Genomic DNA, 72,089 nt, shown 5'->3' on the forward strand with positions numbered 1-72,089 from the left:
AGTGACAGGCGAGCGACGTAGACCTACGTCACTCTGCCTGGCCGGGGCCGACTGCCGCAGTAAATATACTGTGCGCAGTCGGCAAGCGGTTAAAGGATAATAATGTTTCCATATTTTCTGTCTCAGAAAAGAGACACTCATTTTTATTACCAGGTAAAATTAGCCTACTCTTCCTCTGAAATAATGGCCTATTAACAAATAATAAAAACTGTGTTGTAAATCTGTACAAATCTGTCATCAGTCTCTAATTGGTATGCCTGGATGAATGTATTACCCAATGCATTTTTTAAATGGGCTTTTAAGGCTTGATGTATACAAAGCATGTTTTCAAAACTATTTTAGTTTATTGCAATTATCCATTAAAAAAATTTAATGCTCATCCATGAAGCACAGCATTATTTTCAAGTTACATACTAATACATACAGCAGGGCTCAAAATTTCAAGTCCTGAGCTACTAGCCAGGCCTTAAGGGTTACTCGCCACCAGTTTTCCCACCTACAGGAGATGCCCCCCCCCATCATGTGACCATAAATAAGACATGCTGTGCCTTGTAGTGCTATATGAGACCCCCCCCCCCATCATGTGACCATAAATAAGACATGCTATGCCTTGTAGTCCTATATGAGACCCCCCCCATCATGTGACAATAAGACATGCCATGCCTTGTAGTCCTATATGAGACCCCCCCCCCCTTAGCCATGTGACTAGAAATATGGAATACTGAGCCTTGCAGTCCTATATGAGACCCCCCATCATGTGACCATAAGACATGCTGTGCCTTGTAGTCCTATATGAGACCCCCCATCATGTGACCATAAGACATGCTGTGCCTTGTAGTCCTATATGAGACCCCCCCCATTAGCCATGTAACTAGAAATATAGAATGCTGAGCCTTTTAGTCCTATAGGAGACACCCCCTCCCATCATGTGACCATAAATAAGACATGCTGTGCCTTGTAGTCCTATATGAGACCCCCGCCCCCCTTAGGCATGCGAATAGAAATATGGAATTCTGCCATGTGACTAGAAATAGGGAATGCTGAGCCTTGTAGTCCTATAGGAGACACCCCCCCATCATGTGACCATAAATAAGACATGCTGTGTCTTGTAGCCCTATATGAGACCCCCCCCCCCCCTTAGGCATGTGAATAGAAATATGGAATGCTGAGCCTTGTAGTCCAATAGGAGACGCCTCCCCCCAACCATGTGACCATAAATAAGACATGCTGAGCCTTGTAATCCTATATTAGACCCCCCAACCACGTGAATATAAATATGGATTGCAGCCTCACCTGTGCAGGAGAAGAGAGAGCAACAGGAAAGGTGGCCGGATAATCAGAGCAGGGATTGCTGCACTTCAACATGTTTAATTTGAATTGCCAGGCACTCAGCTTCACACGTAGTTCCGCCTCCTTTTCTCGGCTCCTATGATAGATGTCACACATACCGGCGGTGTTCTGTCTATCAAAGGAGCCGAGCCAGGAGGCAGGACTGCGTGTGAAGCTGAGCGCCCGGCAGTTCAAATGAAAGATGTTACAGTGCAGCGATCCCTGCTCTGATTATCCGGCCGCCTTTCCTCTTCCTCTCTCGTCCTCGCCCGCAATCATTTTCCACTCGCAAAATGCGAGCAGGCGAGTGGAAAATTTGAGGGCTGCATACAGTATCCTCCAAACAAAAGCCACCCCTGCAATTAGTATCTTAGTATCATCCTTTCCAAATATCATCTCAAAGACACTGAAAATATCTAGAAAAGATCCCCATAGTACTATCTTCTAATTGAATGCATATTATTATTATTCAGAATTTATATAGCGCCAGCAGTTTACGCAGCACTTTACAATATAAAAGGGAGACAATACAGTTACAATACAATAAAATACAAGAGGATTAGGAGGGCCCTGCTCAGAAGAGCTTACAATCTAATGGGGTGAGGCAGGTGTTACAAGAGGTTGTAACAGTAGGGAATGAGCTGATGGAAGATTAGTGATAGGCTTCTCCGAAGAGATGAGTTTTCAGGGATCATCTGAAAGCAGCTAGAGTAGGAGATAGCTGTACAGGTTGAGGTAGAGCGTTCCAGAGGATGGGAGAGGCCCTGGAGAAATCCTGGAGACGAGCTTGAGAGTAGGAAGTCTTGAGAGGAGCAGAGAGGACGGTTTGGGTGATATTTGGAGACAAGTTTGGTAATGTAGCTCGGGGAGTTGTGAATGGCTTTGTATGTTGTGGTTAGTATTTTGAATTTAATTTGCTGGGCAATCGGGAGCCAGTGTAGGGATTGGCAGAGAGGGGAGGCAGACACTGAGCAGTTGGTAAGGTGGACAAGCCTGGCAGCAGCATTCATGATAGACTGAAGAGGAGATAGCCTATGGAGTGGTAGGCCTATGAGAAGGGAGTTGCAATAGTTGAGGCGAGAAATTACAAGGGAGTGAATGAGTAGCTTGGTGGTTTCAGTTGTTAAAAAGGGGCAAAATTTAGAGATGTTGCGGAGGTGAAGTCTACAAGCTTTTGACAATGATTGGATTTGAGGCTGAAAGGACAGGTCAGAGTCTAGGATTACACCTAGTACCCTGGCTTGAGAGGAGGGATTGATGGTTGCATAACTAATTTTGATGGAAAAGTTATGGAGGGGGGCATGGGCAGGGGGGAATATCACAGCTCAGTTTTAGAGATATTTAGTTTGAGGAAGTGGTGCAACATCCATGTTTATATGTCACTGTCAGTAAGTAAGTTGCCAATGCGAGAGGAGACTGAAGGAGTGAGATGAGGAGTAGACAGATTTGAGTGTCATCCGTGTATGGATGGTATTGAAAGCCATGGGCGGTTATCAAGTGACCAAGGGAGGCGGTGTAGATAGAGAAGAGGAGGGGTCCAAAAACAGAGCATTGGGGAACCCCCACAGAAAGGGGCAATGGGAAGGATGAGGTAGAGTTGTGGGTAACACTGAAGGAGCGCTGTGATAGGTAGGAGGAGAACCAAGAAAGAGCAGAATCTTGGAGGCCAAGGGAACGGAGTTTATTAAGAAGGAGCGGGTGTTCAACAGTATCAAAGGCCGCAGAGAGGTCAAGTAATAGGAGTATGGAGTAGTGGCCATTGGTTTTAGCAGTTACTAAATCGTTGGTGAGTTTTAGTAAGGCAGTTTCTGTGGAGTGCTGAGGGCGAAAGCCAGAATGTAAGGTATCAACAAGGTTATTTTCACTGAGGTAGGAGCTGAGACGGTTGTAGACTAAGCGTTCTAGAAGTTTGAAATGAATGGGAGCAGTGAAATTTGTCTTAGGTTGTTCAGGTTGGTGGGGTCTAGTGAGGGCTTTTAACCACTCTACCACCGCTCACAGTAATACTACTGCGGCAGAGTGGTTCGTTATCGTCCAGCCACGTAGTATTAACGTGATTGGACACTCCCCCTTCTGGGCGGCGCTTGCGCGCCGCCGGAGGCTCGCTCCCGCTGTTTTCATTCACAGCGGGAGTCGGGCCAGGGGAGGAGCAACGGCGATCGCCGCTGCTCTTACCCGATCGTCGGGGATCGAGTCTGGAGATCCGCCCGCTGTGTGTAAACACAGCGGGCGGATCTCCATAGTGACAGATCGGAGTGTTCAGCATAGCTGGACATCCGATCTGTCCATGACTCACACAGTCACCTCCCCCCCTACACGTCAGTAAGCACCAGGCATACATTAACCCCTCCCTCTCCAATAAAATTAACCCCTTCCCTGCCAGTGTCATTTTTACAGTAACAGTGCATATTTATAGCACTGATTACTGCAGTAATGTCACTGGTACCCCCAAAAGTGTCAAAAATGTCAGTCAGGGGTCCGGTCTGTCCGCCGCAATGTCGCAGTCCCGCAAAAAAAATCGCAGATCGCCGCCATTACGCGTTAAAAAAAAACACCAAAAATGACAGAAATCTTTCCCTTTGTTAGTAAACGCAATAACTTTTGCGCAAACCAATCAAAATACGCTTATTGCGATTTTTTTTTTTTACCAAACATATGTAGCATAAAACAAATTGGCCAAAAATTTTTTAAAAAATTGGTTTTTACTAGGGTTGAGCGGACACCTAGATGTCCGTGTTCGACGGGTTCGGCCGAACTTTAAAAAAAAGTCCGGGTCCGTGTCCCGGACTTTTACCGAACTTTTCCCGGACACCGAACCCCATTGAAGTCAATGGGGACCCGAACTTTAAGGCACTAAAATGGCTCTAAAACACCAAAGGAAAGGGCTAGAGTGCTGCAAATGGCAGCAAAACGTAATTAAGAGCATGGCAAGTGCTCTGCAAACAAATGTGGATAGGGAAATAACTTAAAACAACAAAAAAAAACAGAAAAATAAAACAATGTTCTTCTTCATCTCTGAAGGACGAGGCCCATATGGAGTAGGAGGGAGGTTGAGGTGGTGGTGGATGTGGCGGTGACATAGGCGTGCGCACAGGGTGTGCTGGGTGTGCCTGGGCACACCCTAATCACCTAGGGCACATAGCATTGCCAGTGAGGAGATGGGAAAGATCTCCCTGGGACCTGCTCTGCTCTATTTCTCCTTGCCTACAGGTACATGGCCCCGATACATTACTCTCCCTGCTGGCAAACACATGCATGTGTATTTCAACTTTGGGGTGCACACCTAATGCAATAGGCTGCGCACACCTATGGGCGGTGTAGGTGGAAGCGGCGGTGGAGGAGGACCAGGGCCGGATTAACAGCATCATGGGCTTGGTGCTGAGGATTTTGAAGGGCCTTAAGGGCCGTGCCTTGCCATGCACCCAGAGGAGGAAGGGTGCAGCCATGCATGCCTAATTCAACATGGGATGCTGTCTCTGAAGCCCATAAACACATCCATGCATCGCCAACTGTCCCTCCTTGTCCGGCCTTCACGCTGTGTGGGGAGGTTCTGAGGGTGCTGCCTGGGGAAGCGAGCATAGAAGCCAGACTTCTGTGTTTACAAGTGACAGAAGAGCGGTAACAGTGAATATGGCCAACCCGGGGCCTATATAAAAGGTAGGGGCCTGGAGCTGCAGCTCCAATAGCCCCTACATTAATCTGGCCCTGAGGAGGAGGACGAGGTAGCCAACACTGCTTCTTTTCAAAAATTTTAAATGAGGGTACACCCCAAAAGAGTGAGAAAGAGCAAAAATGGAACAATGGGTGGGTAAGGTCGGTATCCATTGCTATTCTGCATAAGGTACGGAAAAGTCCCGTGGGATCCATGCCTGGTTCATTTTAATGAACGTGAGCTTGTCCACATTGTCTCTGGACAGGCGGCTGCGCTTGTCTGTTATAACGCCCCCAGCCGTGCTAAATACCCGTTCAGATAATACACTGGCTGCAGGGCACGCCAGCACCTCCAAGGTGTAAAGGGCAAGCTCAGGCCATGTGCCCAATTTGGAGACCCAGAAGTTGAAGGGGGCAGACCCGTCATTCACTACATGTAGGCGTGTGCACACATACTGCTCCACCATGTTGGTAAAATGCTGCCTCCTGCTAAGACGTTCCATCTGAGCTGCTGGTGCTGCTGTTTGTTGTGGCGTGCTGACAAAGCTTTTCCACATTTCGGCCATGCTAACCCTGCCTTCTGAGGCGCTGGCGGTGCCCTGGTTGCGTTGGCGACCTCCTCCTCCTCCTCCTCTGCCTTGTGCTTCCACTGTGGCCCCGCTGTCAGATGGGAATGCCAGCAGCATGGCGTCTACCAGCGTGCGCTTGTACTCGCGCATCTTGCGATCGCGCTCCAGTGAGTGAATTAAGGACGGTACGTTGTCCTTGTAACGGGGATCCAGCAGCGTGGCCACCCAGTAATCAGCACAAGTTAGAATGTGGGCAACTCGGCGGTCGTTTTGGAGACACTGCAGCATGTAATTGCTCATGTGTGCCAGGCTGCCCAGAGGCGACGAAAGGCTGTCCTCTGTGGGAGGTGTATCGTCCGTGTCCTCTGTATCCCCCCAGCCACGCACCAGTGATGGCCATGAGCTGGCCTGGGTGCCACCCTGCTGTGAACATGGTTCCATCTCCTCCTCCAGCTCCTCCTCCTCTTCATCCTCCTCATCCTCCAGAACTGTGCCCCTGCTGGACAATTGCGTCCCTGGCGTTTGCGTGTGCAGGAACCCACCCTCGGAGCCCCTTGCGAATGACTGCCCTGAAAGCCTTGGAAATGTTACCTCTTCATCCTCCTCCTCCTCCTCATCCTGTGCCACATCCTCTTCCATCATCGCCCGAATTGTTTTTTCAAGGAGGCATAGAAGTGGGATAGTTAAGCTGAGAACGGCGTCATTGCCACTGGCCATGTTGGTGGAGTACTCAAAACAGCGCAACAAGGCACACAGGTCTCGCATGGAGGCCCAGTTATTGGTGGTGAAGTGGTGCTGTTCCGCAGAGCGACTCACGCGTGCGTGCTGCAGCTGAAGCTCCACTATGGCCTGCTGCTGCTCGCACAGTCTTTCCAGCATGTGCAAGGTGGAGTTCCACCTTGTGGGCACGTCACATATGAGGCGGTGAGCGGGAAGGCCGAAGTTACGCTGCAGCGCTGCCAGGCGAGCAGCAGCAGGGTGAGAACGCCGAAAGTGCGCACAAACGGCCCGCACTTTCTGCAGCAGCTCTGACATATCGGGGTAGTTTTTAAGGAACCTCTGCACCACCAAATTCAGCACATGCGCCAGGCAAGGGATGTGCGTCAAACCGGCTAGGCCCAGAGCTGCTATGAGATTTCGCCCGTTATCGCACACCACCAGGCCGGGCTTGAGGCTCGCTGGCAGCAACCACTCATTTGTCTGCTGTTCCATGCTCCTCCACAACTCCTGCGCGGTGTGTGGTTTGTCCCCCAAACAGGCAAGTTGTAAAACTGCCTGCTGTCGTTTACCCCTGGCCGTGCTGAAGTTGGTGGTGAAGGTGTTACGCTGTCCGGATGAGGAGGCGGTAGAGGATGAGGAAGCGGAGTAGGAGGAGTTAGGAACAGGAGGCAAACTGAAGCGCCCTGCAATCCTCGGTGGTGGAAGGACATGCGCCAAATTGCTATCCGCCTCAGGCCCATCCGCCACTGCATTTACCCAGTGTGCCGTTAGGGAGATATAACGCCCCTGACCGTGCTTACTGGTCCACGTATCCGTAGTTAGGTGGACCTTGGCACAGATGGCGTTGCGCAGTGCACACCTGATATTTTCCCCCACTTGGTTGTGCAGGGAAGGGATGGCTTGCCTGGAAAAGTAGTGGCGGCTGGGCACGACGTACTGTGGGACAGCCACCGACATAAGGTTTTTAAAACTGTGCGTCTCCACCAGACGGAATGACAGCATTTCAAAGGCCAATAATTTTGAAATGCTGGCATTCAGGGCCAGGGATCGCGGGTGGGTAGGGGGGTACTTCCTCTTCCTCTCAAGTGTTTGGGAGATGGAAAGCTGAACGCTTCCACGGGACATTGTGGAGATGGTTGTTGGTGACCCAGGTGGTGGTGTTGCTGACAGATCGTCTGTTTGCGGGGTGGCAGGTGCCGGTATCACTACAGATGTGGCTGGAGCGGCCGAGACTGCAGCAGAAGAGGAAGCAGGATGAGCCAGAGACGTTTCTTGGTTTTGAAGGTGTGTACTCCACTGCAGCTCGTGCTTTGCACTTAGATGCCTGATCATGCAGGTTGTGCTCAGGTTGAGAAGGTTTATGCCTCGCTTCAAGCTCTGATTGCACAGGGTGCAAACCACTCGTGTCCTGTCATCAGCACATTTTCTAAAGAACTTCCACGCTAGAGAACTCCTTTGAGCTGACTTTGGTGCGCTCGTTCCCTTGCTGCGTTGGGCAGTAGCGGGCGTAGTGTCTAGGGCACGGCCGCTCCGCTTCTGCACCCTGCTCCCTCTTCTGCTGTGCTGGTGGCTCTGTGCGACCACCGCCTCTTCCTCCAAACTACTCAGGTCACCTGCATGACGTTCATTCCATGTGGGGTCGAGGACCTCATCGTCCTCCACATCATCTTCCACCCAGTCTTCACCCCTGCCCTCCTTGTCGGTCTCCACAATGCTGAACGCCGCAGCAGTTGGCACCTGCGTTTCGTCATCATCGGAGACGTGCTGCGATGATCCTTGCATGTACTCATCTTGAGAAATAAGTGGTTGGGCATCGCTGCACTCAATCTCTTCCACTTCTGGGGCAGGGCTAGGTGGATGGCCCTGGGAAACCCTGCTGACAGAGTCCTCAAAAAGAATAAGAGACTGCTGTATGGCTTGGGGCTCAGACTGCTGGCCTGATTTGCAAGGGGGTGAGGTGAAAGACGGTTGGACATTGGCTGCAGGTGCCAACTCTGACCTTTCTGCAGTAGACTGGGTGGGAGACAATGTGAAGGAACTGGAGGCACTGTCAGCAGCAAACCAATCTACTATCGCCTCAACTTGTTCTGGCCTCATCACTTCTAGGGGCGTTTGATGCCCTACCAAATACTGATGCAGGTTCTGTCGCCTACTCACACTTGAGGAAGGTGTTTCACTTGTGCGTGTAGCTGGCACAGATCGACCACGTCCTCTCCTTGCAACAGGAGCTCTACCAGCAGCACCACGACCCAGGCCACGGCCCTTATTTGACGGTCTCCTCATATTTCTGTAATTTAAGATCTTGCCCTAGAAAGGTTTTTATTGAATAGCGGAATAGGAAATATGATCCAAAAAAGTGTATGTATCTCGCACGTACAAAACCACACTAGGCCCCAATTACTATTGTTTCTACCCCTAAAAGGATGGATGAGGAGTAGGAGGAGTATGGAACAGACAGCACCCTCAAATCTTCAGAAGTATGAGATGAACCCCAAAAACTTGGAAAGGTGGATCTCACACGTACCGACACAGACTATCCCGCAATTCAATTGATCCTCAAAGGTTTTTATTGAATAGCGGAATAGGAAATATGATCAAAAAAAGTGTATGTATCTCGCACGTACACAACCACACTAGGCCCCAATTACTATTGTTTGTACCCCTAAAAGGATGGTTGAGCAGTAGGAGCAGGAGTATGGAACAGGCAGCACCCTCAAATCTTCAGAAGTATGAGATGAACCCCAACAACTTGGAAAGGTGGATCTCACACGTACCGACACAGACTATCTCGCAATTGAATTGATCCCCAAAGGTTTTAATTGAATAGCGGAATAGAAAATATGATCAAAAAGAAAGTGTATGTATCTCGCACGTACACCACCACACTAGGCCCCAACTACTATTGTTTGTACCCCTAAAAGGATGGTTGAGCAGTAGGAGGAGGAGTATGGAACAGGCAGCACCCTCAAATCTTCAGAAGTATGAGATGAACCCCAAAAACTTGGAAAGGTGGATCTCTCTCACACGTACCAACACAGACTATCCCCCAATTTAACTGATCCCCAAAGGTTTTTGATTAAATAGCGGAATAGAAAATATGATCCAAAAAAAGTGTATGTATATCACACGTACACAACCACACTAGGCCCCAATTACTATTGTTTGTACCCCTAAAAGGCTAGATGAGGAGTAGGGGGGGTATGGAACAGGCAGCACCCTCAAATCTTCAGAAGTATGAGATGAACCCCAAAAACTTGGAAAGGTGGATCTCTCTCACACGTACCAACACAGACTATCCCCCAATTTAACTGATCCCCAAAGGTTTTTGATTAAATAGCGGAATAGAAAATATGATCCAAAAAAAGTGTATGTATATCACACGTACACAACCACACTGGGCCCCAATTACTATTGTTTGTACCCCTAAAAGGCTAGATGAGGAGTAGGGGGAGTATGGAACAGGCAGCACCCTCAAACCTTCAGAAGTATGAGATGAACCCCAACAACTTGGAAAGGTGGATCTCTCTCACACGTACCAACACAGACTATCCCCCAATTTAACTGATCCCCAAAGGTTTTTGATTAAATAGCGGAATAGAAAATATGATCCAAAAAAAGTGTATGTATATCACACGTACACAACCACACTAGGCCCCAATTACTATTGTTTGTACCCCTAAAAGGCTAGATGAGGAGTAGGGGGGGTATGGAACAGGCAGCACCCTCAAACCTTCAGAAGTATGAGATGAACCCCAACAACTTGGAAAGGTGGATCTCTCTCACACGTACCAACACAGACTATCCCCCAATTTAACTGATCCCCAAAGGTTTTTGATTAAATAGCGGAATAGAAAATATGATCCAAAAAAAGTGTATGTATATCACACGTACACAACCACACTGGGCCCCAATTACTATTGTTTGTACCCCTAAAAGGCTAGATGAGGAGTAGGGGGAGTATGGAACAGGCAGCACCCTCAAACCTTCAGAAGTATGAGATGAACCCCAACAACTTGGAAAGGTGGATCTCTCTCACACGTACCAACACAGACTATCCCCCAATTTAACTGATCCCCAAAGGTTTTTGATTAAATAGCGGAATAGAAAATATGATCCAAAAAAAGTGTATGTATATCACACGTACACAACCACACTAGGCCCCAATTACTATTGTTTGTACCCCTAAAAGGCTAGGAGTAGGGGGGGTATGGAACAGGCAGCACCCTCAAACCTTCAGAAGTATGAGATGAACCCCAAAAACTTGGAAAGGTGGATCTCTCTCACACGTACCAACACAGACTATCCCCCAATTTAACTGATCCCCAAAGGTTTTTGATTAAATAGCGGAATAGAAAATATGATCCAAAAAAAGTGTATGTATATCACACGTACACAACCACACTAGGCCCCAATTACTATTGTTTGTACCCCTAAAAGGCTAGGAGTAGGGGGAGTATGGAACAGGCAGCACCCTTAAACCTTCAGAAGTATGAGATGAACCCCAACAACTTGGAAAGGTGGATCTCTCTCACACGTACCAACACAGACTATCCCCCAATTTAACTGATCCCCAAAGGTTTTTGATTAAATAGCGGAATAGAAAATATGATCCAAAAAAAGTGTATGTATATCACACGTACACAACCACACTAGGCCCCAATTACTATTGTTTGTACCCCTAAAAGGCTAGATGAGGAGTAGGGGGAGTATGGAACAGGCAGCACCCTCAAACCTTCAGAAGTATGAGATGAACCCCAACAACTTGGAAAGGTGGATCTCTCTCACACGTACCAACACAGACTATCCCCCAATTTAACTGATCCCCAAAGGTTTTTGATTAAATAGCGGAATAGAAAATATGATCCAAAAAAAGTGTATGTATATCACACGTACACAACCACACTAGGCCCCAATTACTATTGTTTGTACCCCTAAAAGGCTAGATGAGGAGTAGGGGGGGTATGGAACAGGCAGCACCCTCAAATCTTCAGAAGTATGAGATGAACCCCAAAAACTTGGAAAGGTGGATCTCTCTCACACGTACCAACACAGACTATCCCCCAATTTAACTGATCCCCAAAGGTTTTTGATTAAATAGCGGAATAGAAAATATGATCCAAAAAAAGTGTATGTATATCACACGTACACAACCACACTGGGCCCCAATTACTATTGTTTGTACCCCTAAAAGGCTAGATGAGGAGTAGGGGGAGTATGGAACAGGCAGCACCCTCAAACCTTCAGAAGTATGAGATGAACCCCAACAACTTGGAAAGGTGGATCTCTCTCACACGTACCAACACAGACTATCCCCCAATTTAACTGATCCCCAAAGGTTTTTGATTAAATAGCGGAATAGAAAATATGATCCAAAAAAAGTGTATGTATATCACACGTACACAACCACACTAGGCCCCAATTACTATTGTTTGTACCCCTAAAAGGCTAGATGAGGAGTAGGGGGGGTATGGAACAGGCAGCACCCTCAAACCTTCAGAAGTATGAGATGAACCCCAACAACTTGGAAAGGTGGATCTCTCTCACACGTACCAACACAGACTATCCCCCAATTTAACTTATCCCCAAAGGTTTTTGATTAAATAGCGGAATAGAAAATATGATCCAAAAAAAGTGTATGTATATCACACGTACACAACCACACTGGGCCCCAATTACTATTGTTTGTACCCCTAAAAGGCTAGATGAGGAGTAGGGGGAGTATGGAACAGGCAGCACCCTCAAACCTTCAGAAGTATGAGATGAACCCCAACAACTTGGAAAGGTGGATCTCTCTCACACGTACCAACACAGACTATCCCCCAATTTAACTGATCCCCAAAGGTTTTTGATTAAATAGCGGAATAGAAAATATGATCCAAAAAAAGTGTATGTATATCACACGTACACAACCACACTAGGCCCCAATTACTATTGTTTGTACCCCTAAAAGGCTAGGAGTAGGGGGGGTATGGAACAGGCAGCACCCTCAAACCTTCAGAAGTATGAGATGAGCCCCAAAAACTTGGAAAGGTGGATCTCTCTCACACGTACCAACACAGACTATCCCCCAATTTAACTGATCCCCAAAGGTTTTTGATTAAATAGCGGAATAGAAAATATGATCCAAAAAAAGTGTATGTATATCACACGTACACAACCACACTAGGCCCCAATTACTATTGTTTGTACCCCTAAAAGGCTAGGAGTAGGGGGAGTATGGAACAGGCAGCACCCTCAAACCTTCAGAAGTATGAGATGAACCCCAACAACTTGGAAAGGTGGATCTCTCTCACACGTACCAACACAGACTATCCCCCAATTTAACTGATCCCCAAAGGTTTTTGATTAAATAGCGGAATAGAAAATATGATCCAAAAAAAGTGTATGTATATCACACGTACACAACCACACTAGGCCCCAATTACTATTGTTTGTACCCCTAAAAGGCTAGATGAGGAGTAGGGGGAGTATGGAACAGGCAGCACCCTCAAACCTTCAGAAGTATGAGATGAACCCCAACAACTTGGAAAGGTGGATCTCTCTCACACGTACCAACACAGACTATCCCCCAATTTAACTGATCCCCAAAGGTTTTTGATTAAATAGCGGAATAGAAAATATGATCCAAAAAAAGTGTATGTATATCACACGTACACAACCACACTAGGCCCCAATTACTATTGTTTGTACCCCTAAAAGGCTAGATGAGGAGTAGGGGGGGTATGGAACAGGCAGCACCCTCAAATCTTCAGAAGTATGAGATGAACCCCAAAAACTTGGAAAGGTGGATCTCTCTCACACGTACCAACACAGACTATCCCCCAATTTAACTGATCCCCAAAGGATTTTGATTAAATAGCGGAATAGAAAATATGATCCAAAAAAAGTGTATGTATATCACACGTACACAACCACACTAGGCCCCAATTACTATTGTTTGTACCCCTAAAAGGCTAGGAGTAGGGGGAGTATGGAACAGGCAGCACCCTCAAACCTTCAGAAGTATGAGATGAACCCCAACAACTTGGAAAGGTGGATCTCTCTCACACGTACCAACACAGACTATCCCCCAATTTAACTGATCCCCAAAGGTTTTTGATTAAATAGCGGAATAGAAAATATGATCCAAAAAAAGTGTATGTATATCACACGTACACAACCACACTAGGCCCCAATTACTATTGTTTGTACCCCTAAAAGGCTAGGAGTAGGGGGAGTATGGAACAGGCAGCACCCTCAAACCTTCAGAAGTATGAGATGAACCCCAACAACTTGGAAAGGTGGATCTCTCTCACACGTACCAACACAGACTATCCCCCAATTTAACTGATCCCCAAAGGTTTTTGATTAAATAGCGAAATAGAAAATATGATCCAAAAAAAGTGTATGTATATCACACGTACACAACCACACTAGGCCCCAATTACTATTGTTTGTACCCCTAAAAGGCTAGGAGTAGGGGGGGTATGGAACAGGCAGCACCCTCAAACCTTCAGAAGTATGAGATGAACCCCAACAACTTGGAAAGGTGGATCTCTCTCACACGTACCAACACAGACTATCCCCCAATTTAACTGATCCCCAAAGGTTTTTGATTAAATAGCGGAATAGAAAATATGATCCAAAAAAAGTGTATGTATATCACACGTACACAACCACACTAGGCCCCAATTACTATTGTTTGTACCCCTAAAAGGCTAGGAGTAGGGGGAGTATGGAACAGGCAGCACCCTCAAACCTTCAGAAGTATGAGATGAACCCCAACAACTTGGAAAGGTGGATCTCTCTCACACGTACCAACACAGACTATCCCCCAATTTAACTGATCCCCAAAGGTTTTTGATTAAATAGCGGAATAGAAAATATGATCCAAAAAAAGTGTATGTATATCACACGTACACAACCACACTAGGCCCCAATTACTATTGTTTGTACCCCTAAAAGGCTAGATGAGGAGTAGGGGGGGTATGGAACAGGCAGCACCCTCAAATCTTCAGAAGTATGAGATGAACCCCAAAAACTTGGAAAGGTGGATCTCTCTCACACGTACCAACACAGACTATCCCCCAATTTAACTGATCCCCAAAGGATTTTGATTAAATAGCGGAATAGAAAATATGATCCAAAAAAAGTGTATGTATATCACACGTACACAACCACACTAGGCCCCAATTACTATTGTTTGTACCCCTAAAAGGCTAGGAGTAGGGGGAGTATGGAACAGGCAGCACCCTCAAACCTTCAGAAGTATGAGATGAACCCCAACAACTTGGAAAGGTGGATCTCTCTCACACGTACCAACACAGACTATCCCCCAATTTAACTGATCCCCAAAGGTTTTTGATTAAATAGCGGAATAGAAAATATGATCCAAAAAAAGTGTATGTATATCACACGTACACAACCACACTAGGCCCCAATTACTATTGTTTGTACCCCTAAAAGGCTAGGAGTAGGGGGAGTATGGAACAGGCAGCACCCTCAAACCTTCAGAAGTATGAGATGAACCCCAACAACTTGGAAAGGTGGATCTCTCTCACACGTACCAACACAGACTATCCCCCAATTTAACTGATCCCCAAAGGTTTTTGATTAAATAGCGGAATAGAAAATATGATCCAAAAAAAGTGTATGTATATCACACGTACACAACCACACTAGGCCCCAATTACTATTGTTTGTACCCCTAAAAGGCTAGGAGTAGGGGGGGTATGGAACAGGCAGCACCCTCAAACCTTCAGAAGTATGAGATGAACCCCAACAACTTGGAAAGGTGGATCTCTCTCACACGTACCAACACAGACTATCCCCCAATTTAACTGATCCCCAAAGGTTTTTGATTAAATAGCGGAATAGAAAATATGATCCAAAAAAAGTGTATGTATATCACACGTACACAACCACACTAGGCCCCAATTACTATTGTTTGTACCCCTAAAAGGCTAGGAGTAGGGGGAGTATGGAACAGGCAGCACCCTCAAACCTTCAGAAGTATGAGATGAACCCCAACAACTTGGAAAGGTGGATCTCTCTCACACGTACCAACACAGACTATCCCCCAATTTAACTGATCCCCAAAGGTTTTTGATTAAATAGCGGAATAGAAAATATGATCCAAAAAAAGTGTATGTATATCACACGTACACAACCACACTAGGCCCCAATTACTATTGTTTGTACCCCTAAAAGGCTAGATGAGGAGTAGGGGGAGTATGGAACAGGCAGCACCCTCAAACCTTCAGAAGTATGAGATGAACCCCAACAACTTGGAAAGGTGGATCTCTCTCACACGTACCAACACAGACTATCCCCCAATTTAACTGATCCCCAAAGGTTTTTGATTAAATAGCGGAATAGAAAATATGATCCAAAAAAAGTGTATGTATATCACACGTACACAACCACACTAGGCCCCAATTACTATTGTTTGTACCCCTAAAAGGCTAGATGAGTAGGGGGGGTATGGAACAGGCAGCACCCTCAAATCTTCAGAAGTATGAGATGAACCCCAAAAACTTGGAAAGGTGGATCTCTCTCACACGTACCAACACAGACTATCCCCCAATTTAACTGATCCCCAAAGGTTTTTGATTAAATAGCGGAATAGAAAATATGATCCAAAAAAAGTGTATGTATATCACACGTACACAACCACACTAGGCCCCAATTACTATTGTTTGTACCCCTAAAAGGCTAGGAGTAGGGGGAGTATGGAACAGGCAGCACCCTCAAACCTTCAGAAGTATGAGATGAACCCCAACAACTTGGAAAGGTGGATCTCTCTCACACGTACCAACACAGACTATCCCCCAATTTAACTGATCCCCAAAGGTTTTTGATTAAATAGCGGAATAGAAAATATGATCCAAAAAAAGTGTATGTATATCACACGTACACAACCACACTAGGCCCCAATTACTACTGTTTGTACCCCTAAAAGGCTAGGAGTAGGGGGAGTATGGAACAGGCAGCACCCTCAAACCTTCAGAAGTATGAGATGAACCCCAACAACTTGGAAAGGTGGATCTCTCTCACACGTACCAACACAGACTATCCCCCAATTTAACTGATCCCCAAAGGTTTTTGATTAAATAGCGGAATAGAAAATATGATCCAAAAAAAGTGTATGTATATCACACGTACACAACCACACTAGGCCCCAATTACTATTGTTTGTACCCCTAAAAGGCTAGATGAGGAGTAGGGGGGGTATGGAACAGGCAGCACCCTCAAATCTTCAGAAGTATGAGATGAACCCCAAAAACTTGGAAAGGTGGATCTCTCTCACACGTACCAACACAGACTATCCCCCAATTTAACTGATCCCCAAAGGTTTTTGATTAAATAGCGGAATAGAAAATATGATCCAAAAAAAGTGTATGTATATCACACGTACACAACCACACTAGGCCCCAATTACTATTGTTTGTACCCCTAAAAGGCTAGATGAGGAGTAGGGGGGGTATGGAACAGGCAGCACCCTCAAATCTTCAGAAGTATGAGATGAACCCCAAAAACTTGGAAAGGTGGATCTCTCTCACACGTACCAACACAGACTATCCCCCAATTTAACTGATCCCCAAAGGTTTTTGATTAAATAGCGGAATAGAAAATATGATCCAAAAAAAGTGTATGTATATCACACGTACACAACCACACTAGGCCCCAATTACTATTGTTTGTACCCCTAAAAGGCTAGATGAGGAGTAGGGGGGGTATGGAACAGGCAGCACCCTCAAACCTTCAGAAGTATGAGATGAACCCCAACAACTTGGAAAGGTGGATCTCTCTCACACATACCAACACAGACTATCCCCCAATTTAACTGATCCCCAAAGGTTTTTGATTAAATAGCGGAATAGAAAATATGATCCAAAAAAAGTGTATGTATATCACACGTACACAACCACACTAGGCCCCAATTACTATTGTTTGTACCCCTAAAAGGCTAGATGAGGAGTAGGGGGGGTATGGAACAGGCAGCACCCTCAAACCTTCAGAAGTATGAGATGAACCCCAACAACTTGGAAAGGTGGATCTCTCTCACACGTACCAACACAGACTATCCCCCAATTTAACTGATCCCCAAAGGTTTTTGATTAAATAGCGGAATAGAAAATATGATCCAAAAAAAGTGTATGTATATCACACGTACACAACCACACTAGGCCCCAATTACTATTGTTTGTACCCCTAAAAGGCTAGATGAGGAGTAGGGGGGGTATGGAACAGGCAGCACCCTCAAACCTTCAGAAGTATGAGATGAACCCCAACAACTTGGAAAGGTGGATCTCTCTCACACGTACCAACACAGACTATCCCCCAATTTAACTGATCCCCAAAGGTTTTTGATTAAATAGCGGAATAGAAAATATGATCCAAAAAAAGTGTATGTATATCACACGTACACAACCACACTAGGCCCCAATTACTATTGTTTGTACCCCTAAAAGGCTAGGAGTAGGGGGAGTATGGAACAGGCAGCACCCTCAAACCTTCAGAAGTATGAGATGAACCCCAACAACTTGGAAAGGTGGATCTCTCTCACACGTACCAACACAGACTATCCCCCAATTTAACTGATCCCCAAAGGTTTTTGATTAAATAGCGGAATAGAAAATATGATCCAAAAAAAGTGTATGTATATCACACGTACACAACCACACTAGGCCCCAATTACTATTGTTTGTACCCCTAAAAGGCTAGATGAGGAGTAGGGGGAGTATGGAACAGGCAGCACCCTCAAATCTTCAGAAGTATGAGATTGTGTTCACTGTACCCCACAAAGATTGAGTTCACTGCACCCCACAATGATTGTGTTCACTGCACCCCACAAAGATTGTGTTCACTGCACCTCACAAAGATTGTGTTCACTGTACCCCCCAAAGATTGTGTTCACTGCACCCCACAAAGATTCTGTTCACTGTACCCCACAAAGATTGTGTTCACTGCACCCTAAAAGGATGTTGTTCACTGCACCCCACAAAGATTGTGTTCACTGCACCCTAAAAGGATGTTGTTCACTGCACCCCAAAAAGATTGTGTTCACTGTACCCCCCCAAAGATTGTGTTCACTGCACCCCACAAAGATTGTGTTCACTGCACCCCAAAAAGATTGTGTTCACTGTACCCCCCAAAGATTGTGTTCACTGCACCCCAAAAAGATTGTGTTCACTGTACCCCCCAAAGATTGTGTTCACTGCACCCCACAAAGATTCTGTTCACTGTACCCCACAAAGATTGTGTTCACTGCACCCCAAAAAGATTGTGTTCACTGTACCCCCCCAAAGATTGTGTTCACTGCACCCCACAAAGATTCTGTTCACTGCACCCCACAAAGGATTTTGTTCACTGCACCCCAAAAAGATTGTGTTCACTGCACCCCAAAAAGGATTTTGATCACTGCACCCCAAAAAGGATGTTGTTCACTGCACCCCAAAAATGATTTTGTTCACTCCACCCCAAAAAGATTGTGTTCACTGCACCCCACAAAGATTGTGTTCACTGCACCCCAAAAAGATTGTGTTCACTGTACCCCCCAAAGATTGTGTTCACTGCACCCCACAAAGATTCTGTTCACTGTACCCCACAAAGATTGTGTTCACTGCACCCCAAAAAGATTGTGTTCACTGCACCCCAAAAAGGATGTTGTTCACTGCACCCCAAAAAGGATGTTGTTCACTCCACCCCAAAAAGATTGTGTTCACTGCACCCCACAAAGATTGTGTTCACTGCACCCCAAAAAGATTGTGTTCACTGCACCCCAAAAATGATTTTGTTCACTGCACCCCAAAAAGGATTTTGTTCACTGCACCCCAAAAAGGATGTTGTTCACTCCACCCCAAAAAGATTGTGTTCACTGCACCCCAAAAAGATTGTGTTCACTGCACCCCACAAAGGATTTTGTTCACTGCACCCCAAAAAGATTGTGTTCACTGCACCCCAAAAAGGATGTTGTTCACTGCACCCCAAAAAGGATTTTGTTCACTGCACCCCAAAAAGATTGTGTTCACTGCACCCCACAAAGGATTTTGTTCACTGCACCCCACAAAGATTGTGTTCACTGCACACCAAAAAGGATTGTGTTCACTGCACCCCAAAAAGATTTTGTTCACTGCACCCCAAAAAGATTGTGTTCACTGCAGCCCAAAAAGATTGTGTTCACTGCAGCCCAAAAAGATTGTGTTCACTGCAGCCCAAAAAGATTGTGTTCACTGCAGCCCAAAAAGATTGTGTTCACTGCAGCCCAAAAAGATTGTGTTCACTGCAGCTCACACACAGAAAAATGGATGTGGATCACTGACACCTGCCTATCTCCAATCCCACACCACACAGCAATATCGATTGTAGTTTGTAGAACACAGTTTCCCTAAAATTCAGCAGACTCTGTCCCTAACAGGATTGAGAAGAGATCGTAGATCAGGATTGAGTGCAGATTCACCCCACCCCCCACACAGCAATATCGATTGTAGTTTGTAGAAGACACTGACCCTATAATTCAGCAGACTCTATCCCTAAAATGCCTACAACTCGCCCTGCCTAAACACTCCGACCTGTCCCTCAATTCTATCCGGACACAAATGGTTTTTTCCTGCCTATCTTTCCCTAATCAGCAGCCAGCACGTTGATGTGTGCTCTGTCCCTGATATAAGCAGCATAATGACGCCGCTGCGGCTGCCTCGAACTTATAAAGACTTGGTCACATGCTTCAGACGGCCAATCACAGCTACTAAGACATTTGCAGGCATGGCTGGGATGGCTTAAGGCACACCAGTTAAACGATTGTTGATTGGCTGTTGAAAGCCCGCCATGAAAAGAGCGCCAAAGCATGCAAAACCCGGAAATAAAACGACCGAACACGGATTTTTACCCGAACATACAGTAAAGTGTCCGTGTCCGTGTTCGGGTACAAAAAATCCAATTATTCGGTACGAACACGAATAATACAGTCCGTGTTCGCTCAACACTAGTTTTTACATCTTTTTTGGGGGGAATTTCATATAAAAAAAATGTTAAAAATATTGTTATTTTTTCAAAATAAACGCTCTTTTTTTGTTTATAGCGCAAAAAGTAAAAATCGCACAGGTGATCAAATACCACCAAAAGAAAGCTCTGTTTGTGGGAAAAAAAGGACGTAAATTTTGTTTGGGTACGGCGTCGCACGACCGCGCAATTGTCAGTTGAAGTCGCACAGCGCCAAATCGCAAAAAGTGGCCTGGACGGAAGACAGCAAAATCCTCCGGTGGTAAAGTGGTTAAAGTATGGGGGTGATCTTCGCATGTTTTAGAGGGGAGGGGAAGGTGCCACTAGAGAGGCAGAGATTGAATATGTGAGTAATGGAGCATAGGATAGAGTAAGAGGGTGTCCGTAGTAGTTGTCAGGGAACAGGATCCAGGGAACAGGTGGTTAGGCGGGCATTGGCAACCTCTTGGGCAGTGAGTGAGTTAGTGAATAGAGAGGGTGGAGGACAAAGCAGAGAGTTAAAAGTTGAGAAGAGCCGGCAGGGACTGGATGACAGGGTAGTAATAAGAGACAAAGTAGGCTTGTTTGGCAGCATGGAGGCATGAATTGTATGTTTGGAGAGCAGATTTATATAGGGTGAAGTCCTGCAGGCATTTGGTTTTATGGCACCGTCGCTCAAGAGCATGCCAATTTCTCTTGAGATTTCTACTGTTGTCAGTTTGCCAGGGTTGCAATGGTCGGGGCCTGATTGTGCATGTAGTTAGAGGAGCAAGTGCATCAAGTGATGATGAGAGTGAACTGTTGTAAACAGAGGTGGCCAGGTCAGGACAGAAATTAAGTCATGTAGGTGGCCAGTAGCAGAATAGGGGAGAGAAGGGTTAAGGTAACGAAGGTTCCCACAAGTAATTGTTTGCTGCTTGGAGGGATAGGTGATTTGAAGCAAGGATACAGTGAAACTGATGAGGTTGTGATCAGAGAGCGGAAAGGGGGTGTTGGTGAGGTTGCTAGCAGAGCAGAGATGGGAGAATATAAGGTCGAGGGTATTACCATTGGAGTGAGTGGAAGTGTGTGTCCATTGGGTTAGGTCAAAAGAGGAGGTTAAGTAGAGGAGTTACATATGTGAACTTGCACCGATTTACTTGAGATTAGCAGGAAAATAACTGCAAGTGGGTCATTCTCCTATACACAAGAAGATGCATCCTGTAGTTTTACCATTGGATCCAGGGATTTTTATTTTCTTTCCCAAAAATTGGATCCAGGGATTTTTAACACAATTCTCTTCGATACAACTTACATGGAAACTTGAGGAACTGCTACAACGGTCAGTGACTATGAAATTACATGAATTGACATTGCAGAGTACTATACCCTACAAATGATCCCGAGAGGACTACGGGTTTGTTTGATCCCGACACTTTTTTCTCAAAATGATGAATTTAAAACAAAATTTGCACAGAATATTAATAAGTGCTCCTTTCATCTAATGACATTTACAATACACTACAACAGGACAGGACTATGGTGTCCCAGCAAATAGTGGACCTCTAGAAACAATTACCTGATCTGATGAACCCGGAGGAATTAACAAAGGTGTAGAAATCAAACAATGAGAAATTGGTGGCTCCTTGGAATAACACCAATCTAAATTAGAACGAGATCATGAGGACTATGTTGACAATAGAGTGTACATCTCGATAGACCCTAATTACTAGTGTAATAAGACTTTCAGAACGGGTCAACTGAGTAAATTATTTTCAGCATTTTCATCCTCGGTTGCATCTACAGGATCTTCTATAAATATACTTTGACTTTTTAGCAGCATCTACAAGCCCTGCACCAGAAGTAGGGAGGGTAAATAGCAAAATCCAAGGTTTTGTGGATTTGCAACCAGGCTGAGAAACCGACAGAGACCATAACACAGAATGTGGTACACAATATTTCTTTAACAGAAATTGAATTAAGTGTATTAAATAAAGGTTAGGGGTTTTGCCCTAAGGAAAGTATGAATGACTTTACACAAAGACAAGACCTGTACCGATTCTATTGACAAATCTGACTTAATGCATTTTTTTTCTCCACTAAACCTGCTGTGCAACAGACTAATATGTTATCTTTATCTGTTAAATTTTAATTTTTATTTTATTTATTTTTATTTTATTTTATTATTTTTATTAATAAGACTGATAGCGATATTAAATAATTTTTGGAAGAATGCTTTAGAGTTGACCGTACACCTAACAACCTGACTAAAACAGAATTAGATGCAGTATCCTCCTTATAGGTTTGGAGTAATAATGTTTCAAACCGGCCAACAAGGGGGTGCTACAGAGATATAGTGATGTTGCGAACATAAAATTCGCCGTTCGCGAACGGCGAACACGAACATCGGCGAATGTTCGCAAACCGGCGAACATTGCGAACCGCCATAGACTTTAATAGGCAGGCGAATTTTAAAACTCACAGGGACTCTTTCTGGCCACAATAGTAATGGAAAAGTTGTTTCAAGGGGACAAACACCTGGACTGTGGCATGCCGGAGGGGGATCCATGGCAAAACTCCCATGGAAAATTACGTAGTTGACGCAGAGTCAGGTTTTAATCCATAAAGGGCATAAATCACCTAACATTCCTAAATTGTTTGGAATAACGTGCTTTAAAACATCCAGTGTGTGTATACGATCAGGTATGATGTTGTATCGATCAGGTAGTGTAAGGGTTACGCCCGCTTCACAGTGACAGACCAAACTCCCCGTTTAATGCACCGCAAACAACCGCAAACAGACCAGAACCGACCAAAATGGGACAGGAACTGGGCTTTAAGGGTTAGGGTTAGGTTTAGTGTTAGGGGCTAGGGTTAGGATTACGGTGAGATACTTAGGGTTAGAGTTAGTAGCCCTACCCCTACCCCTCTAACTCTAACCCTCTAACCCTAAGCACTAAAAATAACCCTAACCTTAGCCCTGACCCTAACCCTAGCCCTAACCCTAACCCTAACCCTAGCCCTAACCCTAATTCTATTTTTTTTCTGGTTCTGAACATGCTACAGAGCTGAAACTTCACAGGTACACTTTTTAGACCCCCCAGACAATAAATCCAAAGAATTTTTTTTTTAAGTTTTTTTTTTTTTTTTTTTTTTTTTTTAATTTTTCCTATAATTGGCTCTCTATCAAAAATGACAATTTTTAAGAACTTTTTTTGTGTGATTTAGTGTCTAGGGGGTCTAAAAGTGTACCTGTGAAGTTCCAGCTCTGTAGCATGTCCAGAACCAGAAAAAAAATATAATTTTTCAGTAGAGCAGGGATGGTGAGAACCGCTTTTACACCTATATGATCTTTTTTTTCTGGTTCTGGACATGCTGCAGAGCTGAAACTTCACAGGTATGCTTTTTAGACCCCCCCCCAGACACTAATCCAAAAAAAGTCATGCCTGCCACCGTATATATCAGTGGTGGGTGGGCAGTGGCACTGCAGTGGGCACAGTACACTCTGTGGACCTGACACAGCACTCACTGCAATTATGACAGAGGAAAAGAAAAAATATTTTTTAAAATGCAAGGTACTGTGCCTGTGCCACCCGAAATGAGTGTGGTGTGCACACAGTACAGTCTGTGGTGGGTCTGTGGCCTCTCACACACAGCGGGCAGGTAACTGCAGTGCACAATACATATATATATATATATATATATATATATATATATATATATATATATAAAATACTCAAATACCAGCCCTCAAAAGGGCTTTTGGGGACAATAGAGATATATATATCCAAAAAAAACCTCAAATACCAGCCCTAGGAAGGGCTTTTTGGGGTGCTGTCCTTACAGCAGGAGTGTACCAAGAACACTGGCTAACAAGACGGGGAACACTGACTAACTGTCCCTAGCTATAACAGCAGCAGCACTTTCCCTGCTCTCAGTAACACAGAAATGATCTAAGATGGATAATGCCCTTGCTTATTTATAGGAGGTGGGAGGGTGTGGGAGGGAGGTATGCTGATTGGCCTGGAATGTGTCTGCTGACTGTGAGATTCAGGGTCAAAGTTTGCCTCAATGATGATGTATAGGAGGCGGACCGAACATCGCATATGTTCGCCCGCAGCGGCGAACGCGAACATGCGAAGTTCGCCGGCGAACCGTTCGGTACATCCCTACAGAGATAAAGGATACAAAGAAATATGATGACAAAATCTAGAAACATTTGGCAGATAGGGAGACTGATATGCCCCTAAATTGTAGTCCTGTCTTTCCAGTACAGCCTAGAATTAAGAATGTGGTAGCACAAGCGGCTAAAGAGGGGGTTATCAACAATGACGCTGTATCTTATTTAACTACTGATCATCCGATTACACCTGTAATTTTTATTTTACCTAAAATCCATAAGGATCCTAATAGCATCCCCAGATTGTGTCTGGGATGGAATCGGTCACAACTCCTTCAGCTAAATATTTGAACAAGTGTTTGACACCATTGGTACTTTAGACTAGGTCCTATATACGAGATACAGGAGACTTACTTAATAAAATCAGGGATATTACAGTTGTGTCTGATTCCACCCTAATCACATGGAATATACCTAGTTAGTAAACTGTCATTCCTCATGAGTTGGGAATTGAAGCATGCCATCAACTTTTAACTCATTCCCGACTGCATGAAAGCTTACAGATTGCCTTCCTTTTGAAACTATTAGAGATTGTACTTGAAGAGAATTAATTTTGATTTAAAGAGACCCATTTTATTCAACTGAGAGGAGCAGCAATGAGCTCCAATGTTGCGCCCCCATACGCGAACACCTTTATGGATATGATTGAAAACTCTTTTATTTATAATAATATAATATAATTAGACCACTGCAGCTGGTGGTTTAGATTCATAGATGATGTATTTGCGGTGTGGACAGGTAACATTGGAGCCCTACTTCTGTTTAATGATTACTTAAACTACCTTGTGCCGGGTCTTCAGTTTAACATTACATTTATTTCTACCAAAATTTTGTTTCTAGACACCATGTTAAGTATACAGGGACAGAGCATTGACAGCGACCTGTATATTAAACCCACACATCACAACCAATTGTTACATTTTAGGAGTTTCTATCCTCCAGGGGTTTTTAAATCAATACCTAAAAGTCAACTTACCCGAGTAGGCAGGATAGTCAGTGATCCACCTACATGTCAGAACTGCCTTGATGAGATTCGCACAGAGGGGTTATCCTTAAGGGCTAATAGAAAGAATAAATAATGTTAGCATCTTTGTCTTAAATAATATCTGGACAAAGGATAATTTCCCTTCTATCTCAGTTCCATCCTTTTTCATTCCATGTACACAGAATTGTCAAACATTGGTCTGTACTCAGGGAGAATTACCCAAATATCCCCAAAATTTAGTGCACCCCCCTCTTCCTTCATAGAGATGGGGTAAAACATTGCGGGATAGATCGGTGAGGACTGATCAGTACTGTCCACCTACTCCTAACTGTGACCTTTTTGGGTCCTCGCAACAATGGTTAATTTCCTTGTCTGAGCTGCATTCAGTGCAATTCCATGACAAAGGGTACATTTTTGTCTCACCCATATAGAGGACATAGAATTGATATTAAAGGATATTATACTTGCCAATTCTCCTTCGTTATCTGTATGATTAAATGCCCATGTGGGCTACTCTATGAGGGGGGCACACAAAAGATCAAAGATCGCATTGCACGCCACAAATATTCAATAAGGGACAAGGTAACTCAATTCCCGCTGGCTAGACATTTTATTGAGAAAGTGCATGCAATCTCACAATTAAAATGAATGGTCATAGATGAGGTTAACCACAACAGAAGAGGTGGTAATCAATAATTGATTCTAAGAAAGAAAGAAGTGCAGTGAATACATGTTTTTGATACACTGCACCCCAAAGGATTGAAGCCTGATATGGATTTATACTTATTTGTGTGAATTTGTCTCTTTTTTTATATGTTTAAAATTATTTATTTCCAAGTAATTTACTTATCAGAATTTTTTGGATAAATTTTGATATACTGGTCCATTGGTGTAAATTGTTTACATTTTTGTCATTGCTATTGTTTTCTACAAAAGGTCCCTGTTAGGATGCTTGGACAATGGTGGTGGGGATTGTATCTAGTTTTCAGTCATTTCATTGTTTTGATTGATTAAAGACATTTTGCAGATGCAGCTTCAGACGGTCATTTAATCAACTAGATTGATTCCAAGTGTTCATGATATATATATAAATAAACACTAATTTGTGCTTGGTAAATGGTAATGAGAAAAGATAAATTCGGAGTCTGTGTTTTAAACCTGGAATCTTGCCAACATCCCTGGTAAATATGGAACAATAGAGAACCCCTGAGGATTGGGACTTTCAACGGCAAGAACCGGGACTTGAGTATGAAAATATATAAATTTTATTACAAGTATTACAAAAATGGAACATACAAAAACACAAATAAAATATATGATAAAAACATGGTCATAGATACGTCTTGGAACCAAGAGGGTCTGAGGTGTCTGGATCGGACTAGACGCGTTTCGGTCCAATTGCCTTTCTCGATAGTCCAGAAAACACCAGAGCTCAGACTAGGAGCATAAAATGTTTTTATCATATATTTTATTTGTGTTTTTGTATGTTCCATTTTTGTAATACTTGTAATAAAATTTATATATTTTCATACTCAAGTCCCGGTTCTTGCCGTTGAAAGTCCCAATCCTCAGGGGTTCTCTATTGTTCGGTAAATGGTAATATGTTCCTGTCTGAAGAAGAGCGCTATCTAGACAGCCCGAAACTGTAACAATGGAATACCTGGAAATGTTTTTTGTATGTTTTTTATTTTTATTTATTTTCATATTTGTGCACCAATCCTCTGAACTCTTTTTCTTTATATGACCTGAGGGAAGGTCTGATTGCATTGCTCATTGAAGCTACCGACGTGCTGTTCACCCCACCTGCTTTGGCAATAATGTTTTTTTATATGTATACACAAATATTTTGCTTTTCATTTTTTTTTTCATATTTTAACCCCTGGAGCTCTGGAAGATTTTACCCACTTCATAACCAGGTCATATTTTGCTATTCAGCACTGCACTACTTTAACTGGCAATTGTGCAGTCAAGTAACTTTGTACCAAATCGAAAATAAATTTTGGCCAAAATGTTTTCTGCGAAAATAAATTTAGGGCAAAATGTTTTCTACTACATGTCTTTGGTAAACAAAATCTCAATAAGTGTATATTTATTGGTTTGCATGAAAGTTATAGCATCCATAAACTATGGAATATTTACCAGAATTTTTTTTTTTTTTTTTTATACTAACAATGGTGGCGGTCAGGGATTTATAGTGGGACTGTGATTTTTTTTTTTCCCAAAAAGGACTGTGATAGTGTGGGGGGCAATCTGACACTAACTTGAGGGAAGTGATGTGTCACTGACATCTCCAGTGACATTAATACAGTGATCAGTGCTAATAACCTACACTGTCACTGTACTAATGCATCCGGCTGGAAAGGGGTTGACATTTAGGGGAAATTAAGGGAATAACTGTGTGCCTAACAATGTGTAATGTGTTTACTGTGAGTTTTTTTGTTTTTTTTTTCACTAAGCAATGCTCCGGGTTTTACTCTCTGCTTTGCAGGGAAAGAAAAAAAATTGCACATCGCTGCTGTCAGTAAAGAGCTCTATGTTGTTTACCAACACAGAGCTCTCTCCTATTATTCACTCCACTGATCAGCGGGTCCCAGCCATAAATCATTGTCTGGGATCCACTAATCGGTATGTGCTGGATAGAGATGTCGCGAACATAAAGTTTTCCGTTCGCGAACGGTGAACGCGAATTTCCGTAAATGTTCGCGAACAGGCGAACCGCCATAGACTTCAATAGGCAGGCGAATTTTAAAACCCACAGGGACTCTTTCTGGCCACAATAGTGATGGAAAAGTTGTTTCAAGGGGACTAACACCTGGACTGTGGCATGTCGGAGGGGGATCCATGAAAAATTACGTAGTTGACGCAGAGTCAAGTTTTAATCGATAAAGGGCATAAATCACCTAACATTCCTAAATTGTTTGGAATAACGTGCTTTAAAACATCCAGTGTGTGTATACGATCAGGTATGATGTTGTATCGATCAGGTAGTGTAAGAGTTACGCCCGCTTCACAGTGACAGACCAAACTCTGACAGACCAAACTCCCCGTTTAACGCACCGGATACAACCGCAAACAGTCCATTTGCACAACCCCAAACTCCCCATTTGCACAAGGTTGGATACCAAGCTAGCCATGTCCCGTTCCTTGTCCTCACTGACGTCATTGAAGGTCTCTTCCTCCACCCAGCCACGTACAACACCAAGGGTCCCCGAAAGGTGACAACAAGCCCCCTGGGACGCCTGCTGTGGTTGGTCTTCCACCTCCTCAAAGCCACCTTCCTCCTCTGACTCCTCTTCTTCAGACTCCTCTCTCTGCGTTGCCGCAGGTCCAGCAATCGACGAGGACAAGGCTGCTTCTGGTGGTGATGATGACCACAACTCTTCCTCTTCATGCTCATCTACGGCCTGATCCATGCTCGTCTACGTGCCCTGCACTCTTCGCAGGGCATGTTCCAGGATAAATTGCATATGGGATGAGGTCGATGATGTTGCCTTGGGTTTGACTGACCAGGTTTGTCACCCCTGCAAAAGGACACATGAGCCTACAGCCATTGTGCATGAGCATTCAGTAACGTGGCCAAAAAATACCCAGCTCCGCAGAGGCTGTCCTCTTTTTTTTTTTAAATTAAAAAAATCTGTTCTTACCAGTTTAATCTCTGTTTTGTCCCCTATCAGGGGCCGGTGTATGGAATAGATTTTAGGAACCGGGAGTTGGAAAAAGATGGTTGGTCGGTCCTCTTACTTCCAATTTGGGGCACTGCGCGTGCACTGTGCAATGTACTGTACCATCCTATATGAGTGGTGTGCACACAGCACAGCCTGTGGGCCTGTGGCCTCTCACACACGGGCAGGCAACTGCAATATATATATATATATATATATATATATATATATAGAAAAGAAAAAAAAAAGCAGACTGATGTACCAGCCCTTTTTGGGGTGCTGTCAGGATGCTGCAGCAGATGGGTCTTTGAGGACTGGAGTGGACACAGAACTGGAAATGGAAAAGAAGTAGCGCATAAAATCACTATTAGATGACTTAAAGTGTAAAAAGCATGCTCGTCAAAGATACTGCTTGATAAACACTCAAAAACATGTAGAGAAAAGCAATGTCCTTAAAAGTCCATAAATCCAGGAGTGCGTGAAGTATATAAATGGATCACCATCCACCACCAGGTGTCACACCGATAGATAGCAGAAATGGCAACTCACCAGAAAACGATGCTCAAGTGTTCTCACACCAGAGCAAACTGAGCAGGGATACCATACAGATGTAGGGAATACACGCATGGAAGACCAGAGTCACTTCACCACTGCCGCATAAAAGTATCCTTCACACACTTTCCTCAATGTAATGGTATTATGGAAAAAGAGAAGGGCTCCAAATAGTGAAGTACCGTCAAAACACTTGCTTTATTAAAACATAAAAATTTTGCACTCACATGTAAAAGCATATGGGTAGGCATTGAATATCATGTCTCCGGTCAGAAAGGAAGCCTATCTCGTCCAGTGTACTGGGCTAACTCCACGCCAGCCCAGTCCCTTCCGGGTAGCTCCTCTGCCGTGTCCCGTGATGTCGGATGTGTCGTCAGGTCACGCCCCTGGACACAGAACACTGGCCTAGCTATTAATTCAGCAGCAGCAGCAGCACTCTCCCTGCTCTAATTAACTCTGCAGCTTCAGAAATGATCTAAGATGGATGCTGTCCTTGCTTTTATAGGAGGTGGGAGGATCTGGGAGGGAGGGTATGCTGATTGGCTGGAATGTGTCTGCTGACTGTGAGGTACAGGGTCAAAGTTTGCTCAATGATGACGTATAGGGGGCGGACCGAACATCGCATATGTTCGCCCGCCGCGGCGAACCCGAACAACGGCGAATAGTTCGGGACATCTCTAGTGCTGGAGCGAATGGCAGCACAGTCTGGGTGGTGGGCATGAAACCCATACCTTCAAGAGCCAGATCACATATACATGATCATGATCTGGCACAGAGAGGCCAACTTGCCACAGTTTATATACATGCAGCGGTCGGCAAGTGGTTAAACTGGATGACTTGTTTTACAAGGTGAGAGTTTACATATACTTTAACTACATATGCACAGGCTGTTTCTCAGAGACACAACCTCCCACAAATGGCAGGGTTTGTCAGCTCCCTCTCCTGGTAGAGGGAGCTGATGAACTGTACCCTCTATGTGAGGTTGTGTTACTGAAGTTTCTTCCTGAATTACAATCAGGTTTGTATGTTAAAGTTGTACATGTTTCCTTGCACTGCAGACACTTTTATGCACATTGAAAGAGATTTTCCAGCAAAAGAAAAATATGTCAAGGGTATGTATCTACATATGTAGTAAGCGATTATTTTCCTATCTTGCACCTCCTCCCTGTGTTCCTGCTTCATCAGTTGCCATATTCATGGTCATCGTACAGTTACTAAAAATGAATGGAACTGTATAAATCAAATCTTGCATACTTGCTGTCACGCCACATCTTCATTAAAGTGTTATAAATAAGGTCTGGTACACAGATGGGCATAGGTGTTCAGTGTGGAACAGGTCAACTACTGGTCACAGTTACTACAGCCTATAGGACTCTTCCTGTACAATTCTGATGCTAATTTTGATAACTCAAAATGCAGCAGTATTTTTGGCTCGTGAATATTTTGACACTGTTTTTAACTGTATACATTATGTCTATGAGCAACTAAAATATATAGCACATAATAATGATTTCTCAGTTCTCCTTTTCATCATTTCTCTTTTTCATTTCCTACCTTGGATTAATAGCCACGTTTACAAAGGATTACTTAATGCTTCAGTATTCTGAGTATATTGTGCAGGTGAAATTACAGCATTCATTTCCAGTAAAAGGTCAAAATAACTATATTTGTTATAGAATGACTGTAAATGCTGCCATATTGAATTACATGTTTCATAAACAAAATACTACCATTTCTGAAGATGGATGTGTTAATAAAGAAAAGAGGTCTTTTGAACCCTAATCATGTTACAATATGAGGTTTATGTAAAATCTCCATTGGCACATGTAAATAGTTATGTACATAAATTTATCTTAGATTATGAGTAATTGGTGTGATTGATCTAACTATCTGGTTCGCTATCTGTCTTTGTGATTGCTTCCAGGAATAAAGAAATATAATGGATTAAATGTGAAAAAAAAAATGCCAGGGTATATTCTGTTTGTTCCTGATGATGTGCTTAACCACTTGCCAACTGCCGCATGACTATTTATGTCAGAAGTCAGCCCCTCACAGGCAGAGCGACGTAGGGCTGCGTCGCTAGCCTGTAAGGGTTTTGGGAGCGCGCGCGCGCCGCCGGATGCACGCTCCTGCTCTGTCACGGAACACCCCCCCCGCGCGTGTGCCCCGTGGACCTGATGTCCGCCGGGCACTCGCGATCGTCCGTGACAGCGGGAGAAAGGCAGGCGGCTAGTGTAAAAAAAGCCGCCTGTCAGTTCTCCCTGTGTATGAATGGTGATCAAACGGTTATACTATGTAGGACCGTTGATCACTGTTCTTACACAGCAAGCCACAGCCAGTCACAGTTAGAAACACGCCCCTAGGACACACTTAACCCCTCTCTCTCCAATACAGTTAACTCCTTCACTGCCAATGTCATTTTTACAGTAACAGTGCATATGTATAGCACTGATTACTGTAGTAATGTCACTGGTAACCCCAAAAGTGTCAAAAATGTCAGTCAAGGGTCCGATCTGTCCGCCCCAAGGTCGCAGTCCCGCAAAAAAAATCGCCATTACGCGTTAAAAAAAACAACAAAAATCTTTCCCTTTGTTAGTAAACGCAATAAATTTTGCGGAAACTAATCAAAATACGCTTTTTGCGACTTTTTTTTTTTTTTTTACCAAACATATGGTAAAAAAAAAATTGGCCTAAAATGTTAAAAAATTTAGATTTTTACATTTTTTTTTTGGGGGGAATTTCATAAAAAAATGCGAAAAATATTGTTATTTTTGCAAAATTGACGCTTTTTTTGTTTATAGCGCATGATCAAAAATATTGCACAGGTGATCAAATACCACCAAAAGAATGCTCTGTTTGTAAGAAAAAAAAGGACATCAAATTTGTTTAGGTACAGTGTCGCACGACCGCGCAATTGTCCGTTAAAGTCACGCAGTGCCGAATCGCAAAATAGGCCCTGGTCGGGTAGGGGGTAAAATCTTCCGGGGCTTAAGTGGTTAAAAAAAGACAGCAGTCAGTGAGAATTCCTGAATTCCTACAGCCAAATTTAGCTAATTTAACCACTTCTGGACCGGAAGGATTTACCCCCTTAATGACCAGACCATTTTTTGCTATATGGCACTGCGTTTCTTTAACTTACAATTGGGATGCTGTACCCAAACAAAATGTATGTCCTTTTTTTCCCCACAAATAGAGCTTTCTTTTGGTGGTATTTCATCACCTGTGCAGTTTTTTTTTTGCGCTATAAACAAAAAATGAGCGACAATTCTGGAAAAAAAAACCTAAACTTTTTACTTTCTGCTATTCAACTTTGTCAACAAAAAAAAAAAAAAAAATCTAATTGTTTTCATCATTTTAGGCCAATTTGTATTCTACCACATATTTTTGGTAAAAAAATCTCAATAAGTGTATATTGATTGGTTTACACAAAAGTTATCGCGTCTACAAACTAGGGGAAAGATTTATGTCATTTTTATTTATTTTTACCAGTAATGGTGGTAATCTACAATTTTTAGCAGGACTGCGACATTGTGGTGGACAGATTGGACCCCTAACTGACATTTTTAATACTTTTGGGGGTACCAGTGACATTACTACAGTACTTAGTGCTAAAAATATGCACTGTTACTGTACTAATGTGACTGGCAGGTAAGGGGTTAACCCAGGGCGATCAAAGGGTTAAATGTGTCCCTAGGGGTGCTTTCTAACTGTGTGAGGAATGGGCTTTCTGCATGAACACAGATACCTGTGTTCCTAGATAAGAAGAACACAGGAGCCCTGTGTTCATAACAGACAGAACAGCAGTCTGCCGTGTTTACAATGGCAGGTTCTGTCTCCACAAGGAGAAACCGCTGGTGCCCGGCGGCAATCGCGGCCGCCGGACCCACTGATCGGCTTCCCCTGTAGCGAATGAGTGCTAGCAGTCCCACAAAGCAACGTACAGTTACGTTGTTTCGCGGGACAGAGCCAAATTGGCGGTCGTTAAGGGGTTAAACAGTAGAAGCAAACTCTTTCTACCCCAAATACCAGATTCATAGTCTTACCTTGTTTAGATAAACAATAAGGGTATCTGATATTTACTGGTGCATACAAAGGATCTTGAAAAGCCCTATACAACTGTACATTTTCCCTCCAAAATTCTGGGCAGTTACCATATACCGTTCAAGTACTGAAAAGATGTATTAGGTTGTTAGTAGTATGCATTTTTTCCCTTCTGGAAATTGTTATGTATATCTATGATATAGATAATGAATTAATGAATAAGTTCACCTTTATTAATTATTTTATTTTGCTGTAGGAACTTGAAAAGCATTGTACCAGCGATCAGTGGATTGCTGATGCCATGCAGGTTTCCTGCACACTGTCAGTTAATCGGGTTACCCGTACATTCCATATACTCTGTAAAATGAAGACTCAATGAACTACCACAGCGCTCCACAGCACCGTTGTAGTTCATTGAGAATTACAAGCTGACAGCCACAAAGTATGTCGGGGGTTGTAGTTCATTCAGGCACACAGAGCTGTGGGCTGAGCACCGCACGTCAGTACTTTTTTCAAATAGTGGCAGCTAGTATGGGGAATTTCCCCCCGTACCGCTGCCACAGGGAGGGGGGCCAGCAGGCGGTGGCTGCAGGATTTGGAATATGTTACATTTTCCACCCTAAAATCAGATAGAACATGTAACATGTTCCCAAAGGTGAACTTATCCTTTTAAGTCTGTACAATTTCTTTACTTATTGGATTTTTGCAATTGCTATAAAGAAATAAAAATTACTGAGCCAAATTTCAGAGCCAATATTTACACAAACAGCAAAAGTGGCTGGAGAGTATGTAAGCAGATTCATTGTGTAGCAATGTAAGAGGGAGAGACAAGACAGGTTTCAAAAAATGTAAATCAATATTACAGTGGATTATACCAGTGAGGCAAAAATATACCAGAGACATGCTGCACATCATGCACACATTTTTAATAGGCTGCATTTGAAGAAGGAAATACAAGGTATTATTTAACCAGAAATACAACCCAATTCCAAAAAAGTTGGGACACTGTACAATTTGTGAGTAAAAAAGAAATGGACTAATTTACAAATCTCATAAACGTATATTTTATTCACAATATAATATAGATAACATATCAATTGTTAAAAGTGAGACATTTTAAAATATCATGCCAAATATTGTCTAATTTTGGATTTAACTTCCTGACATCCGCGCTACAGCCTATATACGGCTGCAGCGTGGACTTGAATTTTCGGGAGGCCGTTTTTAAACGGCCTCCCAGAAAGACTCTCCCCGCGCGCACCCGCGAGCGCGCATCGGGGAGAATCTGTGTCGGCCGTGTCCCTTGGACACGGCCGATCACAGATCGTGGTGAATGGCCAATCACAGCGGCCATTCACCACGTGATCAAGCCGTCCAATGAGAGATGATCTCATATGTAAACATATGAGATCATCTCTCATCGCCGGCGCTCCTTCCTCACACAGAGCCTGCAGTGTGAGGAAGGAGGGGGAGCCATCAGCCGCCGGGGACACACAGCAATGTAATCAGGGCACTGATCACCAGTGCCCTGATTACTAAAGGTAAAAAAACATACACACATTGCCCCCCCATCAGTGCCCTTAGTGCCCCCCATCAATGCCCACAATCAGTGCCCATAGTGCTGCCAGTCAGTGCCCATCAGTGCCTGCTCATCTAGGCACTGATGAGCACTGACTGGCAGCACTATGGGCACTGAGTGTGGGCACTGATGGTGCTGCCCATCAGTGCTCATCAGTGCTGCCCATTAGTGCTCATCAGTGCCACCCGTCAGTGTCCATCAGTGCCATCCGCCAGTGCCCATCAGTGCCGCCTATCAGTGCCCATCAGTGCTGCCCGTCAGTGCTGCCCGTCAGTGCCCAGCAGTGCCACCTCTCAGTGCCCATCAGTGCCGCCTATCAGTGCCGCCTATCAGTGCTCATCAGTGCGGCATATTAGTACCTCCTCATCAGTGCCCATAAGTGCCACCTCATCAGTGCCCATAAGTGCCACCTCATCAGTGCAGCCTATCAGTGCCGCCTCATCAGCGCACATCAGTGAAGGAGAAAAATTTATTTTCAAAATTTACTCGCAGAAAATAAGAAAAACTTTTTTTTTTTTCAAAATTTTCTGTCTTTATTCTTTTTTTTTGTAAAAAATAAAAAAACCCAGAGATGATTAAATACCACCAAAAGAAAGCTCTATTTGTGTGAAAAAAATTATAAAAATTTCATATGGGTACAGTGTAGCATGACCGCGCAATTGTCAGTCAAAGTGTGACAGCACTGAAAGCTGAAAATTGGCCTGGATGGGAAGGGTGTTTAATTGCACAGTAGGCAAGTGGTTAATGAGAGCTACACATTCCAAAAAAGTTGGGACAGGTAGCAATAAGAGGCTGGAAAAGTTAAATGTACATATAAGGAACAGATGGAGGACCAATTTGCAACTTATTAGGTCATTTGGCAACATGATTGGGTATAAAAAGAGTCTCTCAGAGTGAAAGTGTCTCTCAGAAGTCAAGATGGGCAAAGGGTCACCAATTCCCCCAATGCTGAGGTAAAAAATAGCGGAGCAATATCAGAAAGGAGTTTCTCTGAGAAAAATTGCAAAGAGTTTGAAGTTATCATCATCTACAGTGCATAATATCATCTGAAGATTCAGAGAATCTGGAACAATCTCTGTGCGTAAGGATCAAGGCTGAAAAAGCATACCGTGATCTTCGGGCCCTTAGACGGCACTGCCTCACATACAAGAATGCTACTGTAATAGAAATCACAACATGGGCTCAGGAATACTTCCAGAAAACATTGTCGGTGAACACAATCCACCATGCCATTTGCCGTTGCCGGCTAAAACTCTATAGGCTAAAAAAGAAGCCATATCTAAACATGATCCAGAAACGCAGGCGTTTTCTCTGGGCCAAGGCTCATTTAAAATGGACTGTGGCAAAGTAAAAAACTGTTCTGTGGTCAGACGAATCAAAATTTTAAGTTATTTTTGGAAAACTGGGAAGCCATGTCATCCGGATTAAAGAGGACAAGGACAACCCAAGTTGTTGTTAGCGCTCAGTTCAGAAGCCTGCATCTCTGATGGTATGGAGTTGCATGAGTGCGTGTGGCATGGGCAGCTTACACATTTGGAAAGGCACCATCAATGCTGAAAGGTATATCCTAATTCTAGAGCAACCTATGCTCCTATCCAGACATCGTCTCTTTCAGGGAAGACCTTGCATTTTCCAACATGACAATGCCAGACCACATACTGCATCAATTACAACATCATGGCTGCGTAGAAGAAGGATCGGACTACTGAAATGGTCAGCCTGCAGTCCAGATCTTTCACCCATAGAAAACATTTGGCGCATCATAAAGAGGAAGATGTGACAAAGAAGACCTAAGACAGTTGAGCAACTAGAAGCCTGTATTAGACAAGAATTGGACAACATTCCTATTCCTAAACTTGAGCAACTTGTCTCCTGAGTCGTTTTCAGACTGTTATAAAAGAAGAGGGGATGCCACACAGTGGTAAACATGGCCTTGTCCCAACTTTTTTGAGATGTGTTGATGTCATGAAATTTATAATCAACTTTGTTTAAAATGATACATTTTCTCAGTTTAAACATTTGATATGTCATCTATGTTGTATTCTGATTAAAATATTGAAATTTGAAACTTCCACATCATTGCATTCTGTTTTTATTCACAATTTGTACAGTGTCCCAACTTTTTTGGAATCAGGCTTGTAAAATAATTACAGGAGATTGTGTCTAAGACACAAAGTAGAAACATAACAGAGACACTTCAATTACATAGATGCCTTTGTCTTTGCCCTGACAATGGATTATGTCAAAGACCCAAGGCAGAGATATTATAGAGACCCTTTACCCCAAACACCCACCCTAAGCAATAGGAAAAAAGCCCTTTATATAATTTTCTTTACTTTCTTTACTTTTTTGCAGAAAATAAAACACATCTAGAACTTCGTCCCCCCCTTAAAAAAAAAAAAAAAAAATGCAGTTCACAGTGATGGAGCACATGAACATTGGGAGAAGGTGCACTTCACTCTCTGTAGACCACTTCACTACATTTGACTGTTTTATACCAGTAGCAATATTCAACACTGAATACAGCACTGTCGAGTTTGTAGATGGTACACTAGCACTGTACAGTAATACTAAAAGTTATCTCTCCCTCACAAAGCTGCCAACTGTCTTTAACTAGAGATGGCCTTCCGGGTTCGCGGCGAACTTTGCTCGTTCGCTGTTTGCTGAACATGCGAACATATGGCGATATTCGCGACCTCCATATTCTTTTACATTGTGAAGAACTTTGACCCATGACACATCCATCAGGTGGTACAGGACAGCCAATTAAGAAATTTCAGCACATAGACATACCCCCTACCTTATAAATAGACCTGATCTGGCTGCCATTTTACATTCTGCCTTTTGTCAGTGTAGGGAGAGGTTGCTGTGTGGTGCAGGGACAGATTGTTAGTGACACAAATCGCTAGCTAATAGATCCACAAAAGTCCTTTTAAGGACTGGTATAGGTGTACTATTGTTTGGCGTGCAGTGTATAGGGGTGTAATACATTTATAATATACTTTCTAATATAGAAAGCATATTATAGTGGATTTGTATTGTGCAGCATTGTGACTGCTGAGCGGTTCTGAAGCGATACTACAACTACAAACAGTGACAAACGCAATTAGAAAAAACTATTATGACTGGTGTGATATACCAGTCGCCCCCCAAAAACGACAGATTGAAGCGGGGTTTTATATATACTTTCATAATCGTGTATTTGGGTACTGGAGAATTTTTTTTTCTGTTTTGCTGCGTTCCCTCTGCTACACACAGTGACAAACCTTACTCTAAAAAAAGTATAAATGTTGTGATATACCAGTGGCCCCCCAAAACAACAGATTGAAGCGGGGTGTTATATAACAGTGTATTTGAGTACTGCAGAAATGTTGCCTCTTTCGCTGCGTTACCTCTGCTACAGACAGTGATAAAAGTTACTGGAATTTTTTTTTATAACTGGTGTGAAAGACCAGTGGCCCCCCAAAATGACAGATTGAAGCGGGGTGTGATATACCTTCTTCCACATATACAGCGCTTCTCTAGAGACTTTTGTCACAGGGTAATTTAAAAAATGACAGGCAGAGGAAGAGGCAGGCCCTTCCGCAGGGGTGGTAGGGGTAGGGCGGGAGCACCAGGCCGGAGCAGTTGGGAAGTTGCAGAAGGTGCGTTCAATTACGTCAAAGGACGCACCAGACTTGGTTGAGTGGCTCACTCAGCCTTCCTCTTCTGCACCCTCCTCATCCTCTCTATCTGCACCCTCTTCACTCTCTGATGTGTGCATCCCCCAAAGACACCACCACCATATACCCTCCGCTTGAATCACAGGAATTATTTTCCGATCCATTACAAGACATTTCCGATGCGCAGGCATTCTTGGCATCGGATCAGGAAGAGGAGGTAGCAACAGCCGCCACTCAGCAATCTGACGACAGTACCCAGATCAGCCCAGAATACAAAGTTCTTTACTGTCAGGTGAACGCCAGTCAGCTAATTTTTGGGGCCTGTAATGGCCGACACTTACTTCTGTATCCTGTGAATGCCTAATGTACCTCCAGCCACAGAATACAAAGTTGTTTGTTGTCAGGAGAACGCCTGTGGGCTAATTTATGGGGCCTGTAATGGCCGACACTTACTTCTGTATCCTGTGAATGCCTAATGTACCACCAGCCACAGAATACAAAGTTCTTTGCTGTCAGGTAAAGGCCTGTCGGCTAATTTTTGGGGCCTGTAATGGCCGACACTTACTTCTCTATCCTGTGAATGCCTAATGTACCTCCAGCCACAGAATACAATGTTCTTTGCTGTCAGGTAAACGCCTGTCGGCTAATTTTTGGGGCCTGTAATGGCCGACCCTTACTTCTTTATCTTGTGAATGCCTAATTTTTCAGACTGGAATTGAAAATCAATGGGTCTGTAAACATTCCGCTAAATTGTGGAAGGGATGCGGACCCATTTTACAGACGTGTTAATGGACCCTATATGTATTTGAAATGTATTTATTGGCTACTGTCAGTTCTGGCTGATTTAGGCCGAGCTATTACACTAAAACCGAGCAATATTACAAAAAACAAAATACACGTTATAACTGTATAAAGGATTTATATAACTTATTAAAAAAAAAAAAAAACATTTATGGCAACTTTTTCAATAGCAGGATCATCTCCTGCATCCCCTTAATAGCCTGGCCTTGCCTCTCCCCATGGCCTTCATGTGCTCCTGAATTGACGAAATTTCGCAGATAAAAAAGAATGCTTGTCGATCGCAGATTCGCTTAATACTTCTGGTATGTCAGTGTCCATGTTGTGGGACTATGTGTGCACAGCTAGTAAGTATTTTGTGGCTGCAAATATGACCTGGAGGTTTTTCATGTTAGCCTGCCATTAAAATGAATGGGACCCGCCGCAAACCTGCAGTTCGCAAACATTTGAGGGAGTTTGCGTGATCGCGTTCGCGAATCGTCCCATCAGATGTTCGTCCATCACTATCTCTCACTAATCCAAATAACACTAACTCACTACTCCAACTAACTAACACACTAACAAACATCTCTTTGGAGAGCTGACATTTATAGAGAGGGGAATGGCACATTTTCAAGGCCCCATTATTGTTCATACTTTTCTACCTGACCACATTTCACAGGTCAGGCAAAACATTATGGGGTTGGCTTTTGGGGCAAATGTACTCATATGTTTGCTGTTTGAGCAAACAGTAAACATACAAACTCTACCCCTAATGCAACCCAGCAGCAAATCTGAACTTCATCTGTAATCTCTATTCCACTCCAAGATCTAAGATTTAATATTTAACCCTTTCCTGCCCAGCCTGGCATCCATTTAATAGGGTCTGTATGCTCGGGGGGGCAGGAAGGAGCAGTGATCATTTACCACTGTCTGGTTGTTCAGTGGTCACATGACCAGGAGCCAGCCCTGCCAGCTATGGATTATTAGTGGGGATTTAGAGATGTCTTTGGAAGCTTGGTCTCTGTGCTGGGAGTGTGCTGTTGGCGCAGAAACATCAGCCACCCAGTGACACATATATGCGGCATGTCGGCTTTAAAGCCTACCATTTTATGACCATACATACAGTGCCTTGCGAAAGTATTCGGCCCCCTTGAACTTTTCGACCTTTGGCCACATTTCAGGCTTCAAACATAAAGATATAAAACTGTAATTTTTTGTGAAGAATCAACGACAAGTGGGACACAATCATGAAGTTGAACGAAATTCATAGGATATTTCAAACTTTTTTAATAAATAAAAAACTGAAAAATTGGGCGTGCAAAATTATTCAGCCCCCTTAAGTTAATACTTTGTAGCGCCACCTTTTGCTGCGATTACAGCTGTAAGTCACTTGGGGTATGTCTCTATCAGTTTTGCACATCGAGAGACTGAAAATTTTGCCCATTCCTCCTTGCAAAACAGCTCGAGCTCAGTGAGGTTGGATGTAGAGCGTTTGTGAACAGCAGTTTTCAGTTCTTTCCACAGATTCTCGATTGGATTCAGGTCTGGACTTTGACTTGGCCATTCGAACACCTGGATAGGTTTATTTGTGAACCATTCCATTGTAGATTTTGGTTTATGTTTTGGATCATTGTCTTGTTGGAAGACAAATCTCCATCCCAGTCTCAGGTCTTTTGCAGACTCCATCAGATTTTCTTCCAGAATGGTCCTGTATTAGGCTCCATCCATCTTCCCATCAATTTTAACCATCTTCCCTGTCCCTGCTGAAGAAAAGCAGGCCCAAACCATGATGCTGCCACCACCATGTTTGACAGTGGGGATGGTGTGTTCAGGGTGATGAGCTGTGTTGCTTTTACGCCAAACATAACGTTTTGCATTATTGCCAAAAAGTTTGATTTTGGTTTCATCTGACCAGAGCACCTTCTTCCACATGTTTGGTGTGTCTCCCAGGTGGTTTGTGGCAAACTTTAAACAACACTTTTTATGGATATCTTTAAGAAATGGCTTTCTTCTTGCCACTCTTCCATAAAGGCCAGATTTGTGCAGTATACGACTGATTGTTGTCCTATGGACAGAGTCTCCCACCTCAGCTGTAGATCTCTGCAGTTCATCCAGAGTGATCATGGACCTCTTGGCTGCATCTCTGATCAGTCTTCTCCTTGTATGAGCTGAAAGTTTAGAGGGACGGCTAGGTCTTCGTAGATTTGCAGTGGTCTGATACTCCTTCTATTTAAATTTTATCGCTTGCACAGTGCTCCTTGGGATGTTTAAAGCTTGGGAAATCTTTTTGTATACAAATCCGGCTTTAAACTTCTCCACAACAGTATCTCGGACCTGCCTGGTGTGTTCCTTGTTCTTCATGATAATCTCTGCGCTTTTATCGGACCTCTGAGACTATCACAGTGCAGGTGCATTTATACGGAGACTTGATTACACACAGGTGGATTCTATTTATCATCATTAGTCATTTAGGTCAACATTGTATCATTCAGAGATCCTCACTCAACTTCTGGAGAGAGTTTGCTGCACTGAAAGTAAAGGGGCTGAATAATTTTGCACGCCCAATTTTTCAGTTTTTTATTTGTTAACAAAGTTTGAAATATCCAATAAATTTCGTTCCACTTCATGATTGTGTCCCACTTGTTGTTGATTCTTCATTAAAAATTACAGTTTTATATCTTTTTGTTTGAAGCCTGAAATGTGGCAAAAGGTTGAAAAGTTCAAGGGGTCTGAATACTTTCGCAAGGCACTGTAGGTGTTATGTGGGTGGTAACAAGTTAAAAATAGAGACACATGTACTATCCTATAGGTTTTAAAAACTAAGGATTTGTTTATGTAATATATTGCAAGCTGACAGTTTGAAAAACAATAGACTCTATTATTGGAGACATTTTATTGTTATAATTGTCCTTTAGCTGGAAGCAATATTTCCATTTATCAACATCTTATATATAGAGTATTTTGCAGTAACATGTTAGACTCCCAGAATTACCTTTTAATGCCTCTACATCTGACAGTGATATTGTTAATTTTAGAAATAATATTGATAAACATGGAAAGATTCAGTAAATATGATATATTAATTAAGGTCTAAGTTTAAAAAAACTGTTTCCATTTAACATAACTGTACAAATAAATTATTAGTAATTGACAACCAAAATCGGTTTACGTAATTAAAAATAGTTCCTTACATTAAAAAGGAATACATGGTAATATTTTTATACAGTATTATGTTTCCTGTGCTGTAATTATAGCACATAATGATCCTCCTTGGCCTTTATCACACTGAGTAGCAAGCATTCAGATTGAATGTGGATAGGTATAAGCCAAGCTTTTTAGTTAATGAGCGTTGTTTTAGCCTGTTGTGTCCTGCTGTGTTTTCTGTCTGTTAGCTCAGATGTGCTGTTGTTTCTAGTTATTTTCTCAGAAAGGAAAAAAAAGAACATGAAGACAGACCTTCATGATGAGATGTACCCCATGCTGACTTTATAAACCAGAGGAAAAAAGTCCTTCGCTCCAAGTGCAAATCATTACAAACTGTTATTTTTGCCTTTTGGATTTTCTTGAAGTGTTGTTGTCTATCTGAACCTAACCTTTCCTTATTTTAACTGTTAAATAGAAATTTGTGATACAAAAAAACCCAGAATTTTACTCTTTTTCCTTATCCCCCAGATGACTATTTCTGCAGTAGGGTAGCCAACAAGCACTTTATAAACAGTATGCCATTGTCATGTCTGTAGCTAGTAGAATGTGCACATTGACATTTTTAGCTCATCTAACCAGCGCAATAATGTATAAGACTGTATATTTTTTAAATATGATTATATAATGTATACCAATGTATAAGTCTATGTTAGGATCCCACATACTACTCTATTTTTAGCTATTGGTGAAAGACAGCTAAAATGTTTCACTTACCTATTCCTAATTCATTTTTTAAAACATCAGTGCCCCAATTCTTGCGACATACACCTGTCATTGACAAGGACACCTACCACATTGCTAGTGTCTGTAAAAGAATAATGGTGAATGGGTAGGAAGGCCCCTGATGTGAACTTGGTTAGCAAGTAATGTGTCTGCCTAATAATGGCCCAGTATGCAGTAGGCAGTGATTGATTATTTTATTGATTGGGACCATGAGGCAGCCCTGATAGGTTCACAAGGATGTGTTAGATTAAAGTGACAGACATGGTAGAGTAAATATGCAGTGGGAGGGATACAGGGTCTATAGTGGTAGTGATAGCAGGCTTAAAGTGCTGGACCTTAGCCACATATTTTTCCTATTCTAGTTCTTCTTCTCTTCTTCTCCTCACACATTTAAAAAGATTGAGGTTGGCAACTCTACTGACACTTCTGCTGTGCATCTCCCCCCCCCCCCACCCATATCAGTCCCCAACAACAATACAAGCATGAGTAGGACATGGGGGCAGTCTTTCTTTCTTCCCATATTCACATGATTTAGCTCCCCCTTTAAAATAGACCCCTAAATGTCCAGGTTGCTTTTGCTGACCATGTAGCCTACTTGCACATAAGAGTTAAGCCAGCAACTGATTTACTAGTGGAAATAAAAAAAAAGTTATAATAAGAAAAAGGAGAATGTGACACAAACAACCAAATAACCCAAAATTGCAAAAATGTATAAAAAACTAAATATCCATAAACATGCACAGTAGTCCCCACACCATGTGGGAAAAATCTTCTATGCTCTGATGGATAATCTTTCAACAGTGCAACACTATTTACCACATTGAGAAGTGCACACTTACTATAAGTCCAGTGACCTCTAAGTCAAAAAAGGTCAACAAACTTGATATGATTTGCAATGTTGTCATTCAGATTGGCCACACCACTCTTCAATAGATCTTCTGAAGTCCACCACTTTCTTCCATCCTCACTCCAGGAACACCACAATATCAAAACCAAAGAAATACTGTAGTGTAGTATTTGTATTATACCAAGTAAACAAGAGTTGTAAAATGTTCTTATCACTTGTAAATGTGTCCAAACTCGGCACCAATGCAAACAAGGCAATAATTAAGTACAGTAGTGTAAAACGGGTTTGCTAACCTCCTGGGAGCGATTTGTGAATAGTCTGTCTCTATTTTGAATGGATTTGCAATAAAGGATTACATTTTGTATTCTGCCACTCGTTCTTAACCTTGGTGTATACATGCAACACTGTACCTCTGACAGAGGATCGGCGTGCATTCCAAACACTGAAAGCTCGGGCCGTATGTGACGTCAGGGCAGACCCAGAAATTATGGCACACATGGAGCCTCGACTAGTTTCACTGACCATGTCTTCAGGAAACAATGGAGCCGCCATTTTGCTTTTTATTAAATCAGCCGTGTAGGGGCATGGCTTGGCAGCGGATGTAGCCGGATGCAGGACTCGCTCGCTCTGCTGTGAATCCACTGCATTATTCTGACTGGTAGACGATCCTTGCCGTTGACGGTGTTCAGGTCTCTCCCAAAGGATTCCTGACTTACCTGGCTCCCGGTACATACCTTTTTTGTCCTCCACAACGATGTCCAAACGCGGATCAAACTCCCGCCAGACCCCAGACCATGCTGGCCAAGATAGCGGACAGTCTCAGCACGTGGCGAAGGAAAAGTACAAGGAGGCTGCCCAGAAGTTATTTTCTAGAACCCCCGCTAAGGAAACCGCATTGCAACCACAGGACCACTTGGAGGATCTGGGCAGCTGTGGTCAGTCGGAGGCCGATGATACAGTTCCCCTGGAGAACTCTGCGGCCTACTTGGCTGCATGGGACACAGTGAGTACCTCCTTCTCTACCACACCCATCCATGTTGCACAGGCCCCAGACGCTGCAGGCCCTGAGCCTACTCTGAGAGACATTTTTGCAGCGGTGACATCATGTAATTCCTCCATTACGGCTATTGCATCTGAAATCAAAAGAGTGAAAATTGAAATCACTTTTATGAGACACGATGTGCAAAAGCTGCGGGACCGCACATCTGCACTGGAGGAGCGTCTGGGCACCTATGCAGAGTGATCTGCGTTTCCAACAATTACAGGTGGCTAAGGAATCTGCACGGCTTGATGACCTAGAAAACAGGCTCCTCAGGAATAATGTGCGGGCCTTAGGAATGGCTATTGCATCTGAAAACAAAGGAGTGAAAATTGAAATCACTTTTATGAGACACGATGTGCAAAAGCTGCGGGACCGCACATCTGCACTGGAGGAGCGTCTTGGTGCCTTGGAGGATGAATGGGCACCCATGCAGAGGGATCTGTGTTTCCAACAATTACAGGTGGCTAAGCAATCTGCACGGCTTGATGACCTAGAAAACAGGCTCCTCAGGAATAACGTGCGGGCCATAGGAATCCAGGAGAAGGCAGAAGGGAAAAATCCTGTACAGTTGAACAGTGGTTGCTAAAAATATAGGATCCTGTCACTAACCCTGGTAATAGAGCTATACTCTCCCTTGACGCAACCAAGGCAGTGTGGAATGGCCCTATCTTTTGCAGGTGTTACGCAGCTTTGGTTTGGGGGAGAATCTTACCAGGCGGGTCAAATTTTTGTACACAACTCCCACTGCTCAATTGCTGATCAATGGAGATTTGACTGATTCCTTTCTATTATTTAGGGGTACCCGACAGGGGTGCCCTGTCGCCCCTGATGTTTGCTCTGGCCCTGGAGCCCCTGGCGGCTTCCATACGGTCTTCACGTTTGATTACGGGGGTTCCTGAGAATAAAATATCACTATATGCTGATGATTTCTTTATTTAGGAGACACGGAAGGATCCCTTGTCAATGCTATTTCGTTGATCGGGGACTTTGGCTCCTTATCCGGTTTCTCCATAAATTGGGGTAAGTCAGTTATCCTTCCGGTGGATGGGCTTACTGCTCCTCTGCCTGAGGGGGCACGATCTCTCAAGATAGTTCAGGTTCAGTATATGGACAAAAGTACATGAGGAAGGCAGCGCATGAACCACACCGGGATGCAATGGATAAGGAAGTCAGGTGAACATCCAGTATAGAAAGTATAGAAAGGGTTAACAATCTATTGGTAATGATAACCGAAAAACATTCATTGACTTGATAAAGCGCATAGCGCAAAACATGTAGTCATGGCAACCATATAGCTTTTGGTCCACCCTGGTTCCTGGTGTTTCCCCGCAAATGGCGCCTGTCCGGCTGATGTCACCGCTACGGAACTACAGCGGAGTCCTTTCATCCTCGCGTCGGCTGGTTTCCGGATTTGTGCACACACTGCTCAGCAGTCCTGGGAGACTGACCTCCTCGCACTCGTGTTGCTTGCTGCTAGGTGCCCTTGTCCACTCCAGCCCAGGGGGATGTAAGCATTTTATGTACTTTGTTTTTCGGTTATCAATACCAATAAACTGTTAACCCTGTCTATACTGGATAGGATAAACCTTATCAAAATGATTTGGTGCCCGCAATTGTTGTACATTTTATACAATTCCCCACAATGGGTTCAACGCAGTTGGTTTAACCGTGTGGACTCTTTTTATGTCTCTGATATGGAAGGAAAATTTGCGAGAATCCTTCTCTCCTCCTTACAGCTTAGGAAGGATCAGGGGGGCGCAACGGTCCCAACATCCAGCTCTATTTCTATGCCTCCCAACTTCAACATCTTAGTGGGTCTGGGATTTCGGGAACAACTGACCCGCCCAGCACCATTTTAGCAGCTGGAACCCTTAACCCTACTGTCCTGGCAGGTCTAGAATCTAATTGTTTCAATTTTCAGAAGAACATGCCAACTATCTGCTTACTCTGCTTAGGAAACTGTGGGTTACGATCAAATCTATGCTAGGTATAAAGGGATTCTTGGAGGAAATACCACTTTGGCATAATTTACTGCTGGGAGAGGTCTTTAGTTTGGAGGGATTTAGGTTGTGGGAAGAAGCTGGTATTACCCGGATTTCTCAATTATATAGCCAGGATGTGTTGAAATCCTTCTCTGATCTTCAGATAGAGTTTTCCCTGCCCAGGTCACAGTTTTACCGTTACCTCCAGTTGCGCTATGCCCAGCACCAAATGACCACGTTAGTTTTGTCATCTCACACACTGATTGAGGACGTTGCTTACAGCACTACCAGAAAAGGCAAATATCTCCATTAAAACAATATACATTAATCTTTTTTCACATTAATTAAAAAAATATAAAATTAAAAAATAAAATTAAAAAATATAAAAAAACAGGGTTACACATTACCTGTGCGAGCACTATTGGAAGATTATCCATCAGAACATAGATTTGTTCCACGTTTGATATTCATTTTTGCAATTTTGTCCTTATTTTTTTGTGTTAATGCCTTATTCTTCTTCTTATTTATAACTATTAAAGGTGACACTTTTCACTTTAAAGAGGGCAGCTTCACAGGTTATATTATTATAAGGGTAGGCGCCTATAATTATATTTTGATAAAAAGTTATCCCACAATGTGACACCGGTTTATTATGTTTAAAGGGAGCTTCTAATGGCTTTACAGACCATGTACCATATGGAGAATTATTATCGTACTGCAATGCTAGTGTTGAGGACAAGCTGTAGTCCTATGGGGAGCAAGGGTGATAGAAAGAGGGGCTGACTGGCAACTTTTGGCCCAGGGGCACGTACAACCCAGAGGCCCATGGTGCAATGACTCGGCCCCCTCCCGCTGTCCCTCTTCACTGCCTCCTCCGAACCCCCAATGCAGGCTGAAGCTCTGCCCCGGGTACTCTCTGCTCACCAGGCAGGTTATGCTGGGCAGCGCATGCTGCACCGCCTCTGGCTTCCTGAACCCTTTAATATTATTGATTGGACCAAACATTTTGTCAGGGAAATGGCCATAGGAGAACTGGCAACATTGCCAGTAATAGCAATGGACACTCCTGACTCAACTGACACAGCCCTCTGCTGGCCTGTCAGGGAAATGGCCTATAAAAGGTGGCCATAGGATCAGACTCATTGCTGGATTATCTCTCAGCTTCCTGTGTTTCTGTGCTTCCTGTTTCCTGTTTGGATTTCCTGTTGTGACTTGGCTTGTTCCTGATTCCGTTTGATCTCCTGCTCCTGGTTTGACTCTTGGCTTCTCCCACTGACCTTGCTTGCGTTACCTACCGTGTATGACCCCGGCTTGCTTCAAGACCTCGGCTAATCTGGTTGTCTCCTGTGTATGACCTCGGCTTGTACCACGGTTCCCGCTGCCTGCTCCAGTCCCAGACCTCGGCCAGTTCCTGTCTCCGCTGCTAGAGACTATTCCTCGGCACAAGCTAGCCCGGCTGCTTCTGAGCCTTTGAAGACTCATACCCTGCTGTGATTCCAGCCTGTTCCAGTTCGCTCTCGGAGTGCTCCTGGTTCTACCTACCTGGCTGCAGCTAGTAACCCGTGCCACTTGGGGCGCCACACCCTCTGTACCATCTCCAGGGGTGTGCTGCACTGAGCCGCAAGGGGAGCCCTCTCAGCACTATGGCCTTGGATCAGGTAACCCTGACACATTTCCTTTCCCACCCCCCCACCCCCACCCTTCAGCGCTGAAGCACAGAGCACATAGCTGTAATTCCAACTTCTCACTGAAGCCGTAAGCTAAAGTGATTGTAAATCTCAGACATGAAATATGAACAAAGCAAATCCTTCCATAGTGCATGCTTGTCTTAATTAATAGTTCTGTCTGCTAATTCATTTCATTCCTCTGCTATTAACATGAATCACTTCTGACAAGTTTTCCTGACAACAAGGGAAAAATTGTGAAAGGGGAGGGACCTCTAACTGATTGAAAGCCTCAGCTCTGTTCCTGTAAGCTGTGTGAGAGGAAGGAGAGAGAGAGACAGAAAGGGATAGAGAGCGGGGAAGTGAGGGAGGAGGGAGAATGAGGAGAGAGATGAGAGGGGGGGAGAGAGGAGGGGGGCAGAGAGAGGGAGAGAGGGAGGGAGGGAGAGAGGGAGGGAGGGAGAGAAGGAGGTGGGGAGAGATAGAAAGGGAGAGAGAAATAATTGGAAGGGAAAGAGAGAGGATTGAGAGGGAAAGAGAAGGAGAGAGAGAGGGGGAAGAGAGGGGTAAGAGGAGAGAAGAGAGGGGGTGAGAGGAAGGGGAAGAGAAAAGACTGTCTATGGCACTACAAATCCCAGCATAGCAGGCTCTAATTGCTCCGCTCACAGAGCACGAGGAGACATTCTACAAAGTGATCACTACAGTCTGTCAACCTTCCCCCCATACTCTCAGTTGTCAGTGAAGGCAGAGAAGGGGACACGGCTGTTGGTGCAGGGCAGCATAGGGGGCAGGGTTATCACTGCAGGGTGGCATAGAGGACAGGACAGGTCAGTCAGTGCAGAGTGATAGTAGGGACAGATTTGTCAGTGTAGAAAAAGCAGGAGGCGGCAAGTGTGTTAGTGTAGGGTGGAGGAAAGGACAGAGCTGTCAGTGCAAGGTGTAGTATGGGGACTGAAGGGTGTTTTAACTGTCAATGCAGTTGTGAGATATTCTGGTCCCTCCTCCTCAGGCCCACCTGTGTCCTCCTCCTCTCAGCTGCTCCCTCCAGCCACCTCCTCTGCTCAGGCTGTCTCCTCCTCCCCTCTCCATCTCTCACTCTCAGTCCTCCAGCACTGGGTGCCATCCTCTTCCACTCTGTCTCTTCCTGGCTCTAATACTGACAGCCCTATGGGTCCCATTCACCTCAGAAAAATCTCAGTTCTTCTGTAGTCACTTTCAACAGGACAAAAGCTGGAAGAAGTGGAGCACTAGGAGACGGAGCAAGTTTGGAAAAGAAAAATACAGCCTCCTCCCTGAATTCTGGGTCCTCTGCATATATGTCATTGCTTGCTAGACACCAGGTGGTCATAACAGCCAGTATGGGACATGGGCTACTAGTATTTGTGTGACTAATCAAGAATTCCAAACCAGGCCTTATGGGGCCAGAATTCGCAGGCGGTGCAGCCTTTTTAGGGGCATCAGAGCAGCCCAGAGTGCAATTACCCAGCCCAGTTTGCCCCTGTCTGCTCCCAACTGAGCTGAACTGAAGCTGAACCTGATCGCTTTTTAATAGTGAGCTACCTGTTCAGTACTCAGTGCATCTTTTTCTACAGATCAATATATCAACTCAATAACCATAGCTTGTAATGGCACAAATCCAACATGTACAACAAGGATTTTAAGAAACATGACAGTTGGTTGGCAACATAGGTATATAAGCATAGCACAAGGAAAATCTTATGGGTTTGTAGTGGTGGCTCAAAAGCTAATATCTCAATAAGCTTCACTTGTGGCATTATGTGTTGTGTGACTACCTACTCCTTTCTCTTCTGCATGTAAACAGATGCAGTTAGCTTGTTTGCCACTAGATGGCTCTGTCCCAGGTAACAGAGAATAGTGTAATCAGATGCTAGTAGGGTTGGGCGAACCAATCAGAGCACATAGCACTGTCAGAGCCATGACTGGATACTGTCATGATGACCCTATCTAATCATGCCTCATTGCTCTTAGTCCCACCCTACACTATAAAACTATTCTTTCAATAGAAGCCATATGCAGTGTGATATTGGCGTGGAGAGAGATAGAACAAGACTCTGTCTGTTACTGCTATAGTGTGCTATAGTGTGTTACTGTAATTCTATTGTCTAGAGTATCAGTCTAGTGTGACTAGTGATAGTTCAGTGTGAGTGCAGTGCAACCATTCATTTTTACTTTAGTGTCAGTTTATTTTGTCAGGGCAAAATAAATAGCAGATTTATTTACTGCAGAATATTTCAGTGAGTTACTGCACGTTTAACGCAGTATATTTTAGTGGGTTACTGCACGCTTAATGCAGTAGATTGCAGTGCAACAGTGCAGTTTTACTGCAGTATATTGTAGTGTGTCAGTGGAGTGTGTCTGTCTAGTGAGTACTCAGGTTAAAGTGCACCAAACGCCACTTTCCATTGATTAAAGTGCAGCCACATACACATTTCCACACCTTTATTACATTCCCATGGCACTGTGAAGGGGCCATCAGCATATGTATCCACAGGCAAATGTGGACATGGTCAGTCCTCAGGCAGGGCATCATTTCTTCTGTTTAGTAGTGTATGTTGCCCCTGCTATCCAGCAACAGCATGCAGAGGGGGTGGTGGACTGGCTTACTAAACTATCCTCAATCTCCATCACCCAAGCAGAGACTAGTGCCCAGTCCACTGCAGCTGTCAGAGTGGCTTATTCTGCCTCCTTGTCCACAGCTATTCCTGCCTAAGCCCCAGTATCCGGCATGTAGGAGTCAGCTGAGTTACTTGAACACAGCGTCAGCCACTTGACGATGCACAGCCATTGCTTGATTCAGATGTTGGTTCTGAGGTTGGGGAAGGTAGGAACATGAGCCTACAGAGAGGGGAGAACACTGGTACAAAAATTGGCAATAATGTTCCCCCAGCCGAAGCATATTGCCAAGTTGTCTCCAGAGATAATGAGGATGGAGGAGATGATGATGATGATGATGATATCACTGATGCAACTTGGGTGCCCAATAGAGTAGAGGAGGGAAGTGAGGGTGAGGCACAATCACAATGAGGCAGCCATCATGGAAGAGTAGAGAGGAACCACCCTATTCCACCAGATTGTGGGGCGGTTATCTCCTGGCCCACTTTCCTCAGCTCAGCCTTCTGGGCCTTTCTTAGCACATGAGCAGCCGATCTCACTGTTGCAATTTGCAAACCTTGGCTCAAGCCTATCAAGCATGGCAAAAACACCAGCCATTTTGGTAACCCATGCTTGACAAAGCATTTAACCTCCCACCACTCAGTCCAGCCCATTGGCAACAGCATCTGAAAGCCACACAAAAGGGATGCAAATCTGCTCCTCCTCACTTCTCACCTCAGTCTAACCCCGCAATACCTAATGTCCTCTCAGCAGCCTCCATTGACAGGGATAATGATATAGCGTAGGTCCTTGCAGCACCTCTGCCAGTAGCACACCACCAGCTGTAGACTATAACCAGAAAATATATCTGCCCCATCTGCTGTAGCGGAAAACAAAATACAGTCACTGCCACCCACATGTCCAGTGTCTAAATTTAAGCTTGCCAAAGCTGCTGGCTTTAAAACTTCTGCCTCTCCATCTGGTGGATTCTGCCCCTTCCATAAATTTGAAGAATGTGCTATACTGCAATGGCAGGTTCCCAGTCGCTATTTCTTTTCACCTAAGGCCATTCCAGCTCTATACCATCACGCGGAACGCAATGTTGTGGCATTGTCAATGTCCCAGTGAAAATAAACCACAAATTAAACAAAATGTTAGCCATGGGCTGAGCCAGTTCATGTGTGTGTCAGTAGAATAAGTGGAGTATGAACATCAAATGGATTGCACATAAACGGCCAGTAGTAAGACCAGGAGCCAAGCACTGCTGAAAAGGGATATACACTGTGGATTGCTGTTTTGATGGGAGAGTTTTAACAATGTAATTTGAGTGTATTTTAAATAAAGGTATTTGGTTATAAAGGCAGTTGGTCTTTTGGCATCTGTGTACATAATCATCCAGAATGAATTCTGTGAAAGGCAAAAAGAAGAGCCAAGGCTGGAGGATCTGGAACCAACTTATGTTGTATATCAAGCTATTTTTGCCCAATTTAAATTGCTGGGCTATACAAATTGGTGAGTGTGTGTGTCAAACTACAGATGGTGGGTTGCACTTGGTGATTCACATTGAACTGACAAAAGTCTTCACAGAATGGTTTAATTTTCAAGTCTTTGAGGAAGACTGAGTGTGGATATTGAACCCAGAAAATAAACTTTGTTTTATTTGCAGTTGATTTTCACTGCAAAAGAGGGTGAAAGTTTAATTGTTTATTTGTGTTTGATTTTGTATTATGGTATATTAAGTGCTGTATACAAGTGGGATTAACCTTTCTTTCATTGCATAGTAGTAAATACGGTAGCTGTAAGTGGCATACTCCAGTAAACGCCAATGCTTACTTACGTCAGTATAACCATGTGTATGTGCATATGAAATATTGTCCAAATGCAGAAATTCTACAGTCAGAGGAATACATCATACTTACATGTGCATCTTTATACTGATACAGAAAAGCATCAGAGCTTACCTGAGTATGACCTCATACAGCCATTTATTTCTATGGCTAGCTGTATGCACCATCTGCAGCTCTTTGGGCATGGAAAAATGCTTACATTTTATACCAGGTATATTTTTTAGTCTCAAAAAGTCAGTTCACATAAGGCCCCATGGTGACAAAGGTGTTCCACGAGTCCCCATAGGAAGCATACCTATTCCTAGGTGAGCTGCCAGAAAGCCAAAGTGCTTTTTTGTTTGGGCTATCAGGCTAGGTTGGTTGGACTAAGATCATTGTCCCCAGGGCTTCATGTGTAAGATAACATTGATAACTTTTTATTTTAATTGTGTATAGACAATTTTTCAAACAATGAATGTTAAAATAAAATTAAAATTCCTAAGTGCCTGCTTTTTATGTTATTCATATATAGTTATTTTTATGGTATTCAATAGTGCTTATATAAGCGTGTATATAGGAGAGGCAGCTATCACAAAACTGGACTGTCAATAGTAAAAGTAAATAGTATATGACAAGGAATTCAAAGGTATCAAAAGCCATAGAGGGCTCAAAGAGAATGAGCAGATAATAATAACTACTCCGAGTTGAAAGCGGGTTTATGACTATCATGACATTCAAAGAAAACCATTTTGTATGATTTCATTTTTTTAAACTTAACCTCTGATAAGGCTGCAAATGCTTGGTATGTTCATCTATCCAAGCCCTTACATCAAAAGAATTCTAAGAAGTTCCTATCTGCTTCTTCTAGGCTATTAGGTTCACCATTCTGAAAATGCAACACATAAAGCATGGAGGAAGAATGGCATTCACACTGAAATACCACTTTTCTAACAGAAACCAATCTTAATGTTAACTGAAATTGGATTCATTTCGTGTATCAGTTCCATTCTGCTTTACCCTTGTTTTTTTAAGTGAATGTCATACTTTATGTTGAAAAAGCTGTTAGCTGCTTGCAGGATTGAAATATTTTTGGCTTTGCACTATTACACTTACATGAAGATTATTCTTCCAAATTGATTTTATTAATTTCAGACACACAGTTTGTCATAGAGTCAAAATATTACAGAACTCATTTTAAGCAATCATATGCTTAAAATCCTAAAACAAAAATGTTTTATTCTAGGTTTTTTTAAAATATTTTATATTGTATGTTAACACATTGTTTTAGTTTTACCAGGGGGAGAGTGATTGACGCAAAGGGAAAAAGTTAAATTGATAAAAACAAAAAAGTCCACACACTAGGGCAAGTTGTTCCATGAGTTGTAGCAGACTCTAAGAGATAGGGGAGGAAACAAATAGGAAAAAGCAGCACTAAGCGTAGTCAGACTCAATAAATGTTTTGAGCCCCCAATCTGGGCTACCCACACGGTAATGATACAAGCAGTTTTATCTGTAAATGTTGGATCTGGGGTGCCACGTTGGTAGTCCGCCCCGCAGCGCTGGAAGGATGGAGGAAACGCCTCTTTTATGCCAGGAGCTGATGGAGGAAGTCTGCTGTAAAGGCTCATATCCTTGGGGAGCGCAGCGTGGCTCTCAACATCAGCGAGATGGCGCGGGTGGCGGAAAGGAGTGCGCATGTGCAGAATCATCACAATGCATGCTCCAAAGCATGTGGCAGAGCATCTTGGGTCCACTGACGTCACCGCAACCCATGTTGCCTCGCTGATGTTGAGAGCCACCCTGGGCTCCACCCGATATACAAGCCTTTACAACTGACTTCCTCCATCAGCTCCCAACATCACAGAGGTGTTTCTCCCATCCTTCCAGCGCTGCGGGCAGACTATCGACATGCCACCCCAGGCCAGCATTTACAGATGAGCCTGTTTTTATAATTACCATGTGAGTAGCCCAGGTTGGGGCCTCAATAAATGTATTAGGTCTTTCTACACTTAATGGGGCTTTTTCTGTTTTGTTTCCTTTAAGTTTTAAAAGTCTAAAGCTACATATTTGAAGCCTAGTGCTGGCCATACACGTATAGATTGTCCGTAGAACATTTGTACGAAAATTCTTTGAACTTTCGATGAATGGACAAATGTCATTTGAAGATTCTCTTTGTCTTTTAACATTCACTTTCAATCTGAATGTAATTTCTGAGCGATAACCACATACACTGCCCGCAAAATTCATTAATCGAGAAAAGTTTCATTCCTGCCCCTTCGAATTTTCCCGTCACCGCAGTCGAAAACAGACATCGATGTATCCGAAGTGATTAATATAGTCAAACAAAATGACACCTATGAGAACCGGTTGGCATACAAACAAAGTAACAAACGAATATTTGATCACCATTGGAGCCAGTGGATTATGTGGATTAAAAACCATGAAATACTTACTGCTATGATTGTACATGTCACTGTTGTAATTCTCAGTTATAAATGTTGAACCAACACTAAAACATAGTTTTAAGTACAATGGGTGAAGCTGGCTCAAATTGGGTTGATATATTCCTTCCTTACCATGCTTTTTTATTTGTTACCATGTTTATCATATTACTGTCTATAAGGGGGTTTTCTCTTCTCTCTTTGCAGTGACAAGGGATGCATCTTCTCCTGAAGAAGTGGAATTTACTCCACGAAACGCGTAGAGCCAGTTACTATGCATTCCTTTTACTACTCGACCTACATTTTACCGATTTGGCTGTATATGCCCATTTTTAGCCATGGCTTCATCTGTTTAGGCTTCATCAGTTCTCTATGACTGTACATATATGCTGTTCCATTGTGTTATTATTGTACTCAATTTTTTATACATGTACTTATGCCTTTTGTGGATATTTGTATGGATGGTGACAATTATCATTAAATTGTTGTTCTTTCTGCTACCTGGTTGTGCACCCATCTGTTTACCTACTCTAGCCATGTTATACACCCCAACCAATATGCACTTCATATAAAGTCCCACTTGTTCCCCTTCCTTATCTTATTCCCTTAGTGATAGGGTTGCTAGGCCTTCGGCTTTTCTTAAAATACTACTGTGGTATGGATTCATCCACATTTTACCTGTCTCTACCATATGCTATATATATGCCGTCTGTCCTATGTATTTTTTAACTACATTCCCTTCCCCCATTTGTCATTAATGACCAGGGATGGAGGCACCCAGCCTTGTCTAGGTGATGCCTCAAACAAAGTCCCAAACCTCCTCTTCTTTGTTGCAATTGATTAGGGATGGAAGTGCCTATTTGGTTGGTTATATGGCTTTTATTCATTCATTACATTATGGGTGCCTTATACCATACAATTTCATTGATTTATAATATTGCCACCACCTGTCCTCTGCCATGGCCATTGGATCATCTATAGGCACTTGGTTTATTTCATTGTGTGGACGGTGGCACCGGCAGGGTTGCCGTCAGGCACCGGGAGCTGCGAGGCACACCAGGGGCCTCCCCCTCGCCTCTGACGCAGGGACGTGGGAGGGTCTGCCCGCTGTGCATCGGCGTCACGCATCCCGTGCCGCTACGTGTGACGTCATCCATTTGGTGCCACGGCGTCGGCACGTCGGGTTACAGCTGCACTACTTAACAGGGGGAGACCTTGGCGCCACAGTCCACGTTGGCTGCTGCCAACCGTGGTGTGGCGTCCTCTTCCCTTCCTGTGAGTGCTGACGTGACGATGGGAGCTGTTTGTGGCCGCTAACTGGGTACTATCTGAGGACATCTCCCTTGTTTATCCTTAACATCCCTCTTTTTTCTTTCTTTTTCCCCTGGCTGTCTTGTTTTCTTATTTCTACTGGGTTTACACATACCACCATTGGGTCTATGCTCCATTCTCCCGGTGGCAATGGCTAACACTATCTACTCTTTTCCAGCATTGTCCTACTTCTATCATTATTTTTTGCACTTTCCCATTCTATCACCCTGGTCCCCTCACCTACCTTGTTATAGAGGTTCTTGCCCTGGGATGTGGCTCTCTATCCTGGCTACTACATGCACTATATACTTATTATTCTACCACCCACCTTTAATTAATTTTTACATATATTTTCTTTATGCAGTATCCGTTGGTGATTGCTATCCAACTACGCCACTTATTTTACACACCTGGGCTCACCAATTTCTTCCTTTGATGTCCTCTCGTCGTCCCTTACTGGCTAGAGACTGGGCTCCCACAGCTCCCGGTTAGACGTCTTTCCCTGGTTGGACTGTTGCCCATACAGTATATTACATAATTATCTCATCATAAAGCTGTAAGTACAATGGGTGAAGCTGGCTCAAATTGGGTTGATATATTCCTTCCTTACCATGCTTTTTTATTTGTTACCATGTTTATCATATTACTGTCTATAAGGGGGATTTCTCTTCTCTCTTTGCAGTAACAAGGGATGCATCTGCTCCTGAAGAAGTGGAATTTACTCCACGAAACATGTAGAGCCAGTTACTATGCATTCCTTTTACTACTCGACCTACATTTTACCGATTTGGCTTTATATGCCCATTTTTAGCCATGGCTTCATCTGTTTAGGCTTCATTAGTTCTCTATGACTGTACATATATGCTGTTCCATTGTGTTATTATTGTACTCAATTTTTTATACATGTACTTATGCCTTTTGTGGATATTTGTATGGATGGTGACAATTATCATTAAATTGTTGTTCTTTCTGCTACCTGGTTGTGCACCCATCTGTTTACCTACTCTAGCCATGTTATACACCCCAACCAATATGCACTTCATATAAAGTCCCACTTGTTCCCCTTCCTTATCTTATTCCCTTAGTGATAGGGTTGCTAGGCCTGCGGCTTTTCTTAAAATACTACTGTGGTATGGATTCATCCACATTTTACCTGTCTCTACCATATGCTATATATATATGCCGTCTGTCCTATGTATTTTTAAACTACATTCCCTTCCCCCACTTGTCATTAATGACCAGGGATGGAGGCACCCAGCCTTGTCTAGGTGATGCCTCATACAAAGTCCCAAACCTCCTCTTCTTTTTTGCAATAGTTCAGACCATGACTTGTCATTACTTGTCCTCTTTTATTTTCCATATTTCATATTATTTACTCCCTAGTCTCGTTATTCTCTTTCATTTCTTTCATCCCTCTTTTTATTTCCATTACCCGACAGTATGCTCATCATTCTTAGGATAACACAGTACCTATGAGCATGTTATTTAGACCAAACATTTGTGAACGGTTGTTGTCCATTGTTAACATTATGCACGTTCCTTTGAGCATTGTCTTTTGATGTACCAGTTGTATTTTATACTATCTTTTCTACAAATGAAACAGAAAACAAACATTGATTTGACCCCACTAACGATTAGAAAATCAAACTAGCCAAAACTTATTTCATTTTGGATATGGAGAGTAATGGGCCATACAAACTATACAATTATATTTAGATTTTTTCCTTTAGACCAAAACCATATAATATGAATACTTTCAATTTGTATGCAATCAGGCAGGCCATTGTACTACATAGTTGAAGGTAAATCAAACAACAAAAGTTGTATAGTGTGTATCAAGCTTAAGGAGTGTAAGCTCTCTCAGGTTTTTATTTCTGCATGTGCCCTACTTGAATACATTTCCCCTGATTTCTGTCAGTACAGGAAGGGATGGCAAATTTGCCCAACAGGAACACAGATATAAACAAATCTTTGGTAAAGTGAAAAAGGGTTAGACCCTCTGAAAATGTTTTAAGGCTGTCTTTGTCCTCCTGTCCAAGTGATGCCTGCACCTGATTTCTTGTATGAAATTACAGAGATAGAAAGTGAGGAAATTTTATCCCAATGGGATCACATACAGAAATAAAGCACTCGCAAAAGATTTTAACTCTTCCCAACACTACACAAAGCCAAAAAAATTGGCTGACAAACATTATTATAATAAAAATACCTTTCTGAAAACAGCATGTATTTATAAAGAAGTACTTCATAAGTTTAAAAGGATAATGAGTACAGTTACTATGTCTGTACAAAGCAGAATCCTGTCACAAAGCAGTTTCTTAATTTAAAACTATACATTTACAAATTACAATGTGATATATAAACAGATGTGCTGAGCAACTGTTCCTGCAATCCTGCCTATTTCATCCTGATTCCCATCAACTTTAGGCCCCTTTCAACTTGTGCAACTTGTCCTGCAGCTTGGGACTGCAAAGTCGTATGACAAGTCTTACCCCATGATTTCCAATGAGTACCGTTCATATCTGTGAGACTTTAAGTTGCAATGACTTCAAAGTAGTCCCTGCACTGCTTTGGTCCAATTTTGATGCATTTTGAGGTCCAGGGACCTCAAGATTACACAGGCATTGCTTCAAGTCCAGTTAAAATCGTGGAAAAATCGCATCAAAATTGAGACCAAATTGCACGACTTTTAGGTCGCACAAGTGTGAAAGGGGCTCTAACTGTCGTCCTTATCAGTAAATCTATCCTCTTTAACCACTTGACGACTGCCCACTGCAGATTTACTGTGGCAGGCGGCCGCTCATGGGCAAACCGATGTAATACTACGTCGCTTGCTCAGGAGACTCTAGAGGGTGAGTGCGCTCCGCCGGCGGCGTTCTCCCATCCCCGCTCGTCAGCCGGGGAGCCAGTGCATGTGACAGGCGGCTCCGATGACCGCCGGCCACTTGCAATCTCCCCCCGCTGACAGAGAAGGACGGACGGCTGATGTAAACACAGCAGTCCATCATTCTCCCTGAAGTGATCACAAAGGCTATGTGACCCTGCTATATAGGCTCACATGTCTCTGTGATGATCTCACAAGCCCAACCCCCCCCAGTTAGAATTACTCCCCTAGGCTTACATTTAACCCCTTGATCACTAATAGTATTAACCCCTTCCTTGCCAATGGCATTATTACAGTAACAGGGCATATTTTTAGCACTGATTACTATAGTAATGTCACTGGTACCCCCAAAAGTGTCAAAAATGTCAGTTAGGGGTCCGATCTGTCTGCCGCAATGTCGCAGTCCCGCAAAAAATCGCAGATCACCGCCATTACTAGTAAAAAAAAAAAAAAAACAATAAAAATTACATAAATGTTTCCCGTAGTAAACACAATAACTTTTGCACAAACCAACAAAAATACAACAATTTATTTACCAAAAATATGTAGCAGAAAACAAATTTGCCTAAAATGTTGAAAAATTTTGATTTTTAAATTTTTTTTGGGGGGGGGGATTGTTATGTAGCAGAATGTGAAAAATATTGTTTTTTTTTTTTTTCAAAATTGTCGCATTTTTTTGTTTATAGCACAAAAAATAAAAATCGCACAGGTGATCAAATACCACCAAAAGAAAGCTCTATTTGTGGGGGGAAAAAAAGACATCAATTTTATTTGAGTACAGCGTCGCACAACCATGCAATTGTCTTTTAAAGTAACGCAGTGCCGAATAACAAAATAGGGCCTGGTCATTAAGCAGCAAAATCTTCCGATCCTTAAAGTGGAAGTATCGTTGCTTTTTACCTTTTACCTACAGGTAAGCCTATAATAAGGCTTACCTGTAGGCAGACATGGGAGTAAGTCACACATGTGCAAGTCACAAGCAAGTCCCAAGTCTTAACCTTCAAGTCTCAAGCAAGTCCCAAGTTACTGTGGCGAAAAGCAAGCAAGTCAAGTCGAGTCCCTGCTAGAAGTCAAGCAAGTCAAGTCATTTATTTTGGTCAAGTCACAAATCAAGTCAAAATACTGATCTACCCCAATTTTCACCTTTAAATCAGTTAAAAGTCAGTGGTCAGGAAAGGTTTTGTTTTATTTTCAACATTAACAAAACTGCTTAGTGCTTTTTTCTTGGCATATTAAAGAAACACTTTGAATGCCCAAACAGCTCAAAATCCTTCGTCCGGTCATGTTTCAACACCACAGTCACTAAAAACATGTTAAGTATTTGCTTAATGCTTTTTTCTCCTCAGTCTTTACACAGGAAAAGGAGGGGTACACTGACCATGACTGTATGGTTAGTAGTACTTCACAGGACTTGCCGCTATGGCTAACAGAGGGTGAAATCAGGGAAAGGCTAGATAAAATTAACACAAATAAATCACCAGGCCCGGATGGCGTACATCCGAGAGTACTTAAAGAACTTAGTAAAACTATATCTAGACCACTGTTCCTGATCTTCGCTGACAGTATTATGACAGGAAATTTACCAGGGGATTGGAGGAAAGCTAATGTGATACCGATATTCAAAAAAGGGCAGAGGCATGTCCTGAGAAATTATAGGCCGGTCAGCCTGACATCGATAGTATGTAAACTTCTGGAGGGGATGATAAGGGACTATATCGTAGAGTTTGCTAAAGATAACAACATCATCAGCAGTAATCAGCACAGGTTTACAAATGGGCAATCTTGTCAAACCAATCTGTTAACATTCTACGAGGAGGTGAGCTGTGAGCTAGATAGGGGGAGACCAGTGCATGTGGTGTACCTGGATTTTGCTAGGGCATTTGATAAAGTTCCCCACAAACGCTTAATATATAAAATAAGGTCTGCAGGCATCGACCACAAAGTGTGCTCTTGGATACGGAACTGGTTAAAAGGACGTGTCCAAAGGGTGGTAATCAATAACGCATACTCAGACTGGTCTGGGGTGGTAAGTGGGGTCCCCCAGGGATCAGTCCTGGGACCAATCTTGTTCAATTTATTTATAAATAGCATTGAGGATGGGATTAGTAGCTCAATATCAGTTTTTGCAGATGACACAAAATTGGGCAGGGCAATAATTTCACAACATGAGGCAGATATCTTACAGAATGACCTGAACCAAATAACAGAGTGGGCAACTACATGGCAAATGATATTTCATGTTGAGAAGTGTAATATTTTGCACTTGGGGGCTAAAAGCATAAAAGCACAATACACTTTAGGGGGGGAACCTTTGGGGGAATCAAAAATGGAGAAAGCTTTGGGAGTCTTAGTAGAGGATAGACTTGGCAATAGCATGCAATGCCAAGCGGCAGCTGCCAAGGCCAGCAGAATATTAGCATGCATAAGGAAGGGGATGTATTCCAGAGATAACACTATAATCCTTCCTTTTTATAAAACTCTGGTCCGACCACATCTGGAGTATTCTGTCCAGTTCTGGTCGCCATTCCTCAGAAGGGAGGTGTTGGAGCTGGAGAGAGTCCAGAGAAGGGCAACTAAAATGATTAGGGGATTGGAGGACCTTAATTATGAGGAGTGTTTACAATCGCTTGATTTATTCTCCCTGGAGAAGAGGCGCCTGAGAGGGGACATGATAGCAATTTACAAATACCTCATTGGTGATCTCAGCATAGAAAAAAAGCTATACAGTCGCAAGGATTGCATGAGGACATGAGGACATACATTGCAATTAGAGGAGAAGCGTTTTAACCTCAGACAATGTAGGGGTTCTTCACTGTTAGGGCTACAAGATTGTGGAATTCTCTACCACAAGAGGTAGTTTCTGCCGGAAGTATGGCTACTTTCAAAAGACTCTTGGACGCACATCTCAAGGCTCAGAACATTAAGGGGTATGAGAGATGATTACGGCCACACACACCTACACAGGTTGAACTGGATGGACTGTTTTCTTTATTCAACCTCAACTACTATGTAACTATTTCCATTGTTAAACACCCAGTGTCCTAAAAATCAGAACCCACTGAGGTGTTTTAAGTGACTGTGGTGTCAGAAACATAACAGACACATTAATTTAGCTTTAACACATATTGAGAAAATGCAAATATTTAATAACTTAAAAAAGTAAAGTCATTTCGAGTCATATGTCTCAAGTCAAAGTCAAGTCTCAAGTCATGAATACCAAGTCAAAGTCAAGTCGAGTCTTTTATTAATTTTAGACAAGCAAGTCTCAAGTCCTCAAACTGGTGACTTAAGTCTGACTTAAGTCAAGTCATGTGACTCAAGTCCCCCACCTCTGCCTGTAGGTATAATTAATATCTCCTAAACCTGCAAGGTTTAGGAGATATTCACCCTGCATGCAGCCGCTGAAATGGCTGCATGCGCTCTGAAGGTCCAGCGGACCTTCAGAGCGGACCTTCAGAGCTCTTTGCCGAATCCTTGCCAGAAAGTAACTCCCGCGCACATGCGTGGGAGTGACGTCATTGTGGCTCTGGCCACTCACAGTGCCGGAGCCGCCGAATCAGGAAGAGACACCAAGGGAACATGACCGCTCCCTCAACGGTGATCGGGTGACCATGTCGGGGCTTCAGTTTATGGTAAGTATTTCATAATGAGCTAGTATGCGATGCAGACACAGACCTGTAGACAGATCCAGGGGCGGACTGGGCCGGGGGGAGGGGGGGCAATTTCCCCCCAGGCCGGTCTGATCCCCCCAGAAAAGGCCACTGCAGCATCAGCTCAGTTTATTTAGTAAGTGTCACTTACATGGTGACTGGCCGGCGCCGGCCCCCGAGACCCATTTGTTCCTCTGCCCGGCCGCTATAGTCTGAGCTAGACTGGTTGCTAGAATAGCCAGCCGCTTGGCGTCTAGCAACCAGTGACGTCACGGTCCCGAGGAGGAAAACGAGGCCGAGAAGGGACCCAGCATGCAGAGCGGAGAAGGATCCCCGTGCCTATTACTGGCTCCACCCACTTCCTCCCTCCGTCTCCCACTGTGCAGGCCACTGCAGAAGAGAAGAGGAACTGTCAAAATTTTTGCCTGCAGGAATCCACAAGTGAAACAGCAGATCCAACATCAAAAGCACTTCTCCAGCATGGCAGGTACAAGGTATGGGCTGAAGGATCACCCGTTCTGGGCGGGGGGGGGGGGGGGCTCTGTGTTGATGCAGGGTCGCACTTGGAGCTGGAGCAGCTCTTCTACACCAGCCGTGTAGCCACAAACAAATGCAGGGAAGTAAAGGATTAAATTGCCTCACATGATAAGCTCACTGTACATTAGGCTCCGTCTTGCTTACTGCCAGGCTGACACAGATATCTCGATCTCCGATGTTACAGGCAGACGGAGGAGCTCTGCTATCTTGAGCTGTCCCTGCACTGCTTCTTTAACTTATCTCCAGTTGCTGAGTTATATTGTTCCCTGGCAATAAATAAGGCTGAGTCTGAGTGTGCAGTAAAGGTTCTGTTATCAGATGGGGAGCTTAAACCTTTACTTCCCTGCATTTGTTTGGTTGGCTTCTGTTAATGCAAGTTGGAGGAGAAGGATCACCTCCTAAAACCTGGGCTGGTGCTCCATGCTTTTGTTCATAATAAGCACCTACCATTTAATAATTTGGCTTTTACTTAGGTACCTTATTCTTGCAATACTTTTTAAATGCTAAGGACTTAGTCTGTTTGGTGATCTTTTGATTGGCCTTCTTATGTGGACTTGACTGATGGACTGAAGTAATGCATACACTATGAAGACTTTCAATGAAAAGAGAGAAGGTCCTCTCCTAAACATTCCAGTCCTCACCTAGACACCATGGCATTTTTCAATCATAAAGACCAAATGGGATATTTTACTTTAAAGGGCTCATTCACATGTGTGGAAGTGACTGTTACTCCTCTGAAAAGTGAACCATGCTTCAATTGCTTTTCAGAGCTGTTTAACCCGATAGTTACGTACTACCATGTAACAGTCACACGCAGGGCAGTTATAGGTTGGCCACATTAATCTACATTATTTGCATTCAGTGGCAGCACTGCCCACCAAAAGAAACCTGTTTATACATGAATTCAGGATTTTGTTTCTGTGGGAACATACACTTAGTTCCCACACTGATACCTCACAGATCCCTTATATTAGTGAGGTGATCTATATACAGAATCTCTGTATACATAACAATTTAAAAGAGTGACTGCAGTGTCACTCCTGTCAACAGGGTTTTGTTTTTTTGTCTGCAGCGGGGTGGTACACAATACCACCACCTCCAGCACTGCCACTGTTCTCACTGCAGTCATTTATTCTAAAAAAAGAATCAGATTTCCTCTGCCGGTTTCTGTGTTTGCAAGTGACAGTGTGCCTCCTATACAGAGGACTGGGTATGGGGAGGGGGGTTTGAGGGGTTAAGTGAAAAGCTTTATACTGGGGGATAGGGGGGTAGAGCTTTGTGGTGGTGTTCACCACTGACATTTTTTCATTCCGGTCACACCACCGACTGGGGTACATTTTTTTAATTTCAGTGACACCGCTAATGAATACAACTTTTTTTCCTTTTAGAGCCCGTTCACACTGGGGCGACCTGTCAGGTCGCCATAGGTCGCCTCCAATAGGGAAGCTGCGGACCCGTTCTAATAGGAGCGACACAAGTCGCTCCGACTTAGAAAAAGGGTCCGGAGCTTCATTGGGGCGACCTGGAGCGACCTGCATTGACTTCAATGTTATGAAGTCCGGGCCGGCCGAACCTGTGAGGTCGCCCCGGCAAGTAGCGTCGCCCCAGTGTGAACGGGGTCTTAGTGACCCACCAACCCAGGGACAATTTGTCAATATTAGTCCCATACTGGTGCATCAATTTTAAACGTTTTGGTTTGCAGTAGTGTGCCTCAAATATTGGTACTATTTAGTTGCATGTCACAAACAATACAAACATTTTGGTGCATGGCACCATATCGGCCCCACCCACTTCTCCATCCAACAGGGAGCAGGGGCTGGTGGGGGTGATAGACGGGGGGTGCAGTTTCCCATTTTTTCCCTGGGCATTGGATGACCTTGTCCTGGCACTGCTCTCCAGAGTCAACCTGCTGCCTGAGGTGAGGTGGTCGGGAGCAGAACAGTGAGTGACAACAAATGTGTCATGTGGAGCATTGCAATATTTCCCTGCACTTAGCTACCCCTTGGCACTATATACCTGTCCCATACCTGTATATTGATGTCTAGCTGCTCCTGGCACTATATACCTGTCCCATACCTGTATATTGATGTCTAGCTGCTCCTGGCTCTATATACCTGTCCCATACCTGTATATTGATGTCTAGCTGCTCTTGGCACTAGACAGGTATATAGTGCCAGGAGCAACTAGACATCAATATACAGAGTGTATACAGTCCAGTTAAAGTTATTGGGTCCCTGAGGTCCTATAGGGCTCCCCCTTGTGTCATGGGATCATGAGCTGGCAGCAGAGGAGGAGGTCACATGATTAGATCTCAGCCAGGGTTCAAGCTAGGACTTGTAGTCCTTTGCTTTTGGGGATGTAACCCCCCAAAAGTGAAGGACTACAGGTCCCAGCATGAGCCTCTCAGAGAACAGCATGTGTCACACACGCCTGATCTCCCAACTAGTGAAGGACTACAGGTCCCACTCTCCCAAATGAACCACTTTCAGACCACCCACCGCATATATACTGTAGCCGGGGGGCCCAGCTGCGCAAAATCACGTACTGGTAGGTGATTTTGTGCATGGGTTCTTGGGGGCACACGCGTGCCGCTGGGGCGCCGCTCCCCCTATGATTAGACACTGCGGGAGCCAATCAGCAGGTCCGATGGCCGCTGGCCACCTGCGATCATGCAGGAGAATGACAAAACGGCGGTCTGCTTTTCTAAACAAGGCAGACGGCTGTTCTGTCACAAAAGAAGATGGAGATCTTGTGTTTCAGCTAAGCTGAAACATAGATTTCTCTTTTCTTCTAGTACATCCACTCCCCATACAGTTAGAAGGCATTCCCTAGGAGCACACTTAACCCCTTGATCACCCCTGGTGTTAACCCCTTCTCTGCCAGTGCCATTTATACAGTAACAGTATATTTGTTTTAGCACTGATCACTGTGATGGTGTCACTGGTCCCTAAAAAGTGCCACTTAGTGTCAGATTTGTCTGCCGCAATGTCTCAGTCCCGCTAAAAATCACTGATCGCCGCCATTACTAGTAATAACAATTTAAAAAAGTATATAAATAAATGTATCCCAAAGTTTGTAGACGTGATACATTTTGCACAAATCAATCAATATACAATTATTAGGATTTTTTTACCAAAAATATGTAGTAGAATACATATTGGCCAAAATTGATCAACGTTTTTTTATTTTTTACATTTTTTTATTGGGAATATTTTATAGCAGAAAGTAAAAAATATTAATTTTTGTTTTCAAAATTGTCGGTCTTTTTTTGTTTATAACGCAAAACATAAAAACCGCAGAGGTAATCAAATGCCACCAAAAGGTTTTTCTATTTTCTGAAAAAGTTAAGTGTGAAGGTTTATCGATTATTCCTAAATGTATCACATATTCTTTAAATGTATTGTGTACATACATTACTTTCATTTGTTAAAACTGTAGATTTTATTTTTTGTAAGAGCCCATTCACACAGGGGCGACACGACTTGCCGGGGCGACCTGTGAAGTCGCGGTGCACAGCGTGCACCGCGACCTCGGCACGACATGCACGGACTTCATATAATTGAAGTCAATGCAAGTCGCCTCCAGGTCGCCCCAAAGTAGTACAGGACCCTTTTTCTAAGTCGGAGCGACTAGTGTCGCTCCTATTAGAACGGGTCCTGTGCTAATCTATGGCAGACGACCCACCACGACTTGTCAGGTGACCAAGTCGCCTGACAAGTCGCGCTAGTGTGAATGGGGACTTAAACCACCTTTGTTGCTATTAAAATTAAATTATGTTACCACATTGTATCATAATTGTCTTACTATATAAAATCAATATCCATTTTAAAACCAGGCGGGCATGGATGGTGAGCTGATTTGGTGGTTCAATGGGCCACTTGACTGGACTTGCCCCCCAGGCCTAAGGCTGCCAGCCCTCCCCTGGACAGATCCCAACTTCATTTTCGCAATCTTTCCCGAGCTTGGACCAGCTCTGTGACGTCAGCCGACAGGGGGCTGCACTCTTGTGATCTACAGGAGAAGTACAGCCAAACGAGCGTGCCTAATGCTTGTACCTAATGAGTGGTAATGTGTGTAATATGTGCTGCTTTTTTTTTTTTTTTACTTTGCAGGGAGAAGAAACAAACAAATCATTTTCTCTGTACAGAGCCCTGTGTGTTTGTCAGCACAGGGCTCTGTGCTTTAATTGGAAACAGCGGATCAGCAGGTCTCAGCCATGAATCATTGGCTTCAACCTGTTGACAAAATTCCACTGTTTCCAAATACAGTAGGAGTTGGCCAAGGGAGATGGGTGCTGTGAACAAAAGCGAAGTACAGATACCTGATTGTGCATGTATGAGCTGCCCACCCACATTTTACTCTTAAAGGTTAATAACCTCTTTAATGACCAAGATGTTGGAATGTGGACTCATGTGACAGAACTTGAACATATTCAGAGAGCATTTAACAACTGCTGAAACCTGCATTTCTGTAGTGCAGAATTCCACCTCTTCCCATGCTCATACTTTTATGGAACTTCAGTGCATAGTAAAAAAAAACTCTTGGCAATGTGGTCAGAAAATGATGAAAACAAGCTCCGCCATAATAATGTGCAAGTGGTGGGTATCCCAGAGGTGCTGAGGGCTCACAACCTATGGTGTTGCAGAGACATCTTCCAAAAAGCTTCAAAATGTCTCCAAAATCTCTCACGAGACTATAATGTGGAGAGGGTGCAGAGAATTTCCACTGGCAATAGGTCTCTAGGTACTCCAGGCATTTCCAGTTTAGTTCCTAAACTTTAGGGACAGAGATTTGAAAGATGGCTGAAGCCCAGATGACCAGCTACTGTATGAGAATACTATTTTTTGTTTATTTCCTGACTTTTACTCATTTTTATTTATTCTTATAAAGGTCCATATTTTAATCAGAATGTATTATTGTTTTAATATTATTATTATTATTTACTATTCTTATTTCTTTTTACCTATTTGATGAACTGAAATTGTATGGGGATTATTCATGTTCTCACATTTGTCTGAGGTTTTAGTATATTGACTGTCTATTCAATGTAACCTGACATTTTTATACTTCCAACACTATAGGCTATTCAGTATTTACTTTTAAATATGACCGCTGAAATGCATTGGATACTTTTTGATTGTCCCCCTGATTTTTATTAGAATAAAGTTGTATTGGAACCTCTTAGCAGCAGTGTGGCACTTAAATTTTCATTTTTACTTTAATATAAAAAAGCATTTGGAAAAAAATAAAAAAATAAATAAAAAAGCAGGGTTCCCAGCAGTCATATTAAAAAAGGGGGTAGGGAAAAGATAGGGACTGCTGCTGATAAAGTGCATAGAGACAGATTAATGTAGGCCTTGTAGGCACTGGTGTCCTAAAGTAGATGCAAACCTTTCATTAATGTCCTTTAGGGAGAAAAATGCTGCGTATCTTTAGAATTTTGATGGGAGGAGGAAATAATTTTACATCTTAAAAGAGAAGGATGACCAAAGCATTTGGGTCACAGGGAATGCATTTACTTTTGCTCTGATGTGACCCAGAATCAGCCAACACCGGGCTAAAACCTACTATCACAGACCACTTCAAGCTGTGGAAGGATCCAGACCATATTGTCGGGGTCCAATTAGCTGCCCAACTGACAAATAGCTCTGGCTCTCTGCGCAAAGCCCTATTGGAGTGAACTGAGTGATCAGTGTGTGAGCAGGGGCCTACCCTGCAGATGACAATAAAAATGAAAAAATAATCAGCGCAATCCCTATCTGAATAATACAAGTGATAAACACAAAGCAGCAAGCAATCAGTGCCAAAAACAAAACACCTAAAATAATGAATAAATAATATTGCTGCGCTAAGTGAATAAATAACAAAATCAATCGCTCAGTGAGGTATAATATATAATGTGACCATAAACTCAGATACTGTGCAAAACACTAATAAATCAAAAATCAGTGATATTCAAAGTCCCAATAACACAATACTACTGTGATATAAAAGTCCCAATGCACAGTGCAGCTAAAGTGACACAGTGATAAGCCAAATAAAATAAAGTGACACAATAACAGGAAAATAAATCTTCATCTGTGATTAACGTGATGCATGCTTCACTCCAAGTGTTCCACGTGACAATGGTAAGATTAGCAGCTCACCTCAAGGTAAGACTCATGAGAGTCTAACTGCACAGAAGATAAAATCACAGTCGCCTGGTAAACTCTCGCCACCGCCTCCGCTCAATTCAATTGATATATGGCATCATGCCACAGGTAGTAACACTGCTACTCTGCAGGTGGGAGCACCTTTTGCACCGAGTGCGCTCATCAATGCATGGGGCCAGGCGGAGACTACGGTCATGTGAAAAATCTAACATTAAGGCAGTTCGCCAACTTAGAGATGAGCCTTCACTGTGTGCAGTAAAATAACATACAGAGTTCCTCTGTGAAGTGTCTTGTCCCATGCCACTACACACTGTATCTTATGTATGTTGCATAAGCAGGGACGTGCTGAGCCTGCACCCACTCCATCAATTCAGTGCACTTCTGGTACCTCACTCCCAGTAGCAGAATAGGGTCCTGCCGTACACATAGCACAGACCTCATATATGCATTCATTCACTCCTTCCTTCCCATAGCTTGTGACCAGGCCTTAGATCTCTGCAACACAGGTTCAGTTCCAGTTGCTATTGGAAACCGACCACTAGGAAGGGAGCCAGACCATCGACCCCCCCCCCCCCTGCTCCCGGAGGACCTCTCACCTTACCAGGTACCATGTCAGGTACCATTTACCACTCCTCTTTCTTGTCTTGCTGAATTAACCCTTTTGTAGTGGTGTTACTTTATACCCCTTTGTGCTTACAGACCCTGGCTTTTTAGATATGCCAAAGCCCACATGTACACCTTTTAATAAATTCAGACCAGGCTCAGAATGGTTAATGTTACTTTACTGAACGAGTTGCAGCAAAACAGGTCAATATGAGCAATGTCCTTGTCCCTAAACTAACTACAGTTGTGTGGCTGCTCAGGCATACTTCCATGAGGTTATAGTCAATCTTCGTATTCTACATGATTTGGATGTCCTCAAAATCCTGGTGCTTTCAAAGGACTGCAAGGCACAGTGGTCCCAATATCAAGAGCTGTGAGTGGGAACAGAAATGACCAAGGACCCCACTTGGACCTTAGTCTTCCCCCTTTTTATAGCACAAGTTGGTTGGCTGGGACCAAAATCCCGGGAACTGGACTTCATAGACTTAACTCTGTACCTGGCCCGGGCCAGACGTTAACTCAATAAGATCAGCAGATTTCAACCAGCCTACAAGCGGTCATGTGACCACTCAATTATTGGTCTTAGAGCAGGAGAGGATAGCTGCAGCATCACACCGATGCTCTAGAATCAAGGTGAGTGTGTATGTTTGTTTTTTTACCTACCCCAACTTTCTCAGTTAATGCTGCTGATGTGTCCACTACACCCTTGTCTATTTACAGGCCAGGCTGAATTTGGGATTTTGAAAGCGCGTATTTTATCTTTTTTTCTGGCTGAAATGTATTTTTTTTACAGCCTGTCCTTGAGTCCACATGCATTTCACTGTTAATTTATTGCATGCGTATTTGTATTTACTATATTTACTAATTGATACTAGCTGTATTGTTTTTTAAATGCCCCTTTCTGTAAAAACAGTGTAATATTCTTGGGAAATCTGCACAGATGTTTATTATTTGCCTTG

This window comes from Pelophylax lessonae (assembly GCF_965119305.1).
Source record: "Pelophylax lessonae genome assembly, chromosome: 3".
Taxonomy (NCBI): domain Eukaryota; kingdom Metazoa; phylum Chordata; class Amphibia; order Anura; family Ranidae; genus Pelophylax; species Pelophylax lessonae.